General features: G+C 41.7%; 1 protein-coding gene across 1 annotated transcript; it reads right to left on the bottom strand.

The window, feature by feature from the left end:
- Window positions 1-29,777: 29,777 nt before the first annotated feature.
- On the bottom strand, window positions 29,778-55,245 carry CFL2 (cofilin 2). The gene is made up of 3 exons (XM_082275338.1): window positions 54,940-55,245; window positions 38,911-38,987; window positions 29,778-30,435 (listed from the first exon to the last, which is right to left on the bottom strand). The coding sequence occupies exons 1-3, from the start codon at window positions 55,197-55,199 to the stop codon at window positions 30,320-30,322; spliced, it is 453 nt and encodes a 150-aa protein (XP_082131464.1). The 5' UTR covers window positions 55,200-55,245; the 3' UTR covers window positions 29,778-30,319.
- Window positions 55,246-56,080: the final 835 nt, after the last annotated feature.

The following is a 56,080-nucleotide window of genomic DNA, read 5'->3' as shown; positions in this document are numbered from 1 at the left end:
ACTTGCTAGCGAGCAAGCTCTCAGTACCTATTGCAGGCTTGTCTGGGGCTCCTCGTACTGGACCACCATATTTATATATCACAGGATTAGTGGGCCGGACAAAGAAAATAACCCATTAAAAGGCCAAATAACCAGAAGAGGCATTAACTCCGGGACAGCACCTAACTGGCTATTTTAACCTACTTACAAACCTACCACCAGAGTCCCAAAAAATCACTACGTAGGTTTCAAGTCTAGCAAAGTAAGCTCCTATACATGACAGCACTAACCATTAGTGATGGATTAAGGTAAAGGGAACAGCAGAAACCTAAGGGATAGTTTACACTATGTTCAGTATGCGGTTACATATTCAAGTTTACATGTATTTGTAATGCAATTTTGGGACATTTGTAGTGCGTTTTGCATTTACATGAGCTTGCAGTGCTTTCAAGTGAGAAAAAATGCAGTATATTGTACTTTTTTAAATGCATGTGAAAACACCACAACAGTGTAAACTGGGCTTGTTGAAATGCATTCACTTTTCTTGCATATGTGTTTAAAAACATGTTTGACTGCTTATAGTGGAAATGAGCCCTAAGGCTACACATTTCTGGTGCAGTGCACTTTTTTTTTTTTTTTTGGCACATTTCACCCATTAGTTAGATGCATTATCATTTATCACTAACTGGAACTACAGTGTAATGTGCCTATGATGACCATAGTACTGGCTATGCAGCATCATTACTTGTTTGTTCTAGAGTGCCATCTAGAGGTCTCTGGGTGTAATAACAGTGCTGCGTTCAATGTTTGGCTTCCAGAGTATGCAGTGCAAAAAGTCATGCCCCTGCTGTGCAAAGAGAAATAACCTGAAGCAACCAAAGTGATAACTTGAATTATATAAGAATTTTCAATTTGCTGCTGTCCTGTACTGCACTTTATCATTGCTCTGTGCATGATTTAAACAAATCACTTTGCTGTTTATGGCTTTGATTTATCAATGTCTAAAAGAGAACTGTATTTGAGAGCAAACAGTCAAATTCTCATCTTTATTCCTCTGGTACAGTACTGAGAAGCAAAGTGGTATCTTGCTTTCTTAATCACTTGCTGCCCAGGCCAATTTTCACATTTCTTACATATATGTTAAAGGAGGACAGGGTTGGGGGGGGGGGGTGATTTAAATTATTTTAAAATCATCTATTTATTTTTACACTTTCATTTTTTTATTTAACTTTATTGCTCTCACAATGGCTGGGGCAGTGACAGGTCCTCTTTATGGAGAGTTCTCACCTCTGCCCTCTAAATCAGCCAATCAAACTGAGATTGGTTTGATCAGCTGCTTTACTGGCCTGTACCAGCTTTTAACCACTTGCCTACTGGGCGATTTTAACCCCTTTTTGCCAAGGCCAATGTTCAGCTTTCAGCGCTGTCAGACTTTAAGTGACAATTGCATGGTCATGCTACACTGTACCCATATGAAATTTATATCATTTTTTTCACACAAAAAGAGCTTTCTTTTGGTGGTATTTATTCATCACTGTTTTTTTATTTTTTTGCTAAGTAAATTAAAAAATACAGAAAATGTGGGGGAAAAAAGTTTTTCATAGTTTGTTATAAAATTTTGCAAACAGGTAATTTTTCTCCTTCACTGATGTTCGCTGATGAAGCTGCTCTGATGGGCACTGATAGGCTGCACTGATGGGCACTGATGAGGCAGCGCTGATGGGCACCAATAAAGAGGCACTAATGAGGAGACACTGATGAGGATGCACGGAAAGGCGGCACTGATGGACACTGTTAGGCAGCACTAATGGGCACTGAGAGGCAGCACTGATGGGCATTGGTAGGTGGCACTGATGGGCACTGATAGGCAGCACTGATAGGTGACACTGTTGAGGAGGCACTGATGGGAACTGATTGGCAGCTCTGGTGGACACTGTTGGCACTGCACTGATAATTAGGACACTGATGATAAGTGCCCTGATTATCAGTGTAGATGTTCCTTTCACACAAGCCAGTTATCGGCTCTCCTCTCCTCATGCTGTCAGCGTGAGGAAAGGAATGCCAATACCCTGCTTGTGTTTACATTGTGATCAGCTGTGATTGGACACAGCTGATCATGTGGTAAAGGGCCGCTGCGATAGGCCCTTTACCCTGATCTGGGATCAGCTGTGTCCTAAGGACAAAGCAATCATAGAGCAGGCCAGCTGCGACGTGCAGCGGGTGTGATCACTGGAGTAAGTTATATGACACCCTACAAGCGCTGGCCGGCGACGCTGTAGCCATCATTTGGATATAGCGCAGTCGGCAGGTGGTTAAACAAAGAACTGAAACTGGTGACATAATACACATTTGTCACAGAGTAAGTGGAAGAATGAATTTTCCTCCTTGTCCTCAGTCTGCAGCTGATCTGACCACCTGCAGCTGTTCCAGGCTCCCCAATGGGACAAGAGAGCCCAGAAACCATACCCCCCAACTTTCTGAGATGGGAATGAGGGACACCCATTAGCAAAAGTATGTAGGCATAGAGCACACCCCCTGACATGCCCCCTTAAGGAGAATTGTACAAAAAGAAATGATTGATTAAACCAACAAGTGTTTTTTTTACCACTACTATTCCTTTATATTGGCTTTTGGAATTTACAAATGCAGCAATTTAGAAATTGGATGAGAGGTTTTAGCGCTGGGAAAATATACAACTATATAGATCAGACTAAAATGAGGGACAAATGAAGAGGAAAAGGGACTTTGTTCCGAATGAGGGACAGTCCCTCTAAATCAGGGACAGTTGGGAACTATGCAGGAACAGCGGTGGGTTGCAGGGGGTAAGGGGGTTTTAATACAGGCCGGAAAGCTACAATAGATATGGTGCCTTTTCATTGACTAATTCAATATATTCTAATTCAAAACTTTCAAGAATACTTATTTCTTTTAAAGAGGCATGGTGTCCATACATCTGTCATGTTGAAATTGTTGTTTTCTTGCATACTATCTTTTGTTTGACATGACAAATAATTACTGTAGCTTAAAGCACACCCTGCATTAAGATTTGAGGTTACCTTAAAAAAAAAAATATATATATATATATATATACACATTAGGGGGAAAATGAACTATAAACTTATCCTACACCCTGGCTTTCTTCTGTGAGTATGATGTCACAGGCCTTTTGATTTGATCATGGGAGAGCTGAGGATCCTAAATCTTGCAAGAAGACACACAGGTCCTGCCCACCTAGGACGATACGCGTAAGGCAAGTGGAACCTGTGTGACGGCATCATGCTGGGAGGGGCCAGGTGTCATCTTGCTGAGCTGACTGATCTACACTGTGTATATGCATGCTGGGAATAGACGATTGTATGTGTCTCTGCACATTGTGAGTATTACACCTTTAATTTAAAAGTCACAGGCAATATTACACTATTGGATCTCCTTTGCATAAATCTCTTTGAGCTTTTTAAGCATGAGCTGTGGAATATGAAGATGTGAACTGGGTGGATTAAAGCTCTTTTGACCACCTTGGTTATTTAAAGGGGTTCACCACAGCAGGTCAGAAGACACCTAATTGGGCACGTGGGTGATACTCTTTGGTGGCAGTCCATGGTGGAAAATTTTTGATACTGTGGAAGACTTACCTTTACATGTGGTACAAAATTAAGGCACAATAGCTACAGATCTCATAACAAAAATGTCCATGAGGAAGTCCATATACTAAATGGAGAGCATTAATAGTTCATTAGCTTAGGGCTGCCATCAGTAGGAACAGAAGCCAGATTTCCAGCAGGGCTGCAGGTAAAAAAAAGGGAGACGCGCCTCTAAGTGTAGACTTTAAGCAATTTATTACAGTGTAATATTGGCAACTCACATGTGGGTAGATAAAATCAGGAACATCAAGAAGATAAGACAGTTTCAAGGGTCATCAGTGGACATGAGGTCCGTTAGCTGGCAGCGCCATGCAGAATTCACCTTCGCTGGTCACCATTAGTGTAGAAGCCGGCTGTGCGTGGATGTGGACCCAAATCAAGGCTTGAGGCGAAGAGGGCTCAGTGGCGTAGGACGATGGCGCCACCGAGATACAACGCGTTTCTGAGCATGCGCGCTGCGGGTATTATGGCAGCCACGCTCCTTTTTCAAGCATCAAATTACATCTTGATATTACAGTATTCAACAGAAAAAAAGGTGATAATTTTCAGTTCTCTGAAAGACATGGCATTATGGCCATGCTCTAGCTTTCTCTTGCCTCTCACCCAAACTTCTCTGCTTCATGGTGTGATGATTTTGTCAGACTTTGTGATGAATATATAACAAGCACCCTTTACCAACAGATTGGTGGCTTTCTTCCAAAGTTTGCAGTGATGAGGAGACCAGTGTAGACCTTGCCAATCAGCATTGCAAACTAACCACGTCTGTTTTTCTCACTGATGACTCAGCAGCTCATTATTACCTAGCACAGTAAGGGCCACCCAATGGCTCTGTTAAAACACCATGGAGCAGTATAAGCAGACAGATTCCCGTGCAGCAATAATCAGTGCTAAAGCTGTCATTAAATTTCAGCAGAATGTCAACACTTTAGGTGATGTAAATGTGTAGCTTTTTATCTATTAACATGGCCATTGTGATTTTCATGTGTTTTTTTTTTTATTTTATTTTATTTATTTTTTACCAGAAGCAGAAGTTATAATTTAACATGTCAAGATCATATTTTAAACTGTTAACGTTTGGGTGTTCTGTGATAGGTTAATAAAAATTGCTTTATAATCTCCATCACTTTGTAACAGTGTGCCCATTCCACTAAGATTTACTGTCCAAAGCCAAACTCAACATGCACCAATCAAAAAGCTAATTTTTATCTTCCAGAAAAAAAAAAAAGAATTTGACCTCTGATGAGACATGACAGCTGCCAGCTGGGGTATGCTGTCCTATTACTAAGAACCTGTAACTCAACACACTGGCAGAAGAGCAGCAAATGATGACTAGCACTTCATTCATTTAAATCATCATGAGAACAAGCTTAAAGCGGTGTTCCAGCAGTAGTTTTTATTTTTGTTTTAAAAGAGAACTGGGATGTTTTTATCACTACGTTTTTTAACCACTTAAGCCCCGGAAGATTTTACCCCCTTTCTGACCAGGCCCTATTTTGCGATTCGGCACTGCGTGAATTTAACGGACAATTGCGCGGTCGTGCAAGGCTGTACCCAAATGAAATTGACGTCCTTTTTTTCCCACAAACAGAGCTTTCTTCTGGTGGTATTTGATCACTTGTGCGATTTTTATTTTTTGCGCTATAAACAAAAAAAAGAGTGACAATTTTGAAAAAATAACAATATTTTTAACATATTTTTATATGAAATTCCCCAAAAAAAAAAGAAAAAATCAAAATTTTTTAACATTTTTGGCCAATTTGTTTTCTGCTACATATGTTTGGTAAAAAAAAATCGCAATAAGCATATTTTAATTGGTTTGCGCAAAAGTTATTGCGTTTACTAACTAAGGGAAAGATTTCTGTCATTTTTGGTGTTTTTTTTTTTAACGAGTAATGGCGGCGATCTGCGATTTTTTTTTTTTTTGCGGGACTGCGACATTGCGGCGGACAGATCGGACCCTTGACTGACATTTTTGACACTTTGGTGTCAAGTGCCAGTGACATTACTAAAGTAATCAGTGCTATACATATTCACTGTTACTGTAAAAATAACACTGGCAAGGAAGGGGTTAACTTTATTGGAGAGGCAGGGGTTAAATGTGTCCCTAGGGGCATGTTTCTAACTGTAAAGGGGCGTGGCTTTTCGTGTAACCACAGAGATATACGATCCTACATAGCAGGACCGTATGATCTCTGCAGTTACACAAGGGAGAATGACAGGCGGCTTTGTTTACATTAGCCGCCTGCCTTTCTCCCTCTGCACTGGACGATCGCGAGTGACCGGCGGACATCGGGTCCGCCGGTCACACACACACGGACTTGTTAGGGAATGAGCGGGGGCGGGAGCGTGCCTCCGGCGGCGCGCGCTCGCCCCCTAAAGGGCTCACAGGCAAGCGACGTAGCCCTACGTCACTTTGCCTGTACGCGGCTGACCGCCGCAGTTAATAGTCGCGCGGCGGTTGGCAAGCGGTTAAAAGCTAACTATATTCAAAATCGCTGTAGTATTATAGTATTTTTTTTATAAAATGAACCTTTATAATCCTTTGGCTGAGCGCTCCCATCTTAATTGTGGGCATGTGAAGCCCACTAGTGGAGTCTTCCGGGATAAGGTGCTGCTGGTTACCCAGCATGCACCTCCCAATCTCCCGCATGCGCATAAAACCCAAGGCATGGCACACAATTGTATCTGGTTACCATCACAACGGTGGTGTCGGAGGAAGATCCTGCCCTGTGTTGACTCCTGGGAATGATGACGCACATTTCCCAGGGGCTAGAGCGCCACAAGATATGACGTACATCGCCGCGGCGCCCTGTACAGGAAGAAAAAAGAATACGCCCTGAAAAGAAGGTAAAGAAAGCTTGAAAAAAAAAAATGCCATTGTTGTTCTAACTTGCTGAATTGAAGAGGATAATGTAAAGTTAAAAGCCTGGGTGGAACTTTGCTTTAAATGGTTCAAGCTGTTTATCAAAATGTTTAATTATAAATGTGTTTTTCTATTACAATTTAAGTGTGAAAGTATTCACATATTTAAAAGCATTTTGTTTCCAGGAAAGGGAGCTCCTGAGCATACAGTAGTTCACAAAGTGGGTTAAATAATATCTTTCTGCTAGTGTCAATATTACAATGTATTAAAAGGTGACATTGAAGAATTCTTATCTGCATGTAAATGGCACACTTAGGCCAAATTTTTCACTATAGCAGGTTGTTAAGTAAATTTATTTCATACATTCAGTCATGCTCAGGGAATTTAAACTAGAATCCGTGTTAAATGTCACTTTACATTTTTCTTTTTGCCAACCTGGACCAAACAATTTCCATTTCTGGACGATGTGGCTGCTTTGTGTGCTGTAATGGGCTGCAGGATTAGGTACATACAGTAGATGGCGCTATGTTCCGGCAGTGGTACAGGTGACTTCATGTCTGCTGCTGAATATATTAAGAGTCAGGCTGAGCAATCTCCATTCTGAAGTAGCCCTCTCCACTTTGGCCAATGTGTTCATTAATAAATATACAAGGCATCTCCTGAATGGAGGGGAAAGGCTAAGTCCAACTCTCTTTATATTTGGCAGCAGAAAACTAAGTTGCAGCATGCAGCAAACACTTACAGCTAATGCTACTACAGTCCATTACATACATATAATATTAAAAAAGAATAGCGCGCAAATGCAAAAGAAATAACTACCAAATCTGAAGACAATCCATAAATAAAAATGGGGGTTTGGTCCCACCATATGGCCATATCGTGCTCAAGCCCACTACTGCGTCAAAGTACCCCATTATCAGTGGGTCCTACACTATCCATGAAAAAGAGATGAATCCAGCCCTTCTAACCCTTGGAGATAATACTCCTTGCTGGGAAGGATGTGCAAATGCACTACAGGGGACTCCTCCTATATCCACTTGATGGTGGACACTGATTGAGTACAGGTGTGTGTGGGGGGGTGGGGAGGGTTGCTCAACCTCGATAGTATGGTCAGACCGAATACATAATAAACAGGCAAAAAATTTGGGGGAGCATACCCATGTATTTCTAAAGCTGCTGCAGCTATGAAAATACATATAATAATCAATTCGTTAATACAGAGCTGGATTGATTTGTGTTTTTTATATCTGTCTGAAGTTCAGTTTCAGTTGTAATCAGCTAAAACATGCTGTGCTTCAATAGCATAGGAGAGTCAGACTTTGGCTCTCACACCCAAGCTCTCCTGTGGACGTCTTAAACACTCCCCTCAAATACTGATCCAACTAACATTGCTTTTCCTCTTTAAAGTGCTATTAAAGTGCCTTTAAAGTCAACTTTTTTTTTTTTTAAATAACAAACATGTGATACTTACCTGCTCTAGTATTGCACAGAGCAGGCCTTCATCCTCCTCACGTCCCCCAACGGTGCTCCAGGCAGCTTGCTATGGTGGCACATCTGTGGGCTCGAACCTGAATCCATAGACACAAACAGCGCAGCTCCCCCCCCCCCACCACTCCGTTGTCACAGGATTTGACTGACAGCAGCGGGAACCAATGGCTGTAACCATGGATTGTGTTATCAGAGTGTTATCGGGAGTCACGTGACAGACCTAAAGACACTTCTCAAAAAGGTATTTAGAGGCATCGTTTCTTACAAGCAGTTATACAAGGCAGGAAAGAAGCTTAACAGAGAGGGGCTGGCAGTGACATTTGACTGGTTTATTATCAGCAGGGGGGGGGGGGCAGGGACAGAGACACAGACACATGGAGTTAACAGGCAGGGAGGGGGCAGAGCAGAGAGGAGAGCTATGGATGACAGAGGCATGCAGGCTGACCACGGTGGTCATGGCTCATTAGCCATGATTATCATGGTCAGCACAGAGATGGGGGCACAGGAGGTGGCAGGATCAACCAGGTTTTTTTCAGTTTCCAGAGGGGCAGGTTAGACAGCACAAGGACTGTGCTGTTTAACCTGCTATAAGGAAACAGGATCCCTATTTATTTATTTTTTAGGGTAACAAATACTTTACGCCCAGAAAATTGCTGCTTGCTTGTTCTGATGGCATGCTGGGAGACTGCATATATTCTGGGAGCACACAGAGCTATGGGTCTGATGTCCAGAGTGCATGAGTCCAACCTGGGGGGGGGGCATGCTGCCCTCCTAGGCAGACGCTGCTGTTGGTGAGGCCTCAGGTGGGTGACCTGAGGCGAGGAATGCTGAGACTCAGGTGCCAAGGAGAAGCTGACTGCCAAAGATCTGTCTGGTATCACTGGAAGGTGTTGCTTGGAAGGAGGCTACCATCTGCCCTTGGGCCTTGTGAGTACAGACACTGAGATCTGGGGGGCCTGGTGGTCTAGCTACCCCTCTGGTGCCTAGTTATAGTCAGCTGTGTGTGTGTCAAAGGGGAAACTGGCTGGTGTCCTAAAGAGCTTTGTCCAGATAATCTCTTAACCACTTGCCGACCGCCGCACGACTATCTACGGCGGCGGTCAGCCCCTCACAGGCAAAGTGACGTAGGTCTACGTCGCTCGCCTGTGAGGGTTTAGGGAGCGAGCGCGCGCCGCCGGAGGCGCGCTCCCGCTCCCGCGTGGTCACGGACCCCCCCGCGCGTGTGACCGGTGGACCCGATCGCCGCCGGCCACTCTGCGATCGGCGGGGGAGAGGGAGAAAGTCAGGCAGCTTGTGTAAACAAGCTGCCTGTCATTCTCCTCTCTGTATGAGAGATGATCACATGGATCTACTATGTAGATCCATTGATCACTCTGCATACAGTTGAAGCCACAGCCAATCACAGTTAGAATCACGCCCCTAGGGACACACACAGCCCCTCCCTCTCAAATAAAGTTAACCCCTTCACTACCAGTGTATTTTTACAGTAACAGTGCATATATATAGCACTGATTACTGTAGAAATGTCACTGGTAAACCCAAAAGTGTCAAAAATGTCAGTCAAGGGTCCGATCTGTCCGCCGCAATGTCGCAGTACCGAAAAAAAAATCGCAGATCGCCGCCATTACGCGTTAAAAAAAAAAACAACAAAAATGACAAAAATCTTTCCCTTTGTTAGTAAACGCAATAACTTTTGCGCAAACCAATCAAAATACGCTTTTTGCGATTTTTTTTACCAAACATAGGTAGCATAAAACAAATTGGCCGAAAATATAAAAAAATTTTGATTTTTACATTTTTTTTGGGGGGAATTTCATATAAAAAAAAGGGAAAAATATTGCTATTTTTGCAAAATTTACGCTCTTTTTTTGTTTATAGCGCGTGATCAAAAAATCGCACAGGTGATCAAATACCGCCAAAAGAAAGCTCTGTTTGTGGGAAAAAAAGGACGCCAAATTTGTTTAGGTACAGCGTCGCACGACCGCGCAATTGTCCGTTAAAGTCACGCAGTGCCGAATCGCAAAATACCCTCTGGTCGTTTAGCAGCCAAATCCTCCGGGGCTTAAGTGGTTAAGGTAAAGGGACTTTGCTTTTATGGCTGTAACTACTACCTAAACTGAAGTCTACTGTTTGTTACAAGCCTGGACTTCATTATAGCTTGATCAGAAAGGAATACCAAGTCCTCGAGTTTTACATAGTTCTTATCTTTGGAGTAGCCCACCACTTCCCTCAACCCCATCCAAGTTCTCCAAGAATAAAAACCACAAAAACAAGATCCCCTAGACTAGTCCTTGAAGAGAGAGTGAATGAGCCTGTTGTGTGCCTGGATGGGGGCAGAAGTTTGTGAAGACCTGGACAGTAATCATGCGGCTCCGATGGGAGTAGCACTGCATACTTATTTACTAAAAATAATGAAACTTTTCAAATGTAGGTAATGCCTTGGTCACAGGGATGACTAGACATACTTACAGTATATGCCATATATGTAAATATATAATATATATAGTTTGATTATCTCTCTATCTCTTTCTCAGGCATCACCTTAAAGTAATAGATCTAGAAGTTAGGAAAAAAAAACACGGTAATCAATAATAGCAAAGTCACATGTCAAGGGAACTAGATAACATCACACATTATTTCTGTAGAACTAAATACTACATGGCGCATTTTTTTTTCCTTTTTGCTTTTTCTTTTTAAATACTACATTGTTCTTTGCTGTTTTTCTACTTATTAAAAAATTGCAATTTTGCTGGGATGCTGAAATAATAGTGAGTATATTTTGAATACTCTCACGGCATTATTTGTGTTTTCCTTGTCTTCTGATATCAAGCAAAATTAATTGATTATTCCATCTAACAGCATGAGTCCTAAACCAATGTGACCGAATATCATGCCACTTTATGCCCAGAAGAGTGTTGGACATATTCTGTATCACTGCAATGTCAAAATAAAATAAAAAATATTAAAACATTTACCAAATAATATTAAAAATACTACATTGTCCAAACGCAGAGGTTAGAGAAATGTTTTATACTGGAAGTTCAGTCAATCTGGACTGACAGCCTAAAGTTCACAGCTTTGCCATTTGTGTCCAGCGATGACAAGACTGGGAATGTGTTTGCTATTAATAGTCCGGTGTATGAGGGCCTGCATGCTGGGTCAGATTACAGATTAATGTTTCTGCAGATTACATGTCCTATAGTCCTACCACTAGTCCTCAGAGAATGCATCAGAACATCCTATTCGAGAACATGAATTTAGGAGGACTTTTGTATGTTCCTTGATCTGCCTAGCAAATAAATTCTAAAGGAAGAAAATTGCACTGCGTTAGTCAATAGATTATAAACATTTCTTTTGAGGGTTCTTCAAAAGTATCTCAGTATGTGAATTAAATGCCATAGCACTGAAGGTGTACGCCATAATTATCCTAAATATTATAATAAATCAGCAAAAGACAAGAGACATTACGTCCTGTTATATTTCCTAGACATGCTTTTCCTCGCTGTGATGATTGGCCAGACGTGGACGTTCTTCTGCTGCAAACACCCTTTTATTGTTCTACTGGTTGCTAAACCCTACCCTATATATTATGTATCCTTGTTATTTATAGCATCAGACTCAATGTGTGTAATTTACTCCTATACTCACCATAGAGGTCAATGGAAGATGGTGCACTCACTGAGCATTGGTGAAATGTGCTAAAGTGGGTGTCAAGCTGTGTACAAGAGTGCTAATCTACACTATATTACCAAAAGTATTGGGACGCCTGCCTTAACACCCACATGAGCTTTAATGGCATTCCAGTCTTCGTCCGTAGGGTTCAATATTGAGTTGGCTCACCCTTTGCAGCTGTAGCACCCTTGTCTTAATGCAAGGTTGCTGTTAAATTTAGTTTGCTGAGCCTTAACTAGCTTGGCTGTAATTATTCTGTGGTCATTGAGCTTCCTCTCTTAATCTGGTTTGACTGCGGTTCTCCCTTCCTTCAGTAGGTGGCACTGTTGCCTCTGACACTAGTGTGAGAATTACAGTTAAACAAACTGTTAATGTCCATGTGTCTCTCAGCCAATTACAGTGTCACTACGGCATTGTGGGAGACCTTATTTAAGAGGGGGGAGGTCCAATAATCGCTCTCTTCCCGCCCGGACCCCCTTGGGGGAGGGTGTGTGCTGCTGTTTGCTGCTGACTAGGCCTGAAGCCTGAGGCCTGGTCAGATACCTGGGATTCTGCTGAGGAGAGCCAGCAACCCACATGGGAAAGATCATCCACAGACATCCAGTAACCTGTGTGAGTAACCTGCTTGTTTCTTATGGAGGGCAGCTGTCCAGACAGTACAGACCACAGAAAGGGATTGTGTCTAGTGGAGAGAAGATGTCTCCCAGATCAATCTGAAGCTCATGGATACCTAATGATTCTCAAGGTCTGCTATCCTGTACTGCTGTCTGAATACCTGTCTTTTGCAATGGGAGTCTGCCTAATAGACTGTTCTTAAAGGGTGTCCTGGACCCTACCCCTCTCTCCCCCAGTTTATTCTTGTCCTGTTGAGAAGAAATAAACTATTCTTTTACTTCAGCATAAAAGTGACTGGCGCCCAGCATTTATTTTACCTGCATCACTACCCACCATGCCTGACAATCCACACCCACAGGAGGTATGTAGCCCCTCTCTGCCTCTGAAGGTCATCACTAGGCCCTAGGGGGTTCTGGGGGGTCCGCTACATCTGGCGCCCAACGTGGGGCGAAGCGGTATTTTTGTGGTGGTCGCCTATAGCAACCGCGCAAGAATCACCGTTTGGCTCCGTGGGAGAGTGGCAAGTAACATCTTTTGTACCTCAAAGACTGTGTTTTGTCCTTTTAACAACGTGGGAAGAACCTAACTGTCTCTTTGCTCTGGGGAGAGTGTCAGCCTGGTCTTTTGTCACTTTACGCCAGGGCTGAAGGGGTTAAGGCAGACTCCAGAAGATTTTTGGCGCCGCAAAGGAAAAGAGGCGGGCGCTGAAGATTTTGATGAGCGGCTGGACCAATACCTTGGCAGGGGGAGGGGTCGCTGTTCCCACGCGGAGGAAATTAAACCGCGCTTGTGTGCGCAGTTACCTGGCTGCACGTGTTGGAAGAGTGTGAAGATGGCGCACTTTGGAATTCCTTCTTCTGACCTGAGAGTGTTTGTGCCAGGCATCGGTTCTAGCCCCGCTGGGCTGAAGGAAGTCATCACTGACACCGGGGTGCGGTACACACCTAAAGGGAACCTGGTGCTGTACACGGCTGGAGGCTACGAAGCGATCGGGCTGACATGTGTGAAATGTTCTGGACTGGCTACTAGTATTCGGCCCTGGATCACCTGCGGAAGTTCGCTGTTGGAGGTAGTCTCACCGGCCTTATCACCCCGGGTGCTGCAAGTGGACTGGCTCAAATGTGTTGCAGCTGCTGATTCCGGACCGGCTCCAGTGGTCAATACTACTGTTGCTCTACCTGCTGAAGCTCCTGTTCCTTCTACTTCTTCAGCTACAGTGACCGCTGCAATGCCGGACATCCCAGTGACCTCCCGCCGTGGTCGCGGTCACCTACTTGCTTTAATGAAGGGATCACCGGAAAAGAAATCGCCTGAACCTGGTAAGCCTGATGTGGGTGAGGGTGGCGTACCTGTTGGGACTGTGAGGCCAGTGTCTTCCTTGGGAGCAGAGTCAGGAGAGTCTGTTGCTATAATTTCCCGGCCTAACCTGCTCCCAGCTGAAGAGTTCTCCGCAGAGTCAGACTCTGATATAATGTCTGACCGAATCTCAGAACTGTTCTCTGACACTGTGTCATTTGGTGAAAATTGGTCTGATAGTGAGACTGAACCGCAAGTTGAGCCTACAAAGGAGGATGTCCATTCACCCAATATTACCTCCAGTATAAGGCCTACCTTGCCTTTGCCTGCAAGTCATGAATCTGGTCCTGCAAGTGTCCCTCCAAGACCAGATACAGTTGCAGGGTATCCTGTCAAGTGTGCTCCAGATACGCCTGTGTTGCTTGGCTATGGAGACCCTAGAATCTTGTCAAAATTGTCTAAGTTTCAGCGAATTGTGATGAAGAAAATAGCTGAGGAATATGGCTATTTGTATCCTTATGTGCCAGAGTCTCTTGTAGCTGAAATTCAGGACAAGCGGGCTCAATGGATTGACAGTGCAATCAGAGATTATCTGAGAATTCCTGTATACCGAAAAATCTCTGAGTTGTCACCCAGACAAGCAGAACAGTACACTAAAGTTCTGAAAACCTGGGACTATGGTCGTCATATATACCCGGATTGTGTCATTATAAGGAGGCCCAATCAGTGGTGATGCAAGGCATTACATCACCACTACTGGATCTTCTGGGAAGCCTATTCAACTGCCTGATCCACGATACTACTGGTGATGTATAAAGTCTGAGTTTCTGTGTCAAAATTCTATGGAATACAGCCTTGTGATGTCAAGTTTGAAGCTGTATCTGCCTCACCAGAAGCTGTTCTGAAAAGTTGCTTTGGGGACACTCCTGTCTGTGCTATGCTACTGCTGGGCTGTGCTCTGAATTGCCAGCAGCTACAGGAGGTGCCCTGACAAGTGACATGCTGACCGGTCCCTTTTCATTGTCAGCGTGTCTTGCTTATGGGAAAGGTGAGATGTAATTACATATGCAGTGGGACTTTGTTGCTATGGAAGTGAATCAGCAAAGTTCATGATGATGATAGTCATCTGCAATTTTTGTGTGGCTGTGTTGTTCCTGGAAATAGCCATGCAAACAAGCTCAAGTTAAATACCTGCTGGCTTATGCTTTTGAATGGCCAGAATGTTTCTCATCCAGGTGTGAAGAAAACTAGCCTCAGCCTCCTGGAGAAAATGGCTGATGCTATCTTTCAGTTATTTGTGTTGCCTGATGTTTGCAACACTACAGTTCAGTTTTTGGAACTAAGCGTTGATTTAAGGCTTAATTTACTATGTAAGACAGTTTTGGTACAAACTACTGAACTCGAACTTTCCTAGAAAGGAGTGTGTTTTCCTATTTTTGAAACCTATGCAATAAGTTAAAGTGCCTGCTGGACTTTGGTGTAACAGAGCCAGCAAGAAATGATCTTCGATAGCAATGTTGGTGCACAGACTATTGGGACTCTGGGGTCACAGAGACCTTGTAAAATAGTTAGTTAGTCAGGTAGGCTGTGCTATAGGAAACCGGCAAGTCTTTCACCTGCATTTTTGGAACTCATGGACTGAAAAGTTTTTTTTGATGATGCAAAGTGTTTTTTGTTTTTCTCCACTAGATGGCGTGAGAGAGTCTATCCTAGTGAGCAGTAAAATTCTATACTATTATTAAAATAGTTTAAAGTGGATTATTTTCTCTGGTGTGTTGGCATGTTTCAGGGGATGTGCCCTCATCTGGGGGTTGGCCTCCTTCTCCTAACCCCTCGAGGTTGGCACCTTCTCTCTGACATGCAATATTTTGTATATATTCATGGTAAATTGAGTAGAGTATTAGGATGTGATAAAATGTGTTTGCTTATTAAAATCTTGTTTCCCTCGGCTGAGGTTAAACAACATTTTAGATGTATATATGTCTATAGTATAGTAATTGATATTATGAGTAGGTTGCTAATTTTTCATACCCACAGCGTTCTCTCTCGGCTGAGGTGAGACAGTGCCTTTGGTGAGTATGGTTTTTGCCTTATAACACTGTAGGATGTACTGACAGTCAGTTAGTCAGTTAGGAAGTATTGTAATGTACATATTGTTTCCTATTTTTGTTTCGTGTGGAATGCCACACGTATTTGTACACCAAAGTTTAATCCTTTCCCTTTTTACCCTTACCTATCCATTTTTGCCAGGACATCCACTCTCAGGCTTGAGAGTCTCTGTCTCTACAGACTCCGAGTACGTAGTCTCCTTGGCAGGGGGAGTGTGTAGCACCCTTGTCTTAATGCAAGGTTGCTGTTAAATTTAGTTTGCTGAGCCTTAACTAGCTTGGCTGTAATTATTCTGTGGTCATTGAGCTTCCTCTCTTAATCTGGTTTGACTGCGGTTCCCTTCCGTCAGTAGGTGGCACTGTTGCCTCTGACACTAGTGTGAGAATTACAGTTAAACAAACTGTTAATGTCCATGTGTCTCTCAGCCAATTACAGTGTCACTACGGCATTGTGGGAGACCTTATTTAAGAGGGGGGAGGTCCAATAATCGCTCTCTTCCCGCCCGGACCCCCTTGGGGGAGGGTGTGTGCTGCTGTTTGCTGCTGACTAGGCCTGAAGCCTGAGGCCTGGTCAGATACCTGGGATTCTGCTGAGGAGAGCCAGCGACCCACATGGGAATGATCATCCATAGACATCCAGTAACCTGTGTGAGTAACCTGCTTGTTTCTTATGGAGGACAGCTGTCCAGACAGTACAGACCACAGAAAGGGATTGTGTCTAGTGGAGAGAAGATGTCCCCCAGATCAATCTGAAGCTCATGGATACCTAATGATTCTCAAGGTCTGCTATCCTGTACTGCTGTCTGAATAACTGTCTTTTGCAATGGGAGTCTGCCTAATAGACTGTTCTTAAAGGGTGTCCTGGACCCTACCCCTCTCTCCCCCAGTTTATTCTTGTCCTGTTGAGAAGAAATAAACTATTCTTTTACTTCAGCATATAAGTGACTGGCGCCCAGCATTTATTTTACCTGCATCACTACCCACCATGCCTGACAATCCACACCCACAGGAGGTATGTAGCCCCTCTCTGCCTCTGAAGGTCATCACTAGGCCCTAGGGGGTTCTGGGGGGTCCGCTACACAGCTATAACAGCTTCAACTCTTCTGTCCACAAGGTTTAGGAGTGTGTCTATGGGAATGTTTGACCATATTTTCAGGAGTGCATTTGTGAGGTCAGGTACTGATGTTGGATGAGAAGTCTGTGCTCTATTCCCTTTCAAAGGTGTTCTATTGGGTTGAGGTCAGGACTCTGTGCAGGTCAGTCAAGTTCCTCCAGTAAGGTTGATTTACTAAAACTGGAGCGTGCAAAATCTGGTGCAGCTGTACATGGTAGCCAATCAGCTTCTAACTTCAGCTTCTCTAATTAAAGGAGTTGTAAATTCAGAAGGTTTTTTTTTATCTTAATGCATTCTATGCAATGAGATAAAAAACCTTTGTGCAGCACCCTAATACTTACCTGAGATCCCCCTCTGTCCAGCGATGACAACGAGTGTCCGAGAATCTCCCTCTTGATTGGCTGAGACACAGCAGCGGCACCATTGGCTGCCTCTGCTGTCAATCAAAGTCAGCTAGCAAGTCAGGAGAGAAAGGAGTGGGGCCGGGTCAGGATCACAGACGAGGGCTCTGAGAAGAGGAGGATCCGGGCTGCTCTATGAAAATCCACTGCAACAGAGCAGGTAAGTATAACATGTTTGTTTTTTTAATAGGAAAAAAACACGACTTTACAGTCACTTTAAGCTTCGACAAAAAAACTGGAAGCTGATTGGCTTCTATGCAGAGCTGCACCATATTTTGCACTCTCCAGTTTTAGTAAATCAACCCCACTGTCATTCTTTTGAATACACACCTTGATAAAAAATCCTGGCAATGAGATAACAGATCGCAGCAAAAAAAATGTTTTTAGGAAAATGGGGAAGGATTATTATTACGATCTGTTCATTTACGTCTCACTCCCCTCATTTCGTGTTCTGCTGTTACAGGAACGGGGAGTGAGGAGAAATCTCCTCAATGGTGTCACAGGTAAGTATAAAAACATAACAGATGTATTTACCATTCCTAAGTCTATCCAAAAACTAAAAAAAATAAAACGTTGAAGTTGGACTTTAATAAAAACAGAAACAAAACATATTTCCTTAAAAGTAGTTTCAAACCCTCAGCGTTTTATAGCGTAACACATTGAGTACAATAAAATGAACATTCCCCAATGAACTATCTGTTAAAATTCCAATCCCAGCACTTGCACTTTACAAGTTTCAATGCTGCTGACTCCTGCTCTCTTAGTGGTGCTTTCCTGAACTTTCGGTCTTTACAGGAAAGTGTTATTAGTGGAGAGTGCAGTCTCTAGGCTGCGGGTTTCTACTGATGCACACAGTGTATGTAGTCCCTGCATGCTAGGGTTGCCTAGCTGCATGCTGCAAGAGAAAACAGCTACCCTGAGTTGAAAAAAACTAGGTCAGTGCACAGGGCACAATCCTATACTGGAACATAGGCAAGGATTTACTGAGCATACTCAGTAATTGATTAAATCAGCTGCTGAAAGTGCTTTAAAAATTGAGGGTTTAATATCACTTTACAGTGGAATTCCAGGGTATTACTAAACAAGGGTAAACCTGCTCCCCCCCCCCCTCTTTCTAAATCCTTTTCTAACTACCCTGTGAAAGGTCGATGTGTATACTTACCTATTCTGTGGGCACTTCAGTCCAGTCACATGATCAGCAGAGGCTTCAGTGTAGAGGATGGACAGCAGACAACAAGCAAGCCTATGTAAAGATAAGAAGAAATGGCCGCACATCACTGGAGTTCCAAATGCCTTTATTGTGATTTCCAAAGTGGCACAACAAAACACCAACCAGTCCAGGTAGATGCATTTCACACAGTACAACTGTGCTTAACCTCCCTGGCGGTATGATTCTTTCCGATTTTAGGTGCTGAAAGCGAAACAATTATTTTGCTAGTAATTCTTAAGGACGAGCAGCCCAAATCAACTATTTACATATGATTTTTTTTTTTACTGTGCGTTCTTCTTTATAACATCTCAGGTATTATAAAGTTTGAAACACAAAATCAAAAATTATAATATAATAAATAACTATAAATAAGTTAAAGTATATATATATATATATTGTGACAGGAAGTCAGGTAAATCTGTGAATGTTGTCACAGACAGGAGATACACTTCTGCTTGGGTTAGACAATTCACCAATTACTATAGGGTGTCGGCTGAAAAAGTAGCCAGGACGGCTTAAGGAAGTTGAAAGGCCTTCAGCTGTTCGGAATGAGGAAGTTAAGGCCTCTATAATTTGTCCAAAGGAAGTCTATTGATTGCTGCCTCCTGACGCTGTGTGGGCTGGGGAGAGGAGGACAGTCAGATGTGTGCCTCCCGACGCTGTGTGAGCCTGGGAGAAGACCTCCTGAAGTGATGTGCGCTGAGGAGGGTAAAAAGTGTGAAGACTACTCATGGTGAGGTCTTGGATTGTTTCTATGTGGAAAGAAATAAATGAACTGTTTGCTATGTGAAGAGACAAGCAAAGGAATGGTTGCTATGTGAAGAGACAAGCAAAGGAATGGTTGCTATGTGAAGAGAAAAGGGACATGTTCAATGGACATTTGTTGTGTGAAGAGAAAAAACATGGACTATTGAGTGTCTGCTGTAGGATCAGCAAAGTCTGCCCAACAGTAGGTTGGAGACAGACTCCGTAGGTAGGTTCCTGTATGTGAGAAGGTAGCCGCCCACAGTGGCAAGGATTTATTTTGTGTTTTCTTTTATTTTGGATGTTTTTGATTCTTGCACTTGTGTGAAGTAAATTGCAAGAATAAACCAAACTGTTGTTTGCAACCACTTCTCGGCTATCTCCTTGTGTAAACGCAACCCCCCAAGGGGTCATCCATACCCGCCACCGAGCTGAATCCCCACAATATATATATATATATATATATATATATATATATATAGATATAGATATACGTGTATGTACATACACACACATATATATATATATATATATATATATATATATGTATATATATATATATATATATATAAAGTACAGTAAAACTGCAGGAAAGGGCACTGGGGGGGGGGGCAAACTAATATCAATTTATTTTATTTTGTAATGAAATCAGTGTGTTTGTGTTTTTTACTTTTAAAATTTGCCACCGGGTCCACCCCCTGCGAGCGTCACGTCGCTGGAGACGGAAGACGGGGCTCACAAGCATCGGGCGGAAGATCCGGCCGCTGTATGCCGAAAGGACACATTGCTGGATCCCCGCGACAAGGTAAGTAACCCTCTACAAGGATCCAGCGATGCTCCCTGACGGTACCCCGAGTGTGGCTTGGGCTTACCACTTATGGCAGTGAAATTCCCCCCAAGCCACACTCGGGAATACCGCCAGGGAAGTTAAAGCGGAGTTTCGGCCTCAAGTACCTTTTTTAACTAAAAATACCCTTATAATACTAATCCATTGCCCTTTACAGAACCGCTATTCTCATACTTATAAGGTGTACAGTATTGGATTTTAGTCAAAATCTTACTTTTAAAAACGCTGTCTGGGCGCGGCCATCTTAGACGTGGGCATTTGAAGCCGCAGTGTAATCTGTTGTGTCCTTCTTCCTGATTCCAGGGAGTGTTCTGGGAGTTCTTCCTGATTCCAGCCTCCTGGGAGTGATGACAAACAGCTCCCAGGATGCAATGCAAAGGCGGAAGTGATTTCGGTGGCCGTGGCTACAGAGGGGGGAGAAGGAGGAAGTACAATCAAAAATGCCCTGAAAATAAAGTAAGGGACCCCCGCAAAAAAATTGAAAATGCCCAATTGTTGATCAGCATAGTGAGCACTCCAGGAATCACTAAAGTTGCAAAATAGGCCGGAACTCCACTTTAATCATTATATCATGGGAAGCGCGTCGCTTATCTCCTCTCCCCTCCCTCCTCTCTCCTGTCTCATCTCACTAGTCAGCTCTGAGCTGAACACGTGAAGGTGCGCATCTGTCTTCCTCCATCTCCACACCGCCAGCCAACCTGGGATCTCCTTCTTTGGGTTACTTGAAATCAACACGATGTGCCTCAATTTTGTTCTATTCCTGTTTAGCATTATCCAAGCAGCACTTGCCTCTTCTTCCTGCATGGCCGTGAGGAGTACCCACCATTTATATTAACTCTGGGACAGGAACCACTTTATAGCAAGCGTGGGTCGAGAGTCTATCTGTGCTGGTCGATATTAAAGTGGCTGGGGGAGTCCAATTCCATTTGTTGGCTATATACCTGTGAAACCTGCATGGGTACTTCTATTTGGTGAGTGCGGTCCTATTGGGGGAGCGATTTCTACACAATCAAATTACAAACTATATTTTGCACATTTTTTGCACGATTATTGGGACTATGTATTTTTTATATTATTTTTTATAATACTTATATATATATATATACAGTATCTCACAAAAGTGAGTACACTCCTCACATTTTTGTAGATATTTTATATCTTTTCGTGTGACAACACTGAAGAAATGACACTTTGCTACAAAGTAGTGAGTGTACAGCTTGTATAACAGTGTACATTTGCTGCCCCCTCAAAATAGTTAAAATGTCCGAGTTGGGCCTAAAGTGTCAATAATTTGTGTGGCCACCATTATTTTCCAGCACTGCCTTAACCCACTTGAGCATGGAGTTCACCACAGCTTCACAGGTTACCACTGGAGTCCTCTTCCACTCCTCCATGACGACATCACGGAGCTGGTGGATGTTGGAGACCTTGTGCTCCTCCACCTTCTGTTTGAGGATGCCCCGCAGATGCTCAACAGGGTTTAGGTCTGGAGACATGCTTGGCCAGTCTATCACCTTTACCCTCAGCTTCTTTAGCAAGGCAGTGGTTGTCTTGGAGGTGTGTTTTTTGGGTCATTATCATGTTTGAATACTCCCCTCTGGCCCAGTCTCCAAAGGAAGGGGATCATGCTCTGCTTCAGTATATCACAGTACATGTTAGCATTCATGGTTCCCTCAATGAACTGTAGATCCCCAGTGCTGGCAGCACTCATGCAGCCCCAGACCATGACACTCCCTGCACCATGCTTGACTGTAGGCAAGACACACTTCTCTTTATACTCCTCAGCTGGTTGCTGCCACACACACTTGACACCATCTGAACTAAATACGTTTATCTTGGTCTCATCAGACCACAGGACATTGTTCCAGTAATCCATGTCCTTAGTCTGCTTGTCTTAAGCAAACTGTTAGTGGGCTTTCTTGTGCATCATCTTTAGAAGAGGCTTCCTTCTGGGATGACAGCCATGCAGACCAATTTGATGCAGTGTGCAGCGTATGGTCTGACTCTGAGCACTGACAGGCTGACCTCCCCCCCACCCCTTCAACCTCTACAGCAATGCTGGCAGCACTCATAGGTCTATTTCCCAAAGACAACCTCTGGATATGACACTGAGCGCTCAACTTCTTTGGTCGACCATGGCGAGGCCTGTTTTGAGTGGAACCTGTCATGTTAACCGCTGTATGTTCTTGGTCACTGTGCTGCAGTTCAGTTTCAGGGTCTTGGCAATCTTCTTATAGCCTTTGCCATCTTTATGTAGAGCAACAACTCTTTTTTTCAGATCCTCAGAGAGTTCTTTGCCATGAGGTGCCATGTTGAATTTCCAGTGACTGGTATGAGAGAGTGAGAGCGATAACAACAAATTTAACACACCTGCTGCCCATTCACACCTCAGACCTTTTAACACTAACAACTCACATGACACCGGGGAGGGAAAATTGCTAATTGGGCCCAATTTGGACATTTTCACTTAGGGGTGTACTCCAGGGGTGTTGCCAGCGGTTTAGACATTAATGGCTGTGTGTTGAGTTATTTTGAGGGGACAGAAAATGTACACTGTTATACAAGCTATACACTCACCACTTTACATTGTAGCAAAGTGTAATTTCTTCAGTGTTGTCACATGAAAAGATATAATAAAATATTTACAAAAATGTGAGGGGTGTACTCACTTTTGTAAAATATAGTATATTTTTTGATTTTGGATATTTCTTGAATTTTTGACATTTTTACGATCTGTTGTATACTTTATCAGTATTGGCACTGAATTACCTGTATTATTTAGGTACTTTATTTCATAATTTATAATCAGTGAGAGTTTATTTTACCAATTTGCACTTTATCTTTGTATGTTTCACATTTTAGCACACATGACACTTTATTTATATACATTTACAGGTTATGCCAACATATCCATTTTTTTGCACATATGACACCTTTTTTTTTTTGGCACATATGACACCTTATTTTTAGGTAGCGCCACCATTCCTTCCCTTTCTTTCCCTTAAGCACAGTTGTACTGCGTGAAACACGTCTACCTGTACTGGTTGGTGTTTTGTCGTGCCACTTTGGAAATCACAATAAAGGCATTTGGAACTCCAGTGACGTGCGGCAAAATCTTCTCGTCTTGACATTTTTTATGGAGGCGAGCCGGGGCCAGCACTCATGTGGAGGTTCCATCAGATTCACTCATCTTACCTGGAGCAGCAGATCTTTCTTACCAAGCAAGCCTATGTTTGACATCCCTGCCCAGGCATTGCAGTCATTGTTGGTGATCCCTCCTCTCCCCTGAAGTCGGCAGCTGGGAAGATCACATGACTGGACTGGAGTGCCCTGAATATAGGTAAGTATACAGCAAGTTTCTTCCTCAAACAAGAGTAGTTCAAACAGGATTTGGAAGGGGGTGGGAGCAGGTTTAAGCATATTTAGGAATAGCCTCGAATTCTACTTTAAGTGTAACAGTCATTGAGAATATTAAGCTAGAACAAAGCTTTGTGTAATATTTGAACATAGTTTATTCTTCTTTGGCACAATATTTCATAAAACATTGCTTTGGTTGGCAATTCAAGCTGATAAAAACATGTCTTGGTTTTTCAGTGTTACTCTGGAACAGCAAATACAATGTGCAAAGTGTAAAGCTTTTAATAATAATAATTTGGTCAAGTGTCCAAGAATATATTAGCTGGCAGCTCATTTGGTATGATGGTGTTTTTGTGGAGTGTGTGCAGGACGGAGTGTCCAGGACTAACTTTTCTAAGATATTAAATACAACTGTGACAATATTGGGGTGACAGGTGGAGATGCAAATGTCTTTTTATTTCTTAGGCTGGCCATACATGTTCAATTTTCTTGCACAATTTTCTGTTAGATTTACCTCAAACCACATAATATGAGGTCAAAGCTAAACAACACTTTCACTTGTATCCAATTAGGCAGGCCTTTGTACTACATAGTTGAAGGTAAATTTCAAAAAAATTGTACAGAAAATTGTAAGAAAATATAATGTATGGCCAGCCTTAAGCCCCGTACACACGTACAGATCGTCGTCATACAAATGTTCGTCTTTTCTCCCCGGGATGTCGGTGTCTGTTGAAAAGTGCAAAGACAGCACAAGGACAGCACAAGAATTTTGTCCGCAGACTTCAGCTGACTGCAGAAGTGATATCATGTAATGGTTAACTTTCCCTGTGTTTTTTCTTTTCTGAGCATGCCCAGTCTTGCAAATCTGCGGTCTGTCAGCTGATTTCTGTACTGACAGGCGAAAACATCGTCCGTTCTGGTGTCCGCAGACAAAAATTTTCATGTTTGCAAGAAAGACTCTTGTCCGCGGATTGTGCGCAGACAGCTGTCGGAGGCACCATACTAACACGCGTACAATCGGCAGATCTTTCGTCCGCCAACGTTTGTATGACGACGATCTGTGCGTGTGTACGGGGCTTTAGTCTATTGTGATTTGTGTTTTTTGTGACTGCGCCCTGTGAGTTGTTGAGTATTCTTAGGGGTCTATTTATGAATGTTTTCACCCAGGATTCACAGAACTTTCACCCAAGATTTCCACTATTTTCACTTCCAGAAATGTGTGACTCTTAGATGAAAATACTGATAAACAGACTCCTTAGTCTTTATATAAAAAGGAGCTGTTTTTAAATTCAACACAAAACGACCATATTCAACTGGACCTGTTCCGTAATGTTGAAGACTTTTCATAGCTTATTCGAGTCACTTTTTTGGTTTTAATGAGTTTCGGGAGACATTCCCCAGCTTTAGGTTCCATTCACACCAATTAATTTTTTCATGCTTTGTGCAGAAATGCAGGACATTTTTTTAACATGGGTTCCTATGGAACTCGTTCACATCAATGGGTTTTTGTGCCTTCGCGTTTTTGGAAAGAGTCAGGGACTTTTTTAGGGCTAGGTTACATTGGTGCAATGCCAGACATTGCAATGTGATTCGCACCGCATTGCTGTGCAGATCACATGCGATTTCTGTGCGATGCAAATTTAGCCATACAAACTGTATGGCTGAATTCGCATTGCATTCGGACGAAACTCGTGCAGACCCTTTTTTGTCAGCACCAGAATTGGATCGCATGGCTGTTCACACCCATGCTATCTGATTACTGTCCAAATTCACAGTTCACACTGCAATATTCGAACCAATCTGGGGGTGTCATTAACTTTGTATTGTTCATAGAGGGCAGTGTGAACCACCGCCAGAAATTCAGGTACAATGCAGGAACCTGCACCGGATTCACAGGGTTACCCGCATCGCAACAGTGTTAACCGGGCCCTTAAACGCAAAAATTGTGCTTTTTTGGTTCAATAGATTTCAATGGAGAAGCTGCAGAAAAGTATGTAGTGCGTTTTTACAGCGATATTAACTGGATTTGCGTTTTTAAATCTGCCCAACAACAAATTTTCCCAAGAAAAAGCATAACAAAACGCAAATCACAGTAAAAAAAACATGGACAGCACAGCAAAAAACACTACAGACACGCTCAAAAACAACATGCATAGGTGTGAATCGAGCCTTAATATCCACCCTGGTAGCAAAGACACATTAATCCAATGACCATGGATTATTTCAAGGCAGATACTGTCTGTCCAAGAACAGGAAGGGAGTGCTGCTGGGTATGTCTCCTGAGACTCATTAGAACTGTCTTCGATAAGCTATGAAATATCTTCAGCATTAGAGAACAAGTCTAACTGAAAATGACTACCTAAATACTTCTAGCTGTATCATGACCTAGATCAGGTGTCTCCAAACTAAGGCCCATAGGCCAAATCCTTCCCGCTGCAAGATTTTATCCAGCCCTCTGCTGTAAGAGGGGACTCTGATGGGGATCCTGATGTAAGTAGTGATTCTGATAGGGCAACCTTCATGTAAGGGGCGACTCTGATATAAGGGCAACTCTATTATAAGGGGGACTCTGATTTGCTCATGTTTATTTGGAATTTCTTTGCTTTGTGTTACTAAAGTTTTTTTCCTCTGTTCTAAATCATATCATGTTGATGTAGAAAAACTTTTAGTAAAACGTATCCATTCAGTTAAGTTCGATTCATTTATTATTACAACTGATTCATTTTTCAGCATGTTCAGAATATTTGTAAAATATACAATATTACCCTCATACTGAAAAGTTTGGAGACCCCTGACCTGGATAAATAAAAACCTTCACAGACTCAAAACTACCATGCATATGATAAAAAATAATATCTATAACTCTCAGAATTTATGAGTCTACTATTTTATTAGCACAATTGCATTTTATAAGCATGGTAATATATATGAATAGAAAGAATAGTGTCTTTGATCAGTCTACTATCTTCCAGCACTTATGTTTTTTCTTTTGAAGTAGGAAATGAATGCTTATGTGCGATTAGTTGCCTTTGACAAAATCCCACCTTCTTCCAATAATTATACACAAGACTGAAAATAGATCTCATTTGTCAAAGTTTTCTGATGAAAGGGGAATTGTTTCTGTTCCTTAACCCCCAATCTTATTTTTTTATATTTTGATTTCATTCAATCTCTTAGTTCAGTATGTACGAGAGGGGAAACATCTGATTTGGTAGGTAACATAGTCATTATGTATAACTTTATATGGATACCTTGAGGGCCAATGCAGAATGCGCCTATCTGTTGTGGTGCACATAGGGTGACAATACTGCCCTAAGGACAAGTAGTGTTGTCACCCTTGAAATGCACGTCCACTGTAATACAATCTTATATGTCAATGAACAGCTCATCAGGAAATTAGCTCATTTTTGTAGTATGGGAATCTACGCAAGTGCCCTATATATATTGAGAGATCAATGTATGGTCTATACTAAACTGATCAATAGATACTGAATGGCCTAATATCTACGCAAGTGCCGTGTAAATAATAGGTATCTAAAATCAAGGCTGCTGACACATAAGAAGTATACCCGACTTATACAGAAATAATAAAATGTAGTATAGCGCCTTTAACCAAAGATCAATCAGTGTTCAACCATATAAACATGCAGACGCATAAAAAAAATGTATTTATCATTAAACAAAGAGTCCATATAGAATGATTCCAGGGGGCCCCTTGACAACGTCCTTTTGTATGAAACACGTTGGGACGTGGCATTTGGCATTTACGCTTCGCTGCTGAGTGATTCTGGATCACCAGCAGCAACCCATGTGAGTTCATATTATTTTTTATTTTGCCTTTGATGTGTATTTTATATATAGAATAAACCTTACTACACTATGAGTAGACTTCTGGGCCGTGGGTGAGCTTATTTTTTCCCAATGGGATCCTGGTACGAATGACTGGTGGAAACGATCCACTGTGTGATTTCCAGAAGTACTCCCATATGTGTTTGAGGCTTACTTGCTGTAACAGCAGCTGTTCTATTCGGTGAGTTTGCAATCTTTCCATTGGTGACGTTTATTTGACGCCATTACCTTGCTGTTGGCTCCCAGGATAGGTGATTTTAATATGTACTATCATTTGTTCTATGGAATCATTCTACATGGACTCTTTGTTTAATCTTAAATACATTTTTTATGTGTCTGCATGTTTTTATGCTTGAACACTGATTGATCTTTGTTTAAAGGTGCTGCACTCTTTTTATTAAATTAGCTCATTAGTTCTCAGTGTGGCATTCCAGAAGGACAGACCTCCATTGGCCATTCATTTCAAAAACAATCTTCCCATAAGATTATTCTTATGCATTTAACATATTTTATGCATATTATTTACTTGCAGAACTATCCCTTGTGTGGACATCCAAAAGCCCTTACACTGATGCTGGGCACCACTATCTTGCATGTGATGTCAGCTGACTCAGATATGTCACTTAAATAAAACCCTATAGTATTTCACTTTGCTCTTTCACCGGCAGTGAAATGATTTATGTAGGTTATGTAGTTATGTCCATGGTTATGTAGGGAAATGAAGCGAGGGGTGGAGGAGCTGGGCCAGCTCAGAAATTAATTAAAATTTACCTTATATAGAGTGGGCTATGGCATGCAAAAAGGGAGAGGGTGTGAAAAGGCAAATTGCAAGTGAATATGAAATAATTCATAGAAAAGAAAAACACTGCAAATAAGCATTTAAAATTCTTAATTTTTGTATTTTTGCTAGCATTTTGGTTTCCGACAGGGCTTCCTAAAAACCATTTGCTCAAGCAAACAAAATAACTATTGTGTAAAAATAAAGTCTTGAATGTCATAGCTTTAGAACATATACCTATGTCGCTCCTGTGCAAAAAGAGTGCAAAGGACCACAACTGCTGTACCGTGCATTGCACTGTCAGTTTTAAAGTTCAAATGTGTTTTTTTTTTTAAAGGAGGCAATTTTTATTTTATTGATATCATTTCTTGCAGGTACCTGATTTTTTGTTTTATATTATGAAGATTTTCTTTAGGTTTATATTTTAGTAGCAGTATGTTTCATATATGTTTCATGGTCAGAGATTCTCAAACTTTCTTAACCCTTTCCTGTTGCTGTTAAATTTATTTTTATCTAAAATTAAGCACACTTAAGTTCACCCCACGTTACATGCTGACTGTACAATCTGACTGTAGAATTGCCTATAGATTTACTAAAATGATGTAATATAATGACCTACCTACGTAGGTGTACACTGGTAGATCTAAAGGTGATTGCATAGTCACGCTGTAATGTGTGGTAGAAAATACATAGATAATTCTATATAATATATATTTTTATATATAGAGTTCAATCCAGCAGCAGATCTGATGCTGATGAATACATCCTAGTAGCATTGGCACGTAGACTTATACACTTCCACAAGCATATTCTCATGAATGCTTACATGAACCCACCTACACAGTCTTAAGTACGCACCTAGGAAGGTCCACTTTTCATTCATTGTCACAGTATGGGTGCTAGAAAGCCATAGTCATTTTACTCCCAGTAACTGCCAATTTTATTTAGAGATCTTTTGACATTGCCTCTATGATCGGAATGTCTCTGGTCTCCAGAGCCTATTCACACATATCTGTTTTCATGCAGCAAACTGTATGAGTTTTGCTGCATGAACATGAAGGCCCCTTGAACCCCCCCTTAAGGAAAGCAAGCCTTGATTGCCAGAAGCATGGCATCTCCGTGGGCGTTACCTAACACAGGACGGTTAAGTGGCTCCATTAGGACTGGCTACAAAGTACTGAGGTGACTAGGTGCAGTCTAAACTCAAGAAAAAGTCTACTTTGGGGCACATCCCACTGCTCTAAGGAAATTTAACTGTCACAAGAGTTGACCATCCACCTGCCCATTGTGATGTTTTGTCACAGGTTTATTGGTTGTTTTGACCTTGCCAGCAAATGATGATGCTTTATGGGCTATGCCATCAAGTTAATTTATGGGGTCCGTCTAATGCCTATCTGGCACTGATGGTAAAGACAGGCCTCTTAGGTTGGGTTCACACCTACTTTGGACGCGGCTCTCAGCAGGGATACGGTGTGTCCCTGTTCTCCGTTTCAGGGACGAATCATGCCTGAATTTTTGCCTGAATTCAAACCTGAAACTGAGCCAGAGACGCACAGAACCCCTGTGCAATTCCCTCTGCAGCTGCCCAGCGATGCGTGAACTGGCTCCATTGAGAGCCGGTCACAATCTCCTGTCATGCGAACTGGATGTGGGGAAACCAACATCCAATTTGCATAAGTGTAAATCTAGTCGTAGACTATGATGCTTATAGTATAACTGTGACTGGCACTGGAAAGTTGTTACATTTGGAAAGTTTAACAAAAATGTGTCCCTGCCCTTTTTCCAACTTAATCAGCCTCTGTCTTTTTTTTTGGGGGGGGGGGGGGGCAAGGTAATGGTTTAATAGTTGGTCATAAATGAGCCTATGCTTCTCAGCAGTCATGCATTTCAAGTAAAAGCCCCATTCTATCCTTTATGGCTGCTTCATATCTATGCTCTGCATTTTAGTGTGACGGTAAAGGGAAACTATATGAGCTCATTCACGCACATGTGCATTATCACATTCACCACAAGGCGCACAGAATACTGTGAATCCAGTCCCAAGCATTAAAGACCTTAAAAAGACCCAATTTTATGAATTGAGGAACTTGTGTAGAAAAATGCAAAGCAGCTTAAGAAAAGTCATGATAACCCTGTAAAAACACGCTGTTCCTTATGCTTTAATGGTATAACAGTTTTGTACGGTGTTAGTTCACTTCATTTTTTCCAAGCACCAACGTGGTTTATTGTTTTCACAGAGGAAAGTATTCAAAAAACATTATTCAATAAATAAAACAAAAACCTAGAACCTTCCATGTGGTCAGAACAGGAACTGATATGGTAGGTACTATAAGCTTCCACAACAAAAGGAATTGCGTTCATTTTAATGGAACACCTTCAAGTGAAGTAACCACATTGCCACCTAGTTTATCTGCGAGGGTGCTTCGGTCTTTAATATCATCCATGCCATTCACTTGCCACTCGTGTTTGATGCCTAGGAATAATAAAAATGACAGGTTGGAGACAAGTCACTGTTCATCGATTGAAAGAGGTTATACAGTAAAAACACTTCGAGCATTAAAGCAGAACTAAACCCTTCTATCTAATACATACATAGATGTTTCTATCTTAAGCCAGCCATACATGGATCGAAATTCCACTGGTTCAGCAGGGACCGGCCAAATTTCAATCCATGTATGGGCTAGCTGGTTGTACACAAGTCATCCTATCGATTGACTTGTGTACGACCAGCCTGTAGGATTTTCCCAAACAATCAGTGCCACCAGCTATAGCAGGCAATACCAATCATTGTATTCTGCTGATGGCAGAATACAATAGCTCAGCGGAGTGATTCCACCTTCCAAATCAACTGTGTGGATGGGGGAATCAATTAATTTTTTTTTCATTCAACCTGGTTGAATTAAAAAAAGCTGAATCATGTATGGTCTACCTTCTTCTCTAGATCTTCAGTTGGCATGGTGCTGCAAATGTGATTAGCTATGACAACAGCCCTTCCAGGGCTTGAAGGTTTGGTTGGGAACTGACATAAGTACATTGGCAACTGTGACCGCTACCACCAGAGGCATGTCCTGAATGGAACTGTTTTGGGAACAGTTAAATCAGTGGGTTTAGTTTTGCTTAAATGCTTAAATGACCATTTAGTTTACATCAGCTAAACACATTGCAGTAGCATCACAACAAAGGGTGTGCAAAGCCATACAGTTTGCTGTTTTTTAGATTGCAACCCCAGTTTAAGAAAAAAAGGCATGTGCCAGGGGGCTGCAGAGAAGAACCTCATGCCTCCTGTTGAGTCAGACCTATAACACCCCAGTCAGGAAAGTTCATATTCCCGGCTAATTACAGACTTTTAGCTCTGACTCAGTGGGGATAGGGGGGAGGGGTTTCAGGCTTTTGCGGAGAGACCACTGTTTCCACAGAGAGAACAAGAGTCCTTCTCTGCAGCAGGCTGGCAGGAGAAAAGCTTTTCTGATTTGGCTGTGTCTGCTTTCTAAAGAAAACCAACTGGAACACTTTGACGACCTTCTGTATTACAGCGGGTAAAATTAGTATTGAACACGTCACCATTTTTCTAGGTAAATATATTTCTAAAGGTGATATTGACATGCCATTTTCACCACATATCGGTAACAACCAATGCTTTCCATACATACAAAGAAACCAAAACAAATAAGTTCAGAAACTAAGTTATGTGTAATAAAATTGGATGACAGAGGGAAAAAGTATTGAACATGCTAACTGAAATTTATTTAATACATTGTACAAAATCCTTTGTTGGTAATGACAGCTTCAAGATGCCTTCTGTATGGAGAAACTAGTCGCATGCATTGCTTAGGTGTGATTTTGGCCTATTCTTCCACACATACAATCTTGAAATCTTGAAGGTTCTGTGGGTCTCTTTGAACAGTGTACTTTAGTTCTTTCCATAGATTTTTTTTTTGGATTCAAGTCAGGTGATTGGCTAAGCCATTCCAGCAGCTTTATTTACTTTCTTTGAAACCAATTGAGAGTTTCCTTGAAGAGACAAGAACTCACTGCTCAAGGTGGTGTAATTGCCTGATGACTCACACCAGTGCATGCCCCGGCTCGCCTCCGTGGAAACTTGATAAAGGAAAAGGAATTGGCAGCACTCCAGGTTGAGTCAAAATCCAGATTTATTGACTGGACATCCAAATATGACAATCGTGACAAGGTAGACGCGTTTCACACACTGACTGTGTGCTTAATCATTACAAAATAGAGTTTCCTTGGCTTTGTGTTTGTGATCATGGTCTTGCTGAAATGTCCACCCTCGTTTCATCTTCATCATTCTGGCAGATTTTTATTTAGAATGTCTTGGTAGATTTTTCCATTCATCCTCCCTTCAATGACATAAAGTTTGCCAGTACCGTATGCTGAAAAACAGCCCCACACCATGATGTTTTCACCTCCAAACTTTACTATTGGTATTTTTGGGGTGATTTGCAGTGTCATTTGACCTCTAAACATGGTGTGTATTATGGCATCCAAATTGTTCAATTTTGATCTCATCTGACCAGAATAAATTCTCCCAGTATTTCACAGGCTTGTCTAAATGCTGTGCAGCATACTTTAAATTAGCTTCAACATGCTTTTTTTTTTAGCAATGGAGTCTTGCCTGGTGAGCTTGCATATAGGCAATGGCAGTTGAGTGCATTACTAATTGTTTTCTTTGAAACAATTGTACCTGCTAATTCCAGGTTTTTCTAAACTCTCTACAAGTGGTCCTTGGTTCTTGAACAACTCTTCTGATAATTCTTTTCACTTCTCTGTCAGAAATCTTGCGAGTAGCACCTAGTCATGGCCAGTTTATAGTGAAATTATGTTCTTTCCATTGCCGGATTTTGACCCCAACAGTGCTCACTGGAACATTCAGAAGTTTAGAAATCCTTCTGTAATCAATGCTCATCCGTATGTTTTCCAACAATAAGTGTTGCAAAGGTTTTGAGAGAGCTCTTTGCTTATACCCATTATGAGATGTTTCTTGTGTGACACCTTGGTAATGAAACACCTTTTTATAGGCCATCAGTCGAGGCTGAACCCACTGAAATTAATTTGCACTGACAAGGGGCCGGATTGCTTTCTAATTACTGATAGATTTCAGTTGGTGTCCTGGCTTTCCATGCCTTTTGTACCTACCTCTCTTCATGTGTTCAATACTTATCCCTGTGTCATTCTATTTTATTACACATAACTTCATTTCTGAACTTATTTGTTTTGGTTTCTTTGTCTGTATGGATTGCATTTCATGTGAATAGCACCTTTAGAAATATATTTACCTAGAAAAATGGTGATGTGTTCAATACTTATTTTACCTGCTGTATATATGGATGTAGCACACTCCTAGGTAGGTGCTAGGATAGTTAAATAAGTGTTAGAGTATGATTTTGATAGGTACATTTAGTTGCCACATGGTAAGCAGTGTGTCTATAAAGGTTGCTTAAAGCGGAGTTTCAGCCTAACCGCACACTCACCTGTCCCACGGTCCAACAATGCGCCGTCTTCTCCCTCTCTGCTCTGCGGCGCCGGCATCACTGATGTGGGCAACCGGCTGTGACAGTTTGCGGCTTCACAGCCGGGTACGCACTGCGCATGCGCGAGTTGCGCTATGCGCCGTGATTGGCCGGCAATCTTCTGGGACCTCTGACATGTCCCAGAAGATTGCAGGGAGGGAGGGAGAGAGGAGAACTTCCGCTCAGGGCGCCGCAGCGCTCCGAGCGGAAGTGGGTACCTGTCAAAACTAGGTACCCGCTCCCCCCCCCCCAAAAATGACATGCCAAATGTGGCATGTCAGGGGGTTAGGACTATTTAAAGCGGAAGTTCCCCTTTTGGGTGGAACTCCGCTTTAGGGTAAAAGCATAGTTTGGATACAGTGTGATTGTTTAGTTAGGTCTGATCTGTGTGCTCTGCTTCTGCCAGTCTGCTGAATAGCACCCTCTATATCCAGGCAACTTGGGAAGTTTTTGGATGATAGGTGTGGAGCTACTGTATGTAGATAGCAGCATGAATATTGCTACAGCTTGAGACTATTCCAGACAGGCAGGCTCTGAAGACATAGAGCTCTGGGTCTTGCCTCAGAGTGAAGGAATCCAGCCTGAGAGGGGCACAATGCCATCTCAGGCACAAGATTCAGTGAGGAGGCCTCAGGTGGGTGACCTGAGGAGGCCTCAGGTGGGTGACCTGAGGAGGGAATGCTGATACCCAGGTGCTTGGAAGAAGTTGACTGAGGGGGAGCTGTCTGTCATTGATCTGGTATCACTGGAGGGCATCGCTTGGAAGATTGGAAGGAGGCTCGATCTGTCCTTGGGCCTTGTGAGTACAGACATTGAAAGATCTTGGGGACCTTGTGCTTTAAGCTACCCTCTGGTGCCTTATTATACTCAGCTATGGGTCTATTAAAGATGAGACCAGCTGGTGTCCTTAGGAGCTCAATCCAGACATGTTCCTACTCAGAGGCACTTTGCTCTAATGGCTCTACTTCTGCTTAAGCTGAAGTCTACTGTTTGTTACAAGCCTGGACTTCATCATAGCTTGTCCTTGGGAAACCAAGTACTTGGGAAAACCAAGTACTTGGGAAACCAAGTACTCAGTTGTACATAGTTCTTATCTATGAAATATCCCACCACTTCCCTCAACCCTATCCAAGTTCTCCAAAATGAAAAACATCAAAAATAACCCTAGACTGGTTCTTGGAAAAAGGGTTAATGAGCCTGTTGTGTGCCTGGCTGCGGAGCAGAAGTTGGAAAGACCTGGACAGTAATTCCTGCGGCTCCTATGGGAGTAGTGCTACATGTATATAGTTAAAATAAACTGAAGTGTCATTAAACCCTTAGTCACCTGTTCGCATGCCTGAGAAAAACAGCAAAACTATATACACAACTGTAGATGGAACACACTGATATTCTTTTTCCAAATACATGTTTTCTTATTCCTATACCCTGATCATGTGGTGCTCTGCATTGCACTGTAAGATTGGTAGATGGAACAAGTAGGAAGCCTCTGACGTGTACTGCAGATGTCACTGCAGGAAGTTATCTTTGTGTTTACGTAGCCACAAAATGGATTAGTGCTGTTGCAATCACAAGGAGGTAATAACAATCACGTGGGGTAGAGGGCAGGGGGGAGGGATAGGGGAGCTGTAATAAAAAGAGATGGAACCATTCCACAAGCTGTTTGTGGTCAGGTCAGGAGGCTGGAGGAGGAAAATTGAAGAAGTGAACAGGTTCCCAACAGCAAATCTTGGAGCATGTTTACTGGGAGTGGCAACACAGCAGCCAGAATATCAGCTGCTATTGCGTTGTCACTGGCAATAAGGAGGTCTATGGAAACAGCGGGATCAACCAGGAATTTAAAAAAAATTAGGAGCTTCAGCCAAATGTTGCGGCCCCTGACATTGTTAAATGCGTTCTCACCTAAAATATAAATTAAAAAGAAAAAAAATGAAGCAATGCATAAAAGAAAGCTTCAGCTTAAGTTAGAATCTGAATGGTAATGAAATATGCAAAAAAATGTGGTCTTTAATTAAACTTTAAGGCCTGCAGTGTTTTAAATAGCTTCTGATGGCTTATTGAAGCTGCTTTATTCTATCCTGAACTTATTCTCTTTCAAACTCATTATTTTTTTTTCATAGAAAGAAAAAAAGGCCGCAAAAAAAGTAAAAAAAAAGTAAAGGAAATAAGCTATACTGCCGTAAATGTTTCTCAACGAACAGAGGTGTGTCTATGTATTCAATAGCAACCAAGCAGCTTCCAGTGATAGGCAACTTCTTAAGTTGCTGTGGATAACTCAGAGGAGCTTAATTACATTAAACAGACCTAAAGACAGCCTGTAGCAGTAAACCCTGGTTCACATCAGTGTGACTTGTCATGCAACTTGACAGTTCAGTCGCACGACAAGTGGCACCCATTTACGGCAATGGAACCATTCAAATTGCTATGACTCAAGTCACAGCAACTTTAAAAAAGGTTTCTGCACTATTTCTGTCCAATTTCAGCGCGTCATGCATTGACATCTGTTAAATGAAGTTGCACAGATATCAGCAAGCTTCACATGAAATCGCACTGCTTTAAAGTCGTGCTGAAATTACTACAAAGCCGCACTGATGTAAACCAGAGCTAAGGCCCCTTTCACACAAGCATCATCCATTTAGTCACGTTTTTGCTATGAAAAAACTGATTTAGTTACATCCATCTTCTGTTTAGTTCTGTTCCGTTTACATCTCTTTTTCATAAATATACACTATATTACCAAAAGTATTAGGAAGCCTGCCTTTACACCCACATGAACTTTAATGGCATTCCAGTCTTAGTCCGTAGGGTTTAATATTAAGTTGGCCCACCATGTTGGAACAGGAAGGGCCAACCCCAAACTGTTACCACAAAGTTGGGCGCATGAAATTGTCAAAAATGTCTTGGTATGCTGATGCCTTAAAAGTTTCCTTCACTGGAACTAAGGGGCCAAGCCCAACCCCTGAAAAACAACCCCACACCATAACTCCCCCTCCACCAAATGATTTGAAACAGTGCATAAAGCAAAACAAGTCCATAAATACATGGATGAGCGAGTTTGAGATAGAACACCTTTGGGATGAATTAGAGCACAGACTGCAAGCCACAATTTCTCTCGAACATCAGTGCCTGATCCTCACAAATGTGCTTCTGGAAGAATGGTCAAACATTCCCATAGACACACTCCTAAACCTTGTGGACAGCCTTCCCAGAGGAGTTGAAGCTGTTATAGCTGCCAAGGGTCGGCCACCTCAATATTGAACCCTACGGACTAAGACTGGGATGCCATTAAAGTTCATGTGCATGTAAAGGCAGGCATTCCAATACCTTTGGTAGTATAGTGTACTACAGTTTTTCATTTGTTTACATCTGTTTTTCACCTGCTTACATTTTTTTTTAAGCGGAGCAAAAGTACAGACATGTTTGATTTAAAAGAAAACTGAAATGGAAGAGGACGAAAAACTGATGAAAATGTACAATGTCCGTTTACACCTGTTTTCAGATAGGAATGCATTACTGTCCATATTTTATCCATCAACAGATGGATAAAAAAACAGACAAAGGAAACACCCATGTGATAGAGGCCCTAATAGGCTTCTTAGGCCTTACTGACAAAAGCTGAGGCCTGTAAACCATGAACAGCCCACTTTGTTCCGTATCCCTAGCTGGCAGCTGATGCATGCAGGCAGCTCATTTAATTCAGCTGCATGGACACAGCCTCTCGCCCCAATGTGACACACAGTGCCTGCCTTTGGGGCCGCTCACCTACACCAGCATGCCTGTCATTAGAACGAGAGGCTGTGTCCATGCAGTTTACTTCAATAGGCTGTCTGCATGCAGCAGCTGCCAGCTAGGGATGCAGAAAAAAAACAGCCCATTCACAGAGTACAATAGACATTTGCAGAACGGAAAAACGTGTTTTGTTTTGTTTCTGATAGATTCATTATGTTACTAATTTTGTTTTGTTCATTCCTATCAGAATTAATTTAGGCTCCATTCACACTGCCGCGACTTGTCAGGCGACTTGTCAGCTTGACAAGTCGCGGTCCGTCGCGGTCCATGCACTGCTACAGGACCCGTTCTAATAGGAGCGACACAAGTCGCTCCGACTTAGAAAAAGGGTCCTGTACTACTTCGGGGCGACCTCGGAGTGACTTGCATTAACTTCAATTATGTGAAGTCCGTGCAAGTCGCACCTAAGTCGCGGTGCACGGGACTTCACAGGTCGCCCCCGAAGTCATGCAGGAGTCGTGCCGCTTCAGTGTGAATGCGGTCTAAGTTTAGTTTTGTTTATTTCTTTTGTTTATTAATTTTCTAACAAATTCCAACTTTTCGGAACAATTTGAATTCAGATCGGTCGAAAAATGATCAACTGAATCAAATTCTGTGCGAAGAATAGCTGATTGTTTATGTGGGTCAGAAGGCTGCCCCTTCCTAAACAACCAATGACCCATCAGCTGTCAGCAACTCCCCCCACTGACAGCTGAAATGTAAATAAAAGAAAGCCGGCAATGAAAGATTAAAAAAAAAAAAAAGTGTGCCACCCCCCCCCCCCCACTACATACCAGGGCCTTCAAGTCTGTAAAAAAAATGGGTTCCCACCCAAAATCCATACCAGACCCTTATTTGAGCATGCCCAGCAGGTCAGGAAAGGGGGGGGGGACGAGCGAGCCCCCCCTCTTCCTGAATCATACCAAGCCACATGCCCTCAACATGGGGGGGGGGGGCGCTTTAGGGCAGAGGTCCACAGGCCCCCACAATCCCCGGCCATAGTGTGGGGAAGAGGCCCTTGCCCTCATCAACATGGGCACAAGGTGCCCCTCCCACCCCAAAGCACCTTCCAATGGTACCCTAAACACAGCCTGATTTTGCCATGATTCATCAGGCTAGAAGAAGCATAAGAACTTCTTTTGGGCAACGGGTGTCCCGTGAGTCCGCGTTTGGGTTGCCTTTGGAAGTGACAGGGATTGCACGGGCGTCCCACGATTTGCCACGATTCGGGATCGCGACACCTTATTGATCCAGAGTGCTGTGGTGTTAGAACCCATGTCAGGTTTTTGTTCCTGTCTATGTCCCAGTTAGAGAGAGTTACACTTCTGGTATCCACAGTCACCAGGACTGAAAGTGGGGGAAAATAATATTTTTGCTTTGTCACCAGAAGGGGAATAAAGGAGAAATCTACCAATACCAATGAAAGTTCTCTTAACTGTCCAGAATATCATTTCCCTTACTTTGGAAAAATTACCTCTCACTTTCTGTTGTCTCCACTGGACAAAAAGTGAAGGGAAATTTCCCTAGTGAGAGACAGATGACAAAAAATCTAGAAAGAGGTCTTAACTCTTCCCTACCCTAAGAAAAAAAAAATAACAAAAATATGTTTTGGCTTTAAATATACTTTATAAGGCTGAAAAGTAAAAAGTCCAAACCTGTAAACTTCTTCTTAATGGCATCTTTGGAACTGGCATAGATCATTTTGCTTTTCAGAGGTGCGTTGTCAGGAGCCCTAGGAGAGAAAAAGGCAATAGTTTCATTACTTCATAAGCACAGGCTACTAAAATTACTATTATAAAAGTAATGAAATAGGAATACAAAAAAAATGATGGCACTAAATATTACAATAATATGGCATTATCAGTGTAATTTCATCATGTGTTATTTACACCTGTCAGTACTGGATTTCAGATATGTACCCTTAGGCCACTTTTGTTGTGCTGTGTAATGGCCAAAGTTGTTATTAGACATATAGTATATTCCCACAAACTCCAAATACTGTATAACAACTTGATGCACACGATGGCCTAGTTTACACTTGCAATTGTGGGACAGAAAAATATGTAGTTAAGTCACATTTTTACCACCGCCTCAAGCTGCAAAGGCAGCTATATGGTGTATAGACATGCCACTACTATGGCAAAAATGATCCCCCTTGCCCCGTTCGTTGGGTAGCACCGCCAGCCAAACCTGACCCATTCAAGTGAAATGCATGCAGTTGCAGTGTGGTGGTGCAGGCTTTTAGGGGTTAAAATAGGCAGTGAGGAGGTGACATAACTCCTCCTCACTGCCTGTCAAGATCTCTGAAAAGCAATTCACTGTGGCTCACTCTTCAAGGGGCTACCATGTGTGTAAATGAGCCTGAAAAGATTACATTTAATTTCATTTATATGTTACCTCTACTTTACTCTGATGCTAGTCCAAACCCGCCTGAGTACTCCCGTTAGGAAGCGATCACTATACTTGGCCAATCATAAGGGGCTGAGGCATTCTCTGCCCCGCAGCCGCATGTATACACAACCCTGGCGAGGAATGCCTCAGCTGCTTATGATTAGCATAGCGCAGATGAAAGCTGGGATAACTCTAAAACCCCCAGATTTCTTGTGTTCCACACATTTGTCCCTGGATGCATTCTGCCCTAAATGTTAGTAGCACTTGGTGAATCATCCAGCCCAGTCCAGTCTCAGCAGCTTTCATCCTCTCAAAGAGCTTCACAGGCTGCCTGACCCATACAGAAATAACGGAATCTCATGCACGGGGGCTAAATGTCCAGTGTGCATGAGGTCTCATAGGTAAGTCAAAAAGCACTTCATATTTTCCTTTCCATGGAATCACACTTGCTTTCCTCTATGGCTTTGTACTCCATATAGTTGTATATCCCACAAACAAATCAGCATGTTCTTGTACCAGTATATACTGTAAGTGTGCAATGGCCTGCCTGTTACTAAACCCAGGACCCTGCATTCACTGCTCTCCCACAGTACACAGAACATGGAAATGCAATTATTTTAGTAAATATAAACTGCTAAATACCTTTTCTCATCAGCAGTTCAAGCAGTCTTGGGGCTTCTATCAGTGTCCAGCCAAGCACTGGTTAAAGCATGTAGGAGCAGTTTTCTGACTGTCCTATGAGACTGCAAGACCCCTGACCCTCTGTCTGGACAGTGCTGATTGGCCCTGTGCTGATCACATGCACTCTCCCAAGAAAAAAACAAACAAACTCTCTAGCAATACAAACCAAATTGAGCATGTGCAGCCTGACTCCATAGTGTTATTAGGAAATTAGTAGGGGACAGTGGAAAGAGGGGAGGATCAGAGAAGACAGGATCAAACAGCCTTTTTACACAATGTGAATCATTAACCCCTTAGGTTCCCACAGTGAGTATAACAAGCATGCTTTACTGCATTTACACACTGATTTTACTGTTGTAGATTTAGTAACACTTTAAGCTCTGTACTCTCATGTGATCATCCGATGGAAGCACTTATGTCATGTGAGTGTTCCCTATAGTTGTTTTTTTTTATAATAAACCTATTACAGTAAGTGAAGCATTTTTGTAAGCATTGCATTCTTTCATTCTGGTACAATAACACAAGTGATGGGAAAATCTTTGCTCCACTCAGCTACTGGGTTTTTTTGCAAAGCTTTAGCAACCACTTCGATACTATATCAATGGTTCACAAATTTATATTAAAATTAATCTCACTGGCCAACTGCAGTTTACCACAGGAAAATTACAACTGACTGTTGTCTGGCTGCCTCCTCCAAGGTGAGGGAAACGTTGCTGTCCATGTGGACAAGTACAAACAGTGTTAAATGCTAGGGGTAATATATTACTTTGATCTTCATTTCCTACAGCAATTTTCTTGGGTTGACTTCAGTTTGGAGTCTTGCCATCTCAACTGATAAACTTGTTGTATGATCTGCAGCCTCAGCTTCTCTTGGCAACAGACGACACAACTATCAGGCTTTTTCCAGCTTCACCTGCCTTGCAAGAAAAATTCACATAACTGCCCCTTTCTATTTCTTAGTGAGAAGTGGCTCATATTAATACTATACTGTACATTCAGAACATAGATAACTACTGCCCAGTGTGTTATTACTGCCACAGCAGCAGTGCTAGATCCATAATGAGCAGAGGAAAGCCTACAAAGGGTTAAGTGGGCAAATTCTTCTTTGCTTTTAATTTGCTTTAATAATGGTACTGAAGAGGTGACAAAGTTGTTTGGGTGATCAGTACTCTTGGTTACCATAACAATGTATGATCAGATACATTATGGCTTTAAAGGAAACCTGTACTGCAATAAGTAAATGACATGGGAACAAAGACGTAGATTAGGAATTTTGATTTTACTTAGCTATAGAAAGCCAGGCAACAAGCATTTTCAGAAGGTAGTCGCTAATGAAAACTTGTATATTTGTTTCAGTGCAGACTTCCTTTAATTGATATATACTGATCAGCCATAACTTTACAACCACCCACTTAATATTGAGCATGGCCCCCTTTTGCTAAAACAGCCCTGACTCATTGAGGCATAGACACCAAAGTAACATCAATCAGCGCAAAAATCGATTAAACCTGTATTCCTAAAATTAACATAAAAATCCATCACATAGGATCCTGAAACATGACCGCTGTGGATAGGTGCTCAACATTGAGACATGCAGGTGCCACTGTGAGAATCCCTCCACCACAGTCACACACAGTTTCTCCTCCTTCATATGACAAAAATGGTCTTAATACGCCTTCCCCAGTGGGGTAAAAGACTCTCCAACCAGCGTACAGTGTTGTAGTAAGACTCCATCCGTGGTATATGGAATAAATAAAGGAACAGCTTGTGCTCTCTATATATAATCAAACTTTAATAAAAAAAAAAAAAAAAAACGATCATTGGCCATGAGGATGCTTTAAATTCAGCTAAATGGACCTTGTCCACTTGGGTTTAACCGAAAATTCTTTCCACAAACAAGGGGGGTGGCGATGGGTGCCCGGTTTGCTCCCAGTGTGGCCAATTTCTTTATGGCCCTTTGGGAAGAGGAAGTGGTCTTTAGAAATTGCCCCCTTCAACTCCTCTGTTACAAGAGGTTTATTGATGATTTAATCATGATTTGGAAAGGTGATTTCTCTAGCTTGCAATCCTTTATGAGTAAATTAAATAACAATGATAAAAACATTACCCTTACATGGAATATTGATTGAAACCATATGGTTTTTCTGGATTCAGAAATCTTTAAAAAAGGTTGACAGTTTCCAAACTCGTAAGCATTTCAAGCCTACGGATAGGAATGCTTATATTTCTTTGGACAGCTGTCACCATAAAATGTGGCTATGCAATATACCTAGGGGACAGTTCATACGTCTTAGACCGAACTGTTTTTTTGAAGATGAGTATTTAGCTCAGTCCATAGTATTAGCTCAAAGATCTAATCAAAAGGGGTATACTAAGAATTCCATAGATAGAGAAATCAAGAGATTTAAAGCTTTAGATAGGAACATGATTGTATAAAACACCAGTCTTTCTGAAAAAAAAAAAAGGGATTTCCATATGATTTTAGATTATAATATCCAATATAGGAAATTTGGAAGATCGTTACCAAACATTGAGCAATACTTAGGCAGGACAGGGTACTTGGGCCATTATTACCAAATCACCCCTATTTTATTTATAGAAAGGCTCCGACTCTTTCGGATAATTTGGCCCCGGGAGTTATTGATCCTCCTAAGAACCTGGATAGTCGGTTGCTTTAATTTTTGTCTGGCTTTTATGCATGTGGCAAATGCTTAGCTTGTAGGAGTTCAAAAGTGAATAACAAAGAATAGAAAGACTTTGTAGCATCAGTGACTGGAAAATTAAATAGTATAAAAAATGTGATAACCTGTACCACCCAAGGTGTGGTCTATATGTTGGAGTGTGGGTGCGGATTACAGTATATTGGCAGAGCCTTGAGAGCCCTTCATCTTCAAATAGGGGAGCATGTCAATAACATTTGGAAAAGGGTTAAGACCCATAGTGTATCAAAACACTTTAGAGATCACCATAATAGGGACCACAGTTCCCTTAAATTGTGTGTTGGTCTTGAAGTGTCCAGCTTGCATATTTAATTGATAGTCAATATTGTGATTTGCGCTGAATATATATTTGTTAAAGTAACATCCACATGAATGGCAGGACCGAAGGTTTTCCAGCAGAACATTGCCCAAAGCATCACACTGCCTCTGCCGACTTGCCTTCTTATACCGCATCCTGGTGCCATCTCTTCCCCAGGTAAGTGACGTATATGCACCCAGCCATCCATATGATGTAAAAGAAAACGTGATTTATCAGACCAGGCCACCTTCTTTCATTGCTCCATAGTCCAGTTCTGATGTTCATGTGACCTTTGTAGAAGCTTTAGGCTGTGGACATGGGTCACCATGGGCTTCACAGCCCCATACACAACAAACCGTGATGCCCATTTTTTTCTGCTTTCACCACATCAACTTCATGGACAACATGTTCACTTACTGCCTAATATATCCCACCAATTTCAGATGCTATTGTAACAAGATATTCTCTTTACCTGTCAGTGGTCATAATGTTACGGCTGATAGTTGCACATATAGTCCAATGATGCAAATGTCCAAGGGTAAAATATATCAGGTAAGCAGATACCAAATAGATCTGTGATTTACTGCTTGGAACAGTTCTAAGAGGGCAGGTTAAGCCAGTGTTAGTGAATGTAGCAGGTAAGAGCGATATCCTTTGCTGCATTCAGTATCTGATAATCTGAGTCTGACCCGCCAAAATTCCTAAGCCCTGATGCTGGGGGAGTGTGTTTGGTCCCCAAAACGCCTTGCCTTTTTTTCTGCTATGAGTTAATTTTATCATTAAAATCTCTGGACCCTTGCACATATGGTGGCACTCACATTGGACTGCATGTATGTGGATTCTCAACTCTGGGTTCTTTCCTTGTTTTCAAAGCCCTGTACGCATGGGCTGAATATCAGCCAAAACCAGACGGTACAGTAGATACTGGCCAACATTCAGGCCGTGTGTACAGGTCCATCACTGGTTTATAAGGAGGGGGGGGGGGGTAGCCAGAGCAATTCATAAATGCTGCTACCTTTCCATGCTGGAGTCTCAATCAGATACTGAGAGTAATTTTCAAGGTCAGAACTGAAGAGAAAAAGGGGGATTAAAGAAGGTGTGTGTGTGGAAACCAACCGGCCCTTAGTTTGCTATACTTACCCACCAGTCTGCTGACAAACCAAATAAACCCGTCTAACATAATAGGTTAAAAACAGGGGTTTAGTTAACACACATTTGCAAACGCATGTATAAGCTTTACCTTTACCATCTATATTATTGGGATGGGGGTGTGTGTTTCCCTGCTGGTCATTTTTTAGTTTGCACCCTATGGCTTTCACATAGCCATTAGTTTTTCAATACCAGTCATGGCTGGGAGCAGGTTGGGGGAGGATTGGGCCATCTCCAAGCTCACCTGTTTCCCATCCATCCATTAGCATTCATGTACTCCCATGTTGGAGACACTCAGGAGACACTCAGTTTGAGTAGTGTTAGGTAGTGTTAGGACTGCAGGATACACATCGTGCCTTGGAGTGGCCTGCAGCTTATAAATGCGTTTGCAAAAGTGTGTTAACTAAACCCCTGTTTTTAACCTATTATGTTAGACTGGTTTATTTGGTTTGTCAGCAGACTGGTGGGTAAGTATAGCAAACTAAGGGCCGGTTGGTTTCCACACACACACACCTTCTTTAATCCCCTTTTTCTCTTCAGTTCTGTTATATACAGGGATGGAGACGCTGAGCAGTGCTCGCCGGGGTCTCATTTAAAGTCCCAAAACTGCCCAAATTTTCAATTTTCAAGGTCAAGTTTATACTTTTACATCTGGTTATGTACTTAATCCTCATCAAAAATAATTTCTTGATGGGATTTTAAATAAATTGTCCACCTTCATGGCTCTTGTCATGTTTTTAGTGGTGATTTTAAAATTAGCCCAGACCAGAAAGTAGGTACCTCTACTGGTAAATTGGCTTTGTTGTTCACAGCTTTAAAGCATTTTTGGAAAGCCATGCGTTGACTGTTGGCGTTCACCTAATGACTCTCACTGGGACGACAACCAATATTTTGAGTGTACATAAGACTTACTCTTGAATTGATTTGTTATTTATCAATCAATTTTATTTGCATTCTATTATAGGGGCATCCACAGAATAGATAACATTGTCGAATCATGCTCCAATGTCCATTTTGCTGCAACTGTTTGATAGTGTGCACAGGGAGTGGACCTAGCACATGAATGATAATATTTTGGATAACCCTAAGGCTTTGGAGGTGGTAATAGATGCCATCAAAGCATATTTTGAAATAAATAATACAGAGGAGGTATCTAAGAGCACTAATGGGAGGTACAAGAGGTGATTAGAGGGATCATAATTTCTCAGGGATCCTGCCTAAAAGGAAAAAACACGTATCCATGCAAAGATTAAATAGAAACACAATATAAATACGTGAGACAGCAAACCTCTAAGAAGGTATCCTTTCCAAACAAGTTCAATTAGGGTAATACTGTGTTGCGCTCAACCAAAATGCATAAACATAAAATAAAGTGACTGTGCATAGATATAAATAATGGTAAAAATCAAATATGGACAATAAAGTATAAAATGACTGTGCATCGAAACTTATCTTAATAGTGAAATAAAGTGACTGTGCTGAAATCTGACCATGGCTTAACCACAATTAAGAATATCATCTTATATAAAAAAAATAAAAAGAATCTGGAGATAAACTAAGGCGAAATTGGAAAAACACAAAGTCCACAAAAAGTGTAGTCCACTGGAGAAATTTCTTCTAAAGTTTCAAAGGCTTTGTGATACCAACAGCACACGCCTTCAACAGGAGTAGTGGAGGGAATACTCGCTTGCCAACTCCCTATGACCCCCTATTACAGGTGGTAATACAGCGCTTTCTTGGGCATTAATTTTGGACCTCAGTCTTCAATAAGGCTACACATTAGTCCGAAACGCCAGCACTAAAGCAGTATAAGCACGATATTGCACCAAATGGATTATGTAAGGCAAGCAAAAAGAAGCCTCCAAACTGCCTAATAAAACATTTATTATATATCAAAGTGCACTCACATAGATAAAAACCAATACGCATGAAGAAAAAACACATGGCCAGCATATAATCCTATAATCTAAATAATGCCATTGTACCTACCTCCCAAGATAGTTAGGTGCCTTAAGCAATCCCTTCCTTTTGAATAGAATATGAGGACCAATAAATATCTGGGCATATAATTAACTGCTGACTGTATGCTGAAAATGATATCCACCTGCTCCATATGATAAAGATCGATCAGGAAAGTTAGTATATAGGTACATGGTTGGGTAGAATTAATATTATAAAAATTAATATGCTACTGAAGGTTTTTTTTTATTTTGCAGATGGTACCCATCACACTCCCAAAGTCCTTTTTTTCCATATATTCAGAAGGTCTTCTTCAAAAGGCAAAGCCCATATTAGCAAATCAAATTCTTATGAAGGATAAACCTGGGGATGGACTAGGTCTCCCAAATTTGAAAAATTACTATAGAGCAGTAGCTTTGATCAGAATACTTAGCTGGAGACATCATGGTAACCAAAAGGTTTTGGTAAAGCTTGAGGAAACTATGGTGGGCTGTAATATAGCTTTTGCCCTGTGGGTTCAATGTTTATATCGAGGCCTCTCGAATAATACCTCCTTATTAACTATCCACACTTTGAAATTTTGGGACACTATTAAAAACAGGAAACACTGTTTTCATCTATACCTCCCCTTCTCCTACTGTTTTTTTTATGGTTTCCCCCTAATGAGTCTATTACAGATGGTGACACTAGTTGTCTTAAATTGTTGCATCCCACTAGGGGAACTTGGAGAGTAGTTTGGACAATCTCCCCTAGATGGATGGCCATATCAGCAGGTACAACACTTTATTACTTTGCATTTGAAGGGACTTAGAATCGCAGAGTCTCTTGCAGAATTCAAATCTCTCTGGCTTAAACTGCCAGCTGATAAGGGACTGTTGTCCAACTATAAACTACTGAATTATAGCAGATTCTGTATAGGTCTTAAGTTCCTTCGAAAATGGGAAACAGAGCTGGGAAGTCCGTTTTCTGAGTTGCAAAGATATACCACCCCTAACATGACCCACACCTCCTATATCCGTTCAAAGACACAGGAAATTATTTATAAAATCTTATGAAGGTGGTATATGGTCCCGAAGCTGGTAGGTCTAATGTACCCATGTGTCTCAGACAGGTGTTGGAAGGGCTTTGTTCAGCAGGGCTTGTTCATTCATAGAACATGGAAATGTGCCAGACTTAGACCATTCTGGACGGAGGTCAGAAAATGGATTTTAGATATTACTTCAGTACAAATAAATGATGATCCAGCACAATGTTTGCTACATGCTGTGCATAATCTGATTAGGACATAAGAAAACTATTTTTCCCCAACTTTTTAAATGCCTAGATCCCTCTCTATTGGAAAAACATGCTAACAACCTCAATTAAGGGCTGGATTTGACAGGTCTATCTTGAGATGAAAGTGGAGGAATGGGTATATGCCTGCCAGGATTTGAGAAGTTCAATCATAAGTGTGCAACCCGGAAGAAATGCATTTCCTCTAGAGGAAGACGGCAATGAATGGCTGTTTCCCCTAACAGATGCAGGAATTCATACAGGTAGTGGAATCCTATTGTATAGCCACTTGAACTCTGGACGATTTACTCCCCTTCATGACAAGGCCATTTTTTGCTATAAAGCACTGCAGTATTTTACCTTACAATTGCATGATCATGCAGCACTATACATAAATGAAATTTATGTCATTTTTTCCCACAAATAGAGCTTTCTTTTGGGGGTATTTGTTCACCACTGGGTTTTTTTATTTTTTGCAGTATAAACAAAAAAAGACTGAACATTTTGAAATGTATATATATATATCCAATAAAAACCATTTTAAAAATCGAATTTCTTCTTAAAGTTAGGCCAATATGTATTGTACTACATATTTTTGGTTAAAAAAATTTGAATAAGCGTATATTGATTTATTTGCACAAATGTTATAGCATCTCCAAACTATTTTTTTTTTACTGGAAATTGTTTTTATTTATTTTTTATTTTATACTACTAATGGCGGTGATCAGCGATTTATAGCGGGACTGCGATATTGCCATGACAATCTGACACCAACTGACACTAGGAACTGGGAGCCAGTGACACTATAACAGTGATTAGTGATAAAAATATGCACTGTCACTGTAGTAATGGCACTAGCTGGGAAGAGGTTAAACATCTAGGATGATCAAAGGGTTAAATCTGTGCCTAACCAGTGTTTTTGTGTGTACTATGTGCCAATTTCACTAAGAGATGTGTTGGTTTTTGGGAAACAAAATCCACCACATTCCCACTGACAAGATGGAGCTCTGCCTTGTTTACATAGGCAGAGATCCGTCCAGTTTGTCTCCTCACTGATCAGAGGGTGCCAGCAGTCATTCATTGGTCGGCACCTGCTGATCCGCTTCTGCTGCGACCAATAAGTCCTATCTCTGCTCTGTATATCTGGTTGTTTTGGTGTGGTTTTCTTTTTTTTTTTTGTTGTTGTTTTTTTTTTTATTTGTTTAATTAGCTATATAAATATGCATGGCTGTCCCTGTGGTTATGTTTTTTTGTAAACTGTTCTTAAGTTTATGTTTTGGTCTCTTTGAGTTTGTATCTGTTGTATTTTTGTATAACTATAATGGAAAAAAAAGGAAAGAAAAATAAATGATTATATATATATATATATATATATATATATATATATATATATATATATGTATGTGTGTGTGTGTGTGTGTGTATATATGTATATATATATATATATATATATATATATATATATATATATATATATATATATATATATATATATATATATATATATATATAGATTTACTGTATATAAACCCTCTGTATTAATTTACTCTTTTCTCCTTGCCTCAAAGCTGTATGAAAATTAACCTTTCCCCCTTTCACTAAAAATCACAGCAGCTTACAGCTCTGCATGCTAACATGAAATCACTTTAGTTTTATAAGTTGAACCAACATTTTTGTTTTTCCTTACAATCACTGTTTTTTCATTTCCTGGTTGAGTAAGGCAACGGTGATGTAACCTTGGCCTCACAGATGCATCCTGGGAAGTTCCTGTCACATGTTCCAGGAGGCACACCAATAATTCTATATAAAGTTCCAGGAAGTAAAGGGAGATGGATTCCATCTGCCCTTAGTAAAATGGCCACAAAGAGAAGAATGGGGAGAAAAAGTAAAATAAGGTATGGAAAAAATAATAACTTCGCAATTATCTATAAGTATCTGTTTATAGATAGCCATTACTACCTGGGAGGGAAACAGTTAACATGTTTCCCACATTATCTGCTGAGCTCTGCCTTTCTCCTTGTGCTTTAAAAAAAAAAAGGGGGGGGGGCTCTGCCCACACTCTCATAGTCTGGATGGGAAGAAAAGAAAAAGGCAAGATCCAGCATGTAGTTTCTAGCCACTACACAGAACTGCTGCAGCTACTGAGAGCCCTGGAAGGGAATCTGTTCTGTACACACTCAGGGAGAAAGCCTGAGCCCAAAACAGGGGAAGAGAACAAGGGACAGCCTGAGTGGGATGGGGCCCAGAGATGGGGGAATGTAATGTTGCCATGCTATTATCAGAGTCTGGAGTACCAGAGAATTACCAGAATCAGAGTTTAACTCACCATGGACTCATCCAGTTATAGACTTATAATAAGGAGGTATGCTGGGGCAGCCACAAGTCTGTAGTTAGGGACTATGGATGCAAAGGAAATGTCTGCACTTTATTCCGAACTGTTACCTGTGATTGTCATCATGTTAATTTATTATTTGAGTAAAGCTTTTGAAACTGCCTGTTCTGAAGTTAGTAAAGGGGTGTAATGCAAGTAACCGGCACATATAGTCTACAGTTGGGTCACTAAGCATGTTGGGGTATGGAGATAATGGTACAAAGTTTAATACAGTGTGAACCTACAGTTGTTATCAAGGGTAATGAAGGTTTCTCTAGAGGCATGTCGTTAAGAGTGAACATGTGGCAGGTAAGATAGCCTCTTGCAGCGAGGAAGATATTGTCGGCACTCCTTCCGTCGCAGTCTGTCTCCCACAGCAATGGGAGCAGGTCTGTACCGTTGAGGCCCTCATCATGTAAACAGGTACAGGAGAGAGAGAGTTAAGTGAAGTCTAGTGCACGCATGTGTCATGCATGGCAGGACCCCATACCGTTACTGGGAGTGAGGTAGTGATGATACGCTGGACAGGTGGAGAGGACAAGGGCTCTGCGTGTCCCTCCTAAATGCACAAGTAACTGTGGTGATGTTTAGAACATTAAGAGAGCCTAATCAAGTTTAATCGTCTATTCAAAGTAAAGGTACCCCATGTGTGAGACAGTGACCCTAACCAAAGTGCCTAGCGGTAGGCCAGAAGAACCCACTCTGGAGTAGGCCTTCATGTGACCATTACTTGGCATCCAACGAGGAGAGCATCATGGAGAATGTGATGACCAACCACCCACCTACCCTTAAATGCCTACCCTACAAACCTTTGTTGTTGTCCTCCAGTCTTTCCTGATATGTTTTATTCCTCTGACCTTTCACCATTTGTTTGCCTTTCTCTGAACACTCTCTGTCTTATCAATATCTTTCTTGTAAATGGTGTTGTAACCTCACACTACTCTATCCAATTTCATTCATTTTTAATATTAGGTCCGACAAGTTGAACAATACAAAGTGGAAGACAAAAAAAATAAAAAATCAGTGTAAGCCAATGTTACATTGGAAAGACGCTTAAAAAAGCATTATGCAATCAAAACTAGAGTGGACCAGAGCGTAAAAGCAGACTGGGGTGTAGAAAAACAGTGCTTGGGTAGGAGGTGTGCCTTTCTTTCTGGGAGATGAAAAAAAGAGGCATATCATATAACCATGAACAGAAAGAAAAATATGACTCATCCAGCCTACTAAAAGACCCTCTTCACTCCCAGCAAGGGCCAACAGAGAAAAGAAGGAGGGGGGGGGGGGGGGGGAGAAAAAAAATCAAAAAACACCCAGGTGGGGTCATGGTGCAGGGAGAGGTAAAATAAGAAAAAAAACAGCAGTTTCCGATACTCAGGCACCTTTCTTTTCCACCCTTTTACAAGAGCAGCCACTCTAAGTTTATACTTTTTAAGTTGCTGCTTTAACCTTGTAGTAATAAAAATTTTATAGCATTTGTTGTAGTTTTATTTTAATAACAAGAACACCCCATACACGGGTAAACATGCAGCATGGTTACAATAAGCTGCCCATATGCACAGAAGTCCAGGGAGCTACAAGCTGGTGCATGCCATGTTCACTAAGGCTCCATTCACATGGATATTGCATGCTGCGATTTCCAATGACAAGAATCTGTGGACACTGTCCATCCAGCCATGATCACCGCAGGTACAGTGCATCCGGAAAGTATTCACCGCGCTTCACTTTTTCCACATTTTGTTATGTTACAGCCTTATTCCAAAATGGATTAAATTCATTATTTTTCTCAAAATTCTACAAACAACAACCCATAATGACAACATTAAAGAAGTTTGTTTGAAATCTTTGCAAATTAAAAAAAAAAAAAAAAATCACATGTACATAAGTATTCACAGCTTTTGCCATGACACTCAAAATTGCATCCCGTTTCAATTGATCATACTTGAGATGTTTCTACAACTTGGTTGGAGGCCACCTATGGTAAATTCAGATGATTGGACATGATTTGCAAAGGCACACACCTGTCTATAAATAGTCCCACAGTTAACAGTGCATGTCAGAGCACAAACCAAGCCATAAAGTCCAAGGAATTGTCTGTAGACCTCTGAGACAGGATTGTATGGAGGCACAGATCTGGGGAAGAGTACAGAAAATGTTCTGCAGCATTTAAGGCCCCATTGAGCACAGAGGCCTCCATAATCCGTAAATGGAAAATGTTTGGAACCACCAGGACTCTTGCTAGAGTGGGCCGCTCGGCCAAACTGAGTGATCGGGGGAGAAAGGTCTTAGCCAGGGAGATGACCAAGAACCCGATGGTCACTCTGACAGAGCTCCCGCGTTTCTCTGTGGAGAGAGGAGAACCTTCCAGAAGAACAACCATCTCTGCAGCACTCCATCAATCAGGCCTGTATGGTAGAGTGGCCAGACAAAAGCAACTCCTCAGTAAAAAGGCACATGACAGCCCGCCTGGAGTTTGCCAAAAGGCACCTGAAGGACTCTTAGACCATGAGAAACAACATTTCTGTGGTATGATGGAACAAAGTTTGAACTCTTTGGCCTGAATGGCAAGTGCCATGTCTGGAGGAAACCAGGCACTGCTCATCACCTGGCCAATTCCATCCCTACAGTGAAGCATGGTGGTGGCAGCATTGTGCTGTGGGGATGTTTTTTAGTGGCAGGAACTGGAAGGCTAGTCAGGATCGAGGGAAAGATGAATGCAGCATTGTACAAAGACATCCTTGATGAAAACCTGCTCCAGAGCACTCTGGACCTCAGACTGGGGAGAGGGTTCATCTTCCAACAGGGCAAAGATCCTAAGCACACAGTCAAGATAACAAAGTAGTGGCTACAGAATAACTCTGTGAATGTCCTTGAGTGGCCTGACCAGAGGCCAGACTTGAACCCAATTGAACATCACTGGAGAGATCTGAAAATGGCTGTGCACTGACACTCCCTTTCCAACCTGATGGTCCTGCAAAGCAGAATGGAAGAAATTGCCCAAAAATAGGTATGCCAAGCTTGTAGCTTCATATTAAAAAAGACTTGAGGCTGTAATTGGTGCCAAAGGTGCTTCAACAAAGTATTGAGCTAAGACTGTGAATACTTATGTACATTTTTTTGGTTTTTTATTTTTAATAAATTTGCAAAGATTTCAAACAAACTTCTTTCACATTGTCATTATGGGGTATTGTTTGTAGAATTTTGAGGAAAATAATTAATTTAATCCATTTTGGAATAAGGCTGTAACATGTGAATACTTTCCGGATGCACTGTAATTACTGCCTGTGCAAACATGCATAAAAAGCCTCAGTCACTGACAGCCTGTCATTGCATTGTATGGTCTCAGCGGCCATAACTATTTGCAGACATCTGTCAATTTTAGCCGCAGAATCTCGACGCTGGAAATCAGATCTTCTGTAATTGCCTGTGCGAATGGAGTCTTATTGGTTGTCTTGCTTTCTAAACAGCTGGTCTATTAAAGAGGAAGTAAACCCTCCTCAAAAAAATGAAATACTTACCTTAGAACGAAGCCCCCGTAGTGCCGCCCGCTCAGCGACAGGACGGCCGACCTGTTCGGCCGTCCTGCTTCCTGGTTCGCGTCCTCCGGCCATCTGATTGACCGGAGGCACGATTACATCACTCCCGCGCATGCGTGCGGGAGCCACCGTTCACGGCACAGGGCTCTGAAGGAATGGCACGTAACTTCTTTATGTCCCCTGTGGAGTATTCCTACATCCTAGCCTTGTCCTGAGGGATCTTTAGAAGTGGAGTGGTGTTATCTGAGGTACAATCTGGTTTTCCAATCACCTTGGATGTGATGTCAGCAGCCCCAGCAAACTCAGAGCTGTCAATCAATTAACACTCCATTGTTTGTCTCTTCATTCCACTCAACTACACACAGCATTTTTGTGGACTTAGCTGGTCATACACCAGTCAAAAAATTGTTCAAACACATTTTCGAAAAGCAAAAACACAATTGTGAGAGCAAACTAAATTGCCTTCAAGTAATGACCAATTTTTGAATAAAAAAAAAGAAAAAAGCATTGCAACAGTGTTTATTTTTGCATTATTTGGGTCTCTTTTTCTTTCTTTAATTTTTTCAGGGAGCATTTAAAGAAACAAAAAGGTGAATCAAAAATGCCTATCTTTGTGGTTGTATGTTTGTGCTTACTCTTGCTATGCTCTTTATTTTAGCCGTGACCGTTGGTTGACACGATGGTTAATGGTCTTAATGGTCACGATGGTCTTCCAGGTTAAAAGTCTTTTCACACGTAATCAGTAAGAACAGTTTGTTTTTTAATGGACGATAAACACATTAAACTTTCAATTTAAGGTAAAGTCTGCTGTTTAAATTAAAGAGGAGAGATGAGGAGACACATCACTGCAGAATGGAAAGGAAGAGGGGATCAGTGCTGGGCTGTAACATGGGAATGCCCAAATTTGTGGGCCCCAGGAGGGGTGGAGCTACAACCAGCAATGATAGAAAGGAAAGATTTATTTTATTCTACTGCCTCTTTTTTTATTTGATGATGGATCTTTTTTTTAATCGGGGCCTTGGGAAATACATTCTCAACATGCTTTAATGCAGGGGAGGGGTTATTTATACATTTTCAACCCATATGATGAAACACATACTATATAAACACAAAGAAATGCATGTAATAAGATGCATTAAAATTTGTGTTACTGCATGTGCATAGGTTTGATAGGGGGCCCAATTTCCTCAGACCCCTTCTAAGAGTGGGCCAATGAAAACCATATCACATTTGTACAGACTTTTCTCAAGCAACAGTGATATTTGGGTAAAACTATGTCATTTGTTACCACATTCTTCTAAGGAATGTACCAGAAGATGAAGACAAGGTCCTCTTTCTTGGACTCCTTGGTCTCATAAGTAGCATCATACAGTCCATAACGGCAGTCATTGAGTGGCAGAAGATTAACAAAGGTCCTGTATGGATCCTCGACTGTGTTTCCAATATCTCCCACTAATATTTGCTTCTCTGTCTCCACAATGATCTCCTTCTTGTCGGGGCTGAGGCAGAACAGAACGGCCTTCTTCCTCTTCTTTACCTCCTCCGCTGTTTGGGATTTTCTCACCTTCATATCATTGAACACTTTGATGACCTCATCATTAACTGTCACGCCAGATGCCTGTAAATAGAATAAAAACATATGCTTTTCTTTAATGATATTACTAGCAAAAGTGTGCCTGTTTGGTGGATTGAGTGAGATTCTCAGTTCCTAGAAAACACTTTTAGTGGTATGAATGTACAACACAGTGTACAGAGTGCAGCATTTCTGGGGTATGTATTACAGGCTTAATATATTGCACTGCACAGGGTGCATAGGTCTGGAGTATGTAACATATAGCATGGCATGAATACAACCACCCTAGTAGTAACTCCTTGGTGCATATGCTCACTGTTTTTGTCCTCTACTGCAGTTGCTTCTGGTATCCTGCTGAAAGTCCAGGTAATACCTGGTGTGAGACCTTCACACTCTCTTTACCTTCAACGATCCAGTGATCGGTACCCCGACAGCCACATGCTAGGCACTAATAATGTAATGGTAAAAGGGAGGGGCATGGTTAAAATGTATGTAAAGAACACTCAATCTGCTTACAAGAAACTAGATATAACAAGCTCAAAACATGGATCGCTTGGCAATCTGTAAAAGGTGGACCGCCTCACAAGATGAGAACAACCAGTGGGATGGCTCACTCCTAGTGCATGGATCAGCAACTAGATTCCAAATAAATATCTCCTCTACGGTATGTTTAATCCAGTCCACTCGACTCGCCATTCACAAGGAACCGGACATAGACATAAACATGAGAAGATGCATAGTGAAGCACGTTTTTAATATGAAAAGTTTAAATAAGGTTGTACTCACAATATGACGATGTTCTATTGGTCGAAACACGTAAGACGGGTCCCCACTGCAAACACAGGCACACTATGAACCACTATGGCCGGTTCCTAGTG

Source organism: Pelophylax lessonae (assembly GCF_965119305.1).
Source record: "Pelophylax lessonae genome assembly, chromosome: 13".
NCBI lineage: Eukaryota > Metazoa > Chordata > Amphibia > Anura > Ranidae > Pelophylax > Pelophylax lessonae.
Note: the sequence above shows the minus strand (reverse complement) of the source record. Positions and strands in the feature narration are given on the sequence as shown.

Coding starts and splice junctions, on each gene's coding strand:
- CFL2 (XM_082275338.1), bottom strand. CDS start 55,199: ATGAAGGTGAGAAAATCCCAAACAGCGGAGGAGGTAAAGAAGAGGAAG. Junction 38,988..54,939: donor GACCTTGTCTTCATCTTCTG/GTACATTCCTTA, acceptor TTTCTCTCCTAG/GGCTCCTGACAACGCACCTC. Junction 30,436..38,910: donor CATTAAGAAGAAGTTTACAG/GTTTGGACTTTT, acceptor TATTATTCCTAG/GCATCAAACACGAGTGGCAA.